The sequence below is a fragment of the Leucopleurus acutus genome (genome assembly GCF_964270905.1).
Source record: "Leucopleurus acutus genome assembly, chromosome: 4".
Taxonomy (NCBI): domain Eukaryota; kingdom Metazoa; phylum Chordata; class Mammalia; order Artiodactyla; family Delphinidae; genus Leucopleurus; species Leucopleurus acutus.
This window is the reverse complement of record NC_139146.1, coordinates 102,920,260-102,992,348: the sequence shown is the minus strand read 5'-3', so window position 1 is coordinate 102,992,348 and position 72,089 is coordinate 102,920,260.

Below are 72,089 nucleotides of genomic sequence, written 5' to 3'. Positions count from 1 at the left end.
AAAATATATTGAAGGAAGGCTGCCAAGAGGACTTGAAAGCGGGTCAGAATTGCAGGAAACCGATTTCATGAGGTAGACTGGAATTGCATGTAAAGCATAGGAAAAGAGGCAGAACGTCCACAATGATGCACTTGGCCAAAAAGGTCGTATGCGTTTTTTCCGGAATATATTCAGGAAAAAACGCATACGCCCTTTTTGGCCAACCAAGCAAGCTTGCAAAGGAAATCTGCACTACAATGAAGTCTCACTGCCCCCTGGTCAAAAGGGCTATCTGAAAAAAGTGTAAAATCCAGAAAGGCAGGACAGGCCATGGAGAACTGGGAGCCTTGTTATGCTGATGGGCGGGATGTAAATTGCCAACACCCACTCTGAAGAAGTGTATGTTGTTTCCTGAAACATCCAAAAAACAAAGCAACAGAGCCTAGGGCACTTCCACTTATGGTCCTATAGCTTAGGGAAATTAAAATCAAAAAGACACAGCCACCCCAAAGTTTGGGCCGGCTCTGTTTACAAGAACCTCGTTTACGGTACAAGTTGAATATCACAGAAAGCGAAAAATGGATAAAGAAGTTGTGGTACTTACGTACAATGCAATATCACTCAGCAATGAAATCTATGTCATCAGGCCCGTAGCAGCATAATGAGTGGATTCAGGTACGATGATTCTAAGTGAAAGAAGTCACACAGAAAAAGAAACATCATAAGATATCACTACTACACGGAATGTAAACTTGGCTACACAAGAACTGAATTACAAAACAGAACAGGGTGTCAAATGTAGAAAACCAACTTATGCTTGCTTAAGGGGAAAGGTGAGTTGGGATGCTGCATAAAACCAGAGATTGAAATTAGCACAGATACCGTTCCATAAGCCAAATATGTAATAGACAAGAGCTACTCCTTGCTCAACGAAGTGGACTCAACACCCCATATTAAACCCCTAAGAATATACCTGACTAGTAAAAATCTACCTGACTAGTAAGAATCTTAAAACCTATGGATTTATATGTCTCCGAAAGACAATCAAGCGTGTGTACAGCGGCATAAACGCAGCAGTGATAGGACTGGTGAGGTTCGGTGAGCAAATGCAGACCCTTTGAAGTCATTTTCAATGGTACCCATTCCATGGGTCTCAACTCTCCATGTTTAAGGGATTCTTCCTTCAGCTAAAACATGCATGTGGAACCCAGAGTATGATCCACCATGTGATCGGGAAACGTGTTCAAATGTGTCTCAGTTTTCGTCCCCTGGTACTCGGGTGCAACATTCCAGACGCTTTACTAACACTCTCCCCACTTGGAGAGTCAGTGCCTTTAACCTCCTGTTTGGCCCAGTTTGCAATTTCTGTGGAAAATGAACAGGAATAGGGAGAACCAATGACAGACTAGGTGGAGGTGTCCGGACGGGCAAATTTAACTCTCATTTCCCACCAGGAAGAGGAATTAACCAAAGGCTCAGCGTGCCATGCCTGAACCACACTAGGGCCAGAAAGAATCCTGCGGTGTTGCGGCAGCTCATAAGAAAGCGAGTTGAAGAAAGGAGCTCAGGGGCACTGTAATTCACAAACCTGCAGAGTTATAAATGACAGCTATCTTCCAAAAATATATTGAAGTAAGGCTGCCAAGAGGAGTTGAAAGCGGGGCAGAATTGCAGGAAACCGATTTCAGGAGGTAGACTGGAATTGTATGTAAAGCATAGGAAAAGAGGCAGAACGTCCACAATGATGCACCTGGCCAAAAAGGGCGTATGCGTTTTTTCCTGAATATATTCAGGAAAAAACGCATACGCCCTTTTTGGCCAACCAAGGAAGCTTGCAAAGGAAATCTGCACTACAATGAAGTCTCACTGCCCCCCGGTCAAAAGGGCCATCCGAAAAAAGTGTAAAATCCAGAAAGGCAGGACAGGCCAAGGAGAACTAGGAGCCTTCTTATGCTGATGGACGGGATGTAAATTGCCAGCAGCCACTCTGGAGAAGTGTATGGTGTTTCCTGAAACATCCAAAAAATAAAGCAACAGAGTCTAGGGCACTTCCACTTATGGTCCTATAGCTTAGGGAAATTAAAATCAAAAAGACACAGCCACCCCAAAGTTTGGGACGGCTCTGTTTACAAGAACCTCGTTTACAGTACAAGTTCAATATCACAGAAAGCGAAAAATGGATAAAGAAGTTGTGGTACTTACGTACAATGCAATATCACTCAGCAATGAAATCTATGTCATCAGGCCCGTAGCAGCATAATGAGTGGATTCAGGTACGATGATTCTAAGTGAAATAAGTCACACAGAAAAAGAAACATCATAAGATATCACTACTACACTGAATGTAAACTTGGCTACACAAGAACTGAATTACAAAACAGAAAAGGGTTTCAAATGTAGAAAACCAAGTTATGCTTGCTTAAGGGGAAAGGTGAGTTGGGGTGCTGCATAAAACCAGAGATTGAAAGTAGCACAGATACCGTTCCATAAGTCAAATATGTAATAGACAAGAGCTACTCCTTGCTCAACGAAGTGGACTCAACACCCCATATTAAACGCCTAAGAATATACCTGACTAGTAAGAATCTTAAAACCTATGGATTTATATGTCTCCGAAAGAGAATCAAGCGTGTGTACAGCGGCATAAATGCAGCAGTGATAGGATTGGTGAGGTTTGGTGAGCAAATGCAGACCCTTTGAAATCATACTGCATGGTACCCATTCCATGGGTCTCAACTCTCCATGTTTAAGGGATTCTTCCTTCAGCTAAAACATGCATGTGGAACCCAGAGTATGATCCACCGTGTGATCGGAAAACGTGTTCAAATGTGTCTCAGTTTTCGTCCCCTGGTACTCGGGAGCAACATTCCAGACGCTTTACTAACACTCTCCCCACTTGGAGAGTCAGTGCCTTTAACCTCCTGTTTGGCCCAGTTTGCAATTTCTGTGGAAAATGAACAGGAATAGGGAGAACCAATGAGAGACTAGGTGGAGGTGTCTGGACGGGCAAATTTAACTCTCATTTCTCACCAGGAAGAGGAATTAACCAAAGGCTCAGCATGCCGTGCTGGAAACAAACTAGGGCCTGAAGCAATCCTGCGGTGTTGCGGCCAGCTCACAAGAAAGCGAGTTGAAGAAAGGAGCTCAGGGGCACTGTAATTCACAAACCTGCAGAGTTATAAATGACAGCTATCTTCCAAAAATATATTGAAGTAAGGCAGCCAAGAGGAGTTGAAAAGGGGGCAGAATTGCAGGAAACCGATTTCAGGAAGTAGACTGGAATTGCATGTAAAGCATAGGAAAAGAGGCAGAATGTCCACAATGATGCACTTGGCCAAAAAGGGCGTATGCGTTTTTTCCTGAATATATTCAGGAAAAAACGCATACGCCCTTTTTGGACAACCAAGCAAGCTTGCAAAGGAAATCTGCACTACAATGAAGTCTCACTGCCCCCTGGTCAAAAGGGCCATCTGAAAAAAGTGTAAAATCCAGAAAGGCAGGACAGGCCATGGAGAACTGGGAGCCTTGTTATGCTGATTGGCGGGATGTAAATTGCCAGCAGCCACTCTGGAGAAGTGTATGGTGTTTCCTGAAACATCGAAAAAACAAAGCAACAGAGCCTAGGGCACTTCCACTTATGGTCCTATAGATTAGGGAAATTAAAATCAAAAGACACAGCCACCCCAAAGTTTGGGACGGCTCTGTTTACAAGAACCTCGTTTACGGTACAAGTTCAATATCACAGAAAGCGAAAAATGGATAAAGAAATTGTGGTACTTACGTACAATGCAATATCACTCAGCAATGAAATCTATGTCATCAGGCCCGTAGCAGCATAATGAGTGGATTCAGGTACGATGATTCTAAGTGAAATAAGTCACACAGAAAAAGAAACATCATAAGATATCACTAATACACGGAATGTAAACTTGGCTACACAGGAACTGAATTACAAAACAGAACAGGGTGTCAAATGTAGAAAACCAACTTATGCTTGCTTAAGGGGAAAGGTGAGTTGGGGTGCTGCATAAAACCAGAGATTGAAATTAGCACAGATACCGTTCCATAAGCCAAATATGTAATAGACAAGAGCTACTCCTTGCTCAACGAAGTGGACTCAACACCCCATATTAAACGCCTAAGAATATACCTGACTAGTAAGAATCTTAAAACCTATGGATTTATATGTCTCCGAAAGAGAATCAAGCGTGTGTACAGCGGCATAAACGCAGCAGTGATAGGACTGGTGAGGTTCGGTGAGCAAATGCAGACCCTTTGAAGTCATATTGCATGGTACCCATTCCATGGGTCTCAACTCTCCATGTTTAAGGGATTCTTCCTTCAGCTAAAACATGCATGTGGAACCCAGAGTATGATCCACCGTGTGATCGGAAAACGTGTTCAAATGTGTCTCAGTTTTCGTCCCCTGGTACTCGGGTGCAACATTTCAGACGCTTTACTAACACTCTCCCCACTTGGAGAGTCAGTGCCTTTAACCTCCTGTTTGGCCCAGTTTGCAATTTCTGTGGAAAATGAACAGGAATAGGGAGAACCAATGAGAGACTAGGTGGAGGTGTCTGGACGGGCAAATTTAACTCTCATTTCTCACCAGGAAGAGGAATTAACCAAAGGCTCAGCATGCCGTGCTGGAAACAAACTAGGGCCTGAAGCAATCCTGCGGTGTTGCGGCCAGCTCACAAGAAAGCGAGTTGAAGAAAGGAGCTCAGGGGCACTGTAATTCACAAACCTGCAGAGTTATAAATGACAGCTATCTTCCAAAAATATATTGAAGTAAGGCAGCCAAGAGGAGTTGAAAGCGGGGCAGAATTGCAGGAAACCGATTTCAGGAAGTAGACTGGAATTGCATGTAAAGCATAGGAAAAGAGGCAGAATGTCCACAATGATGCACTTGGCCAAAAAGGGCGTATGCGTTTTTTCCTGAATATATTCAGGAAAAAACGCATACGCCCTTTTTGGACAACCAAGCAAGCTTGCAAAGGAAATCTGCACTACAATGAAGTCTCACTGCCCCCTGGTCAAAAGGGCCATCTGAAAAAAGTGTAAAATCCAGAAAGGCAGGACAGGCCATGGAGAACTGGGAGCCTTGTTATGCTGATGGGCGGGATGTAAATTGCCAGCAGCCACTCTGGAGAAGTGTATGGTGTTTCCTGAAACATCGAAAAAACAAAGCAACAGAGCCTAGGGCACTTCCACTTATGGTCCTATAGATTAGGGAAATTAAAATCAAAAAGACACAGCCACCCCAAAGTTTGGGACGGCTCTGTTTACAAGAACCTCGTTTACGGTACAAGTTCAATATCACAGAAAGCGAAAAATGGATAAAGAAATTGTGGTACTTACGTACAATGCAATATCACTCAGCAATGAAATCTATGTCATCAGGCCCGTAGCAGCATAATGAGTGGATTCAGGTACGATGATTCTAAGTGAAATAAGTCACACAGAAAAAGAAACATCATAAGATATCACTAATACACGGAATGTAAACTTGGCTACACAGGAACTGAATTACAAAACAGAACAGGGTGTCAAATGTAGAAAACCAACTTATGCTTGCTTAAGGGGAAAGGTGAGTTGGGGTGCTGCATAAAACCAGAGATTGAAATTAGCACAGATACCGTTCCATAAGCCAAATATGTAATAGACAAGAGCTACTCCTTGCTCAACGAAGTGGACTCAACACCCCATATTAAACGCCTAAGAATATACCTGACTAGTAAGAATCTTAAAACCTATGGATTTATATGTCTCTGAAAGAGAATCAAGCGTGTGTACAGCGGCATAAACGCAGCAGTGATAGGACTGGTGAGGTTCGGTGAGCAAATGCAGACCCTTTGAAGTCATATTGCATGGTACCCATTCCATGGGTCTCAACTCTCCATGTTTAAGGGATTCTTCCTTCAGCTAAAACATGCATGTGGAACCCAGAGTATGATCCACCGTGTGATCGGGAAACGTGTTCAAATGTGTCTCAGTTTTCGTCCCCTGGTACTCGGGTGCAACATTCCAGAAACTTTACTAACACTCTCCCCACTTGGAGAGTCGGTGCCTTTAACCTCCTGTTTGGCCCAGTTTGCAATTTCTGTGGAAAATGAACAGGAATAGGGAGAACCAATGAGAGACTAGGTGGAGGTGTCTGGACGGGCAAATTTAACTCTCATTTCCCACCAGGAAGAGGAATTAACGAAAGGCTCAACATGCCATGCCGGAACCAAACTAGGGCCTGAAGCAATACTGTGGTGTTGCGGCCAGCTCACAAGAAAGCGAGTTGAAGAAAGGAGCTCAGGGTCACTGTAATTCACAAACCTGCAGAGTTATAAATGACAGTTATCTTCCAAAAATATATTGAAGTAAGGCTGCCAAGAGGAGTTGAACGTGGGGCAGAATTGCAGGAAACCGATTTCAGGAGGTAGACTGGAATTGCATGTAAAGCATAGGAAAAGAGGCAGAACGTTCACAATGATGCCCTTGGCCAAAAAGGGCATATGTGTTTTTTCCTGAATATATTCAGGAAAAAACGCATACGCCCTTTTTGGCCAACCAAGCAAGCTTGCAAAGGAAATCTGCACTACAATGAAGTCTCAGTGCCCCTTGGTCAAAAGGGTCATCTGAAAAAAGTGTAAAATCCAGAAAGGCAGGACAGGCCATGGAGAACTGGGAGCCTTGTTATGCTGATGGGCGGGATGCAAATTGCCAGCAGCCACTCTGGAGAAGTGTATGGTGTTTCCTGAAACATCCAAAAGACAAAGCAACAGAGCCTAGGGCACTTCCACTTATGGTCCTATAGCTTAGGGAAATTAAAATAAAAAAGACACAGCCACCCCAAAGTTTGGGACGGCTTTGTTTACAAGAACCTCGTTAACGGTACAAGTTCAATATCACAGAAAGCGAAAAATCGATAAAGAAGTTGTGGTACTTACGTACAATGCAATATCACTCAGCAATGAAATCTATGTCATCAGGCCCGTAGCAATATAATGAGTGGATTCAGGTACGATGATTCTAAGTGAAATATAAGTCACACAGAAAAAGAAACATCATAAGATATCACTACTACACGGAATGTAAACTTGGCTACACAAGAACTGAATTACAAAACAGAACAGGGTGTCAAATGTAGAAAACCAACTAATGCTTGCTTAAGGGAAGGGTGAGTTGGGGTGCTGCATAAAACCAGAGATTGAAATTAGCACAGATACCGTTCCATAAGCCAAATATGTAATAGACAAGAGCTACTCCTTGCTCAACGAAGTGGACTCAACACCCCATATTAAACCCCTAAGAATATACCTGACTAGTAAGAATCTACCTGACTAGTCAGAATCTTAAAACCTATGGATTTATATGTCTTCGAAAGAGAATCAAGTGTGTGTACAGTGGCATAAATGCAGCAGTGATAGGATTGGTGAGGTTCGGTGAGCAAATCCAGGCCCTTTGAAGTCATATTGCATGGTACCCATTCCATGGGTCTCAACTCTCCAGGTTTAAGGGATTCTTCCTTCAGCTAAAACATGCATGTGGAACCCAGAGTATGATCCACCGTGTGATCGGGAAACGTGTTCAAATGTGTCTCAGTTTTCGTCCCCTGGTACTCGGGTGCAACATTCCAGACGCTTTATTAACACTCTCCCCACTTGGAGAGTCAGTGCCTTTAACCTCCTGTTTGGCCCAGTTTGCAATTTCTGTGGAAAATGAACAGGAATAGGGAGAACCAATGAGAGACTAGGTGGAGGTGTCCGGACGGGGAAATTTAACTCTCATTTCCCACCAGGAAGAGGAAATAACCAAAGGCTCAGCGTGACATGCCAGAACCACACTAGGGCCTGAAGCAATCCTGCGGTGTTGCGGCCAGCTCACAAGAAAGCGAGTTGAAGAAAGGAGCTCAGGGGCACTGTAATTCACAAACCCGCAGAGTTATAAATGACAGCTATCTTCCAAAAATATATTGAAGTAAGGCAGCCAAGAGGAGTTGAAAGCCTGGCAGAATTACCGGAAACCGATTTCAGGAGGTAGACTGAAATTGCATGTAAAGCATAGGAAAAGAGGCAGAACGTCCACAATGATGCACTTGGCCAAAAAGGGCGTATGCGTTCTTTCCTGAATATATTCAGGAATATATTCAGGAAAAAACGCATACGCCCTTTTTAGCCAACCAAGGAAGCATGCAAAGGAAATCTGGACTACAATGAAGTCTCACTGCCCCCCGGTCAAAAGGGCCATCTGAAAAAAGTGTAAAATCCAGAAAGGCAGGACAGTCCATGGAGAACTGGGAGCCTTGTTATGCTGATGGGCGGGATGTAAATTGCCAGCAGCCACTCTGGAGAAGTGTATGGTGTTTCCTGAAACATCCAAAAAACAAAGCAACAGAGCCTAGGGCACTTCCACTTATGGTCCTATAGCTTAGGGAAATTAAAATCAAAAAGACACAGCCACCCCAAAGTTTGGGACGGCTCTGTTTACAATAACCTCGTTTACCGTACAAGTTCAATATCACAGAAAGCGAAAAATGGATAAAGAAGTTGTGGTACTTACGTACAATGCAATATCACTCAGCAATGAAATCTATGTCATCAGGCCCGTAGCAGCATAATGAGTGGATTCAGGTACGATGATTCTAAGTGAAATAAGTCACACAGAAAAAGAAACATCATAAGATATCACTACTACACGGAATGTAAACTTGGCTACACAAGAACTGAATTACAAAACAGAACAGGGTATCAAATGTAGAAAACCAACTTATGCTTGCTTAAGGGGAAAGGTGAGTTGGGGTGCTTCATAAAACCAGAGATTGAAATTAGCACAGATACCGTTCCATAAGCCAAATATGTAATAGACAAGAGCTACTCCTTGCTCAACGAAGTGGACTCAACACCCCATATTAAACGCCTAAGAATATACCTGACTAGTAAGAGTCTACCTGACTAGTAAGAATCTTAAAACCTATGGATTTATATGTCTCCGAAAGAGAATCAAGCATGTGTACAGCGGCATAAACGCAGCAGTGATAGGATTGGTGAGGTTCGGTGAGCAAATGCAGACCCTTTGAAGTCATACTGCATGGTACCCATTCCATGGGTCTCAACTCTCCAGGTTTAAGGGATTCTTCCTTCAGCTAAAACATGCATGTGGAACCCAGAGTATGATCCACCGTGTGATCGGGAAACGTGTTCAAATGTGTCTCAGTTTTCATCCCCTGGTACTCGGGTGCAACATTCCAGACGCTTTACTAACACTCTCCCCACTTGGAGAGTCAGTGCCTGTAACCTCCTGTTTGGCCCAGTTTGCAATTTCTGTGGAACATGAACAGGAATAGGGAGAACCAATGAGAGACTAGGTGGAGGTGTCTGGACGGGCAAATTTAACTCTCATTTCTCACCAGGAAGAGGAATTAACCAAAGGCTCAGCGTGCCATGCGGAACCACACTAGGGCCCGAAGCAATCATGCGGTGTTGCGGCCAGCTCACAAGAAAGCGAGTTGAAGAAAGGAGCTCAGCGGCACTGTAATTCAAAAACCTGCAGAGTTATAAATGACAGCTATCTTCCAAAAATATATTGAAGTAAGGCTGCCAAGAGGAGTTGAAAGCGGGTCAGAATTGCAGGAAACCGATTTCATGAGGTAGAGTGGAATTGCATGTAAAGCATAGGAAAAGAGGCAGAACGTCCACAATGATGCACTTGGCCAAAAAGGTCGTATGCGTTTTTTCCGGAATATATTCAGGAAAAAACGCATACGCCCTTTTTGGCCAACCAAGCAAGCTTGCAAAGGAAATCTGCACTACAATGAAGTCTCACTGCACCCTGGTCAAAAGGGCTATCTGAAAAAAGTGTAAAATCCAGAAAGGCAGGACAGGCCATGGAGAACTGGGAGCCTTGTTATGCTGATGGGCGGGATGTAAATTGCCAACACCCACTCTGAAGAAGTGTATGTTGTTTCCTGAAACATCCAAAAAACAAAGCAACAGAGCCTAGGGCACTTCCACTTATGGTCCTATAGCTTAGGGAAATTAAAATCAAAAAGACACAGCCACCCCAAAGTTTGGGACGGCTCTGTTTACAATAACCTCGTTTACCGTACAAGTTCAATATCACAGAAAGCGAAAAATGGATAAAGAAGTTGTGGTACTTACGTACAATGCAATATCACTCAGCAATGAAATCTATGTCATCAGGCCCGTAGCAGCATAAGGAGTGGATTCAGGTACGATGATTCTAAGTGAAATAAGTCACACAGAAAAAGAAACATCATAATATATCACTACTACACGGAATGTAAACTTGGCTACACAAGAACTGAATTACAAAACAGAACAGGGTATCAAATGTAGAAAACCAACTTATGCTTGCTTAAGGGGAAAGGTGAGTTGGGGTGCTTCATAAAACCAGAGATTGAAATTAGCACAGATACCGTTCCATAAGCCAAATATGTAATAGACAAGAGCTACTCCTTGCTCAACGAAGTGGACTCAACACCCCATATTAAACGCCTAAGAATATACCTGACTAGTAAGAATCTTAAAACCTATGGATTTATATGTCTCCGAAAGAGAATCAAGCGTGTGTACAGCGGCATAAACACAGCAGTGATAGGACGGGTGAGGTTCGGTGAGCAAATGCAGACCCTTTGAAGTCATATTGCATGGTACCCATTCTATGGGTCTCAACTCTCCAGGTTTAAGGGATTCTTCCTTCAGCTAAAACATGCATGTGGAACCCAGAGTATGATCCACCATGTGATCGGGAAACGTGTTCAAATGTGTCTCAGTTTTCATCCCCTGGTACTCGGGTGCAACATTCTAGACGCTTTACTAACACTCTCCCCACTTGAAGAGTCAGTGCCTTTAACCTCCTGTTTGGCCCAGTTTGCAATTTCTGTGGAAAATGAACAGGAATAGGGAGAACCAATGAGAGACTAGGTGGAGGTGTCCGGACGGGCAAATTTAACTATCATTTCCCACCAGGAAGAGGAATTAACCAAAGGCTCAGGGTGCCATGCCGGAACCACACTAGGGCCAGAAAGAATCCTGCAGTGTTGCGGCAGCTCATAAGAAAGCGAGTTGAAGAAAGGAGCTCAGGGGCACTGTAATTCACAAACCGGCAGAGTTATAAATGACAGCTATCTTCCAAAAATATATTGAAGTAAGGCTGCCAAGAGGAGTTGAAAGCGGGGCAGAATTGCAGGAAACCGATTTCAGGAGGTAGACTGGAATTGTATGTAAAGCATAGGAAAAGAGGCAGAATGTCCACAATAATGCACTTGGCCAAAAAGGGCGTATGCGTTTTTTCCTGAATATATTTGGGAAAAAACGCATACGCCCTTTTTGGCCAACCAAGCAAGCTTGCAAAGGAAATCTGCACTACAATGAAGTCTCACTGCCCCCTGGTCAAAAGGGCCATCCGAAAAAAGTGTAAAATCCAGAAAGGCAGGACAGGCCAAGGAGAACTAGGAGCCTTCTTATGCTGATGGACGGGATGTAAATTGCCAGCAGCCACTCTAGAGAAGTGTATGGTGTTTCCTGAAACATCCAAAAAATAAAGCAACAAAGTCTAGGGCACTTACACTTATGGTCCTATAGCATAGGGAAATTAAAATCTAAAAGACACAGCCACCCCAATGTTTGGGAAGGCTGTGTTTACAAGAACATCGTTTACAGTACAAGTTCAATATCACAGAAAGCGAAAAATGGATAAAGAAGTTGTGGTACTTACGTACAATGCAATATCACTCAGCAATGATATCTATGTCATCAGGCCCGTAGCAGCATAATGACTGGATTCAGGTACGATGATTCTAAGTGAAATAAGTCACACAGAAAAAGAAACATCATAAGATATCACTACTACACGGAATGTAAACTTGGCTACACAAGAACTGAATTACAAAACAGAACAGGGTGTCAAATGTAGAAAACCAACTTATGCTTGCTTAAGGGGAAAGGTGAGTTGGGGTGCTGCATAAAACCAGAGATTGAAAGTAGCACAGATACCGTTCCATAAGCCAAATATGTAATAGACAAGAGCTACTCCTTGCTCAACGAAGTGGACTCAACACCCCATATTAAACGCCTAAGAATATACCTGACTAGTAAGAGTCTACCTGACTAGTAAGAATCTTAAAACCTATGGATTTATATGTCTCCGAAAGACAATCAAGCATGTGTACAGCGGCATAAACGCAGCAGTGATAGGATTGGTGAGGTTCGGTGAGCAAATGCAGACCCTTTGAAGTCATACTGCATGGTACCCATTCCATGGGTCTCAACTCTCCAGGTTTAAGGGATTCTTCCTTCAGCTAAAACATGCATGTGGAACCCAGAGTATGATCCACCGTGTGATCGGGAAACGTGTTCAAATGTGTCTCAGTTTTCATCCCCTGGTACTCGGGTGCAACATTCCAGACGCTTTACTAACACTCTCCCCACTTGGAGAGTCAGTGCCTTTAACCTCCTGTTTGGCCCAGTTTCCAATTTCTGTGGAATATGAACAGGAATAGGGAGAACCAATGAGAGACTAGGTGGAGGTGTCTGGACGGGCAAATTTAACTCTCATTTCCCACCAGGAAGAGGAATTAACCAAAGGCTCAGCATGCCATGCGGAACCACACTAGGGCCCGAAGCAATCATGCGGTGTTGCGGCCAGCTCACAAGAAAGCGAGTTGAAGAAAGGAGCTCAGGGGCACTGTAATTCAAAAACCTGCAGAGTTATAAATGACAGCTATCTTCCAAAAATATATTGAAGTAAGGCTGCCAAGAGGAGTTGAAAGCGGGTCAGAATTGCAGGAAACCGATTTCATGAGGTAGAGTGGAATTGCATGTAAAGCATAGGAAAAGAGGCAGAACGTCCACAATGATGCACTTGGCCAAAAAGGTCGTATGCGTTTTTTCCGGAATATATTCAGGAAAAAACGCATACGCCCTTTTTGGCCAACCAAGCAAGCTTGCAAAGGAAATCTGCACTGCAATGAAGTCTCACTGCCCCCTGGTCAAAAGGGCTATCTGAAAAAAGTGTAAAATCCAGAAAGGCAGGACAGGCCATGGAGAACTGGGAGCCTTGTTATGCTGATGGGCGGGATGTAAATTGCCAACACCCACTCTGAAGAAGTGTATGTTGTTTCCTGAAACATCCAAAAAACAAAGCAACAGAGCCTAGGGCACTTCCACTTATGGTCCTATAGCTTAGGGAAATTAAAATCAAAAAGACACAGCCACCCCAAAGTTTGGGCCGGCTCTGTTTACAAGAACCTCGTTTACGGTACAAGTTGAATATCACAGAAAGCGAAAATGGATAAAGAAGTTGTGGTACTTACGTACAATGCAGTATCACACAGCAATGAAATCTATGTCATCAGGGCCGTAGCAGCAAAATGAGTGGATTCAGGTAAGATGATTCTAAGTGAAATAAGTCACACAGAAAAAGAAACATCATAAGGTATCACTAACACACGGAATGTAAACTTGGCTACACAGGAACTGAATTACAAAACAGAACAGGGTCTCAAATGTAGAAAACCAACTTATGCTTGCTTAAGGGGAATGGTGAGTTGGGGTGCTGCATGAAACCAGAGATTGAAATTGGCACAGATACCGTTCCATAAGCCAAATATGTAATAGACAAGAGCTACTCCTTGCTCAACGAAGAGGACACAACACCCAATATTAAACGCCTAAGAATATACCTGACTAGAAAGAATCTTAAAACCTATGGATTTATATGTCTCCGAAAGAGAATCAAGCGTGTGTACAGCGGCATAAACGCAGCAGTGATAGGATTGGTGAGGTTCGGTGAGCAAATGCAGACCCTTTGTAGTCATATTTCATGGTACCCATTCCATGGGTCTCAACTCTCCAGGTTTAAAGGATTCTTCCTTCAGCTAAAACATGCATGTGGAACCCAGAGTATGATCCACCGTGTGATCAGGAAACGTGTTCAAATGTGTCTCAGTTTTCGTCCCCTGGTACTCGGGTGCAACATTCCAGACGCTTTATTAACACTCTCCCCCCTTGGAGAGTGAGTGCCTTTAACCTCCTGTTTGGCCCAGTTTGCAATTTCTGTGGAAAATGAACAGTAATAGGGAGAACCAATGAGAGACTAGGTGGAGGTGTCTGGACGGGCAAATTTAACTCTCATTTCCCACCAGGAAGAGGAATTAACCAAAGGCTCAGCATGCCATGCCGGAACCAAACTAGGGTCTGAAGCAATCCTGCGGTGTTGCGGCCAGCTCACAAGAAAGCGAGTTGAAGAAAGGAGCTCAGGGGCACTGTAATTCACAAACCTGCAGAGTTATAAATGACAGCTATCTTCCAAAAATATATTGAAGGAAGGCTGCCAAGAGGAGTTGAAAGCGGGGCAGAATTGCAGGAAACGGATTTCAGGAGGTAGACTGGAATTGCATGTAAAGCATAGGAAAAGAGGCAGAACGTCCACAATGATGCACTTGGCCAAAAAGGGCGTATGCGTTTTTTCCGGAATATATTCAGGAAAAAACGCATACGCCCTTTTTGGCCAACCAAGCAAGCTTGCAATGGAAATCTGCACTACAATGAAGTCTCACTGCCCCTTGTTCAAAAGGGCTATCTGAAAAAAGTGTAAAATCCAGAAAGGCAGGACAGGCCATGGAGAACTGGGAGCCTTGTTATGCTGATGGGCGGCATGTAAATTGCCAGCAGCCACTCTGGAGTAGTGTATGGTGTTTCCAGAAACATCCAAAAAACAAAGCAACAGAGCCTAGGGCATTTCCACATATGGTCCTATAGCTTAGGGAAATTAAAACCAAAAAGACACAGCCACCCCAAAGTTTGGGCCGGCTCTGTTTACAAGAACCTCGTTTACGGTACAAGTTGAATATCACAGAAAGCGAAAAATGGATAAAGAAGTTGTGGTACTTACATACAATGCAGTATCACACAGCAATGAAATCTATGTCACCAGTGCCGTAGCAGCATAATGAGTGGATTCAGGTAAGATGATTCTAAGTCACACTGAAAAAGAAACATCATAAGGTATCACTAACACACGGAATGTAAACTTGGCTACACAGGAACTGAATTACAAAACAGAACAGGGTCTCAAATGTAGAAAACCAACTTATGCTTGCTTAAGGGGAATGGTGAGTTGGGGTGCTGCATGAAACCAGAGATTGAAATTGGCACAGATACCGTTCCATAAGCCAAATATGTAATAGACAAGAGCTACTCCTTGCTCAACGAAGTGGACTCAACACCCCATATTAAACGCCTAAGAATACACCTGACTAGTAAGAATCTTAAAACCTATGGATTTATATGTCTCTGAAAGATAATCAAGCGTGTGTACAGCGGCATAAGCGCAGCAGTGATAGGATTGGTGAAGTTCGATGAGCAAATGCAGACCCTTTGAAGTCATATTGCATGGTACCCATTCCATGGGTCTCAACTCTCCAGGTTTAAGGGATTCTTCCTTCAGCTAAACATGCATGTGGAACACAGAGTATGATCCACCGTGTGATCGGGAAACGTGTTCAAATGTGTCTCAGTTTTTGTCCCCTGGTACTCGGGTGCAACATTCCAGACGCTTTACTAACACTCTCCCCACTTGGAGAGTAAGTGCCTTTAACCTCCTGTTTGGCCCAGTTTGCAATTTCTGTGGAAAATGAACAGGAATAGGGAGAACCAATGAGAGACTAGGTGGAGGTGTCCGGACGGGCAAATTTAACTCTCATTTCTCACCAGGAAGAGGAATTAACCAAAGGCTCAGCGTGCCATGCCTGAACCACACTAGGGCCAGAAAGAATCCTGCGGTGTTGCGGCAGCTCATAAGAAAGCGAGTTGAAGAAAGGAGCTCAGGGGCACTGTAATTCACAAACCTGCAGAGTTATAAATGACAGCTATCTTCCAAAAATATATTGAAGTAAGGCTGCCAAGAGGAGTTGAAAGCGGGGCAGAATTGCAGGAAACCGATTTCAGGAGGTAGACTGGAATTGTATGTAAAGCATAGGAAAAGAGGCAGAACGTCCACAATGATGCACTTGGCCAAAAAGGGCGTATGCGTTTTTTCCTGAATATATTCAGGAAAAAACGCATACGCCCTTTTTGGCCAACCAAGCAAGCTTGCAAAGGAAATCTGCACTACAATGAAGTCTCACTGCCCCCCGGTCAAAAGGGCCATCCGAAAAAAGTGTAAAATCCAGAAAGGCAGGACAGGCCAAGGAGAACTAGGAGCCTTCTTATGCTGATGGACGGGATGTAAATTGCCAGCAGCCACTCTGGAGAAGTGTATGGTGTTTCCTGAAACATCCAAAAAATAAAGCAACAGAGTCTAGGGCACTTCCACTTATGGTCCTATAGCTTAGGGAAATTAAAATCAAAAAGACACAGCCACCCCAAAGTTTGGGACGGCTCTGTTTACAAGAACCTCGTTTACAGTACAAGTTCAATATCACAGAAAGCGAAAAATGGATAAAGAAGTTGTGGTACTTACGTACAATGCAATATCACTCAGCAATGAAATCTATGTCATCAGGCCCGTAGCAGCATAATGAGTGGATTCAGGTACGATGATTCTAGGTGAAATAAGTCACACAGAAAAAGAAACATCATAAGATATCACTACTACACGGAATGTAAACTTGGCTACACAAGAACTGAATTACAAAACAGAAAAGGGTTTCAAATGTAGAAAACCAACTTATGCTTGCTTAAGGGGAAAGGTGAGTTGGGGTGCTGCATAAAACCAGAGATTGAAAGTAGCACAGATACCGTTCCATAAGTCAAATATGTAATAGACAAGAGCTACTCCTTGCTCAACGAAGTGGACTCAACACCCCATATTAAACGCCTAAGAATATACCTGACTAGTAAGAGTCTACCTGACTAGTAAGAATCTTAAAACCTATGGATTTATATGTCTCCGAAAGAGAATCAAGCAGGTGTACAGCGGCATAAACGCAGCAGTGATAGGATTGGTGAGGTTCGGTGAGCAAATGCAGACCCTTTGAAGTCATATTGCATGGTACCCATTCCATGGGTCTCAACTCTCCATGTTTAAGGGATTCTTCCTTCAGCTAAAACATGCATGTGGAACCCAGAGTATGATCCACCGTGTGATCGGGAAACGTGTTCAAATGTGTCTCAGTTTCGTCCCCTGGTACTCGGGTGCAACATTCCAGACGCTTTACTAACACTCTCCCCACTTGGAGAGTCAGTGCCTTTAACCTCCTGTTTGGCCCAGTTTGCAATTTCTGTGGAAAATGAACAGGAATAGGGAGAACCAATGAGAGACTAGGTGGAGGTGTCTGAACGGGCAAATTTAACTCTCATTTCCCACCAGGAAGAGGAATTAACCAAAGGCTCAGCATGCGAAGCCGGAACCAAACTAGGGCCTGAAGCAATCCTGCGGTGTTGCGGCCAGCTCACAAGAAAGCGAGTTGAAGAAAGGAGCTCAGGGGCACTGTAATTCACAAACCTGCAGAGTTATAAATGACAGCTATCTTCCAAAAATATATTGAAGTAAGGCAGCCAAGAGGAGTTGAAAGCGGGGTAGAATTGCAGGAAACCGATTTCAGGAGGTAGACTGGAATTGCATGTAAAGCAAAGGAAAAGAGGCAGAACGTCCACAATGATGCACTTGGCCAAAAAGGGCGTATGCGTTTTTTCCTGAATATATTCAGGAAAAAACGCATACGCCCTTTTTGGCCAACCAAGCAAGATTGCAAAGGAAATCTGCACTACAATGAAGTCTCACTGCCCCCGAGGTCAAAAGGGCCATCTGAAAAAAGTGTAAAATCCAGAAAGCCAGGACAGGCCATGGAGAACTGGGAGCCTTGTTATGCTGATGGGCGGGATGTAAATTGCCAGCAGCCACTCTGGAGAAGTGTATGGTGTTTCCTGAAACATCCAAAAAACAAAGCAACAGAGCCTAGGGCACTTCTACTTTAGGTCCTATAGATTAGGGAAATTAAAATCAAAAAGACACAGCCACCCCAAAGTTTGGGACGGCTCTGTTTACAAGAACCTCGTTTACGGTACAAGTTCAATATCACAGAAAGCGAAAAATGGATAAAGAAGTTGTGGTACTTACGTACAATGCAATATCACTCAGCAATGAAATCTATGTCATCAGGCCCATAGCAGCATAATGAGTGGATTCAGGTACGATGATTCTAAGTGAAATAAGTCACACAGAAAAAGAAACATCATAAGATATCACTAATACACGGAATGTAAACTTGTCTACACAGGAACTGAATTACAAAACAGAACAGGGTGTCAAATGTAGAAAACCAACTTATGCTTGCTTAAGGGGAAAGGTGAGTTGGGGTGCTGCATAAAACCAGAGATTGAAATTAGCACAGATACCGTTCCATAAGCCAAATATGTAATAGACAAGAGCTACTCCTTGCTCAACGAAGTGGACTCAACACCCCATATTAAACGCCTAAGAATATACCTGACTAGTAAGAATCTTAAAACCTATGGATTTATATGTCTCCGAAAGAGAATCAAGCGTGTGTACAGCGGCATAAATGCAGCAGTGATAGGATTGGTGAGGTTTGGTGAGCAAATGCAGACCCTTTGAAGTCATACTGCATGGTACCCATTCCATGGGTCTCAACTCTCCATGTTTAAGGGATTCTTCCTTCAGCTAAAACATGCATGTGGAACCCAGAGTATGATCCACCGTGTGATCGGAAAACGTGTTCAAATGTGTCTCAGTTTTCGTCCCCTGGTACTCGGGTGCAACATTCCAGACGCTTTACTAACACTCTCCCCACTTGGATTGTCAGTGCCTTTAACCTCCTGTTTGGCCCAGTTTGCAATTTCTGTGGAAAATGAACAGGAATAGGGAGAACCAATGAGAGACTAGGTGGAGGTGTCTGGACGGGCAAATTTAACTCTCATTTCTCACCAGGAAGAGGAATTAACCAAAGGCTCAGCATGCCGTGCTGGAAACAAACTAGGGCCTGAAGCAATCCTGCGGTGTTGCGGCCAGCTCACAAGAAAGCGAGTTGAAGAAAGGAGCTCAGGGGCACTGTAATTCACAAACCTGCAGAGTTATAAATGACAGCTATCTTCCAAAAATATATTGAAGTAAGGCAGCCAAGAGGAGTTGAAAGCGGGGCAGAATTGCAGGAAACCGATTTCAGGAAGTAGACTGGAATTGCATGTAAAGCATAGGAAAAGAGGCAGAATGTCCACAATGATGCACTTGGCCAAAAAGGGCGTATGCGTTTTTTCCTGAATATATTCAGGATAAAACGCATACGCACTTTTTGGACAACCAAGCAAGCTTGCAAAGGAAATCTGCACTACAATGAAGTCTCACTGCCCCCTGGTCAAAAGGGCCATCTGAAAAAAGTGTAAAATCCAGAAAGGCAGGACAGGCCATGGAGAACTGGGAGCCTTGTTATGCTGATGGGCGGGATGTAAATTGCCAGCAGCCACTCTGGAGAAGTGTATGGTGTTTCCTGAAACATCGAAAAAACAAAGCAACAGAGCCTAGGGCACTTCCACTTATGGTCCTATAGATTAGGGAAATTAAAATCAAAAAGACACAGCCACCCCAAAGTTTGGGACGGCTCTGTTTACAAGAACCTCGTTTACGGTACAAGTTCAATATCACAGAAAGCGAAAAATGGATAAAGAAATTGTGGTACTTACGTACAATGCAATATCACTCAGCAATGAAATCTATGTCATCAGGCCCGTAGCAGCATAATGAGTGGATTCAGGTACGATGATTCTAAGTGAAATAAGTCACACAGAAAAAGAAACATCATAAGATATCACTAATACACGGAATGTAAACTTGGCTACACAGGAACTGAATTACAAAACAGAACAGGGTGTCAAATGTAGAAAACCAACTTATGCTTGCTTAAGGGGAAAGGTGAGTTGGGGTGCTGCATAAAACCAGAGATTGAAATTAGCACAGATACCGTTCCATAAGCCAAATATGTAATAGACAAGAGCTACTCCTTGCTCAACGAAGTGGACTCAACACCCCATATTAAACGCCTAAGAATATACCTGACTAGTAAGAATCTTAAAACCTATGGATTTATATGTCTCCGAAAGGGAATCAAGCGTGTGTACAGCGGCATAAACGCAGCAGTGATAGGACTGGTGAGGTTCGGTGAGCAAATGCAGACCCTTTGAAGTCATATTGCATGGTACCCATTCCATGGGTCTCAACTCTCCATGTTTAAGGGATTCTTCCTTCAGCTAAAACATGCATGTGGAACCCAGAGTATGATCCACCGTGTGATCGGGAAACGTGTTCAAATGTGTCTCAGTTTTCGTCCCCTGGTACTCGGGTGCAACATTCCAGACACTTTACTAACACTCTCCCCACTTGGAGAGTCGGTGCCTTTAACCTCCTGTTTGGCCCAGTTTGCAATTTCTGTGGAAAATGAACAGGAATAGGGAGAACCAATGAGAGACTAGGTGGAGGTGTCTGGACGGGCAAATTTAGCTCTCATTTCCCACCAGGAAGAGGAATTAACCAAAGGCTCAACATGCCATGCCGGAACCAAACTAGGGCCTGAAGCAATACTGTGGTGTTGCGGCCAGCTCACAAGAAAGCGAGTTGAAGAAAGGAGCTCAGGGGCACTGTAATTCACAAACCTGCAGAGTTATAAATGACAGTTATCTTCCAAAAATATATTGAAGTAAGGCTGCCAAGAGGAGTTGAACTTGGGGCAGAATTGCAGGAAACCGATTTCAGGAGGTAGACTGGAATTGCATGTAAAGCATAGGAAAAGAGGCAGAACGTTCACAATGATGCCCTTGGCCAAAAAGGGCATATGTGTTTTTTCCTGAATATATTCAGGAAAAAACGCATACGCCCTTTTTGGCCAACCAAGCAAGCTTGCAAAGGAAATCTGCACTACAATGAAGTCTCAGTGCCCCTTGGTCAAAAGGGTCATCTGAAAAAAGTGTAAAATCCAGAAAGGCAGGACAGGCCATGGAGAACTGGGAGCCTTGTTATGCTGATGGGTGGGATGTAAATTGCCAGCAGCCACTCTGGAGAAGTGTATGGTGTTTCCTGAAACATCCAAAAGACAAAGCAACAGAGCCTAGGGCACTTCCACTTATGGTCCTATAGCTTAGGGAAATTAAAATAAAAAAGACACAGCCACCCCAAAGTTTGGGACGGCTTTGTTTACAAGAACCTCGTTAACGGTACAAGTTCAATATCACAGAAAGCGAAAAATGGATAAAGAAGTTGTGGTACTTACGTACAATGCAATATCACTCAGCAATGAAATCTTTGTCATCAGGCCCGTAGCAATATAATGAGTGGATTCAGGTACGATGATTCTAAGTGAAATATAAGTCACACAGAAAAAGAAACATCATAAGATATCACTACTACACGGAATGTAAACTTGGCTACACAAGAACTGAATTACAAAACAGAACAGGGTGTCAAATGTAGAAAACCAACTAATGCTTGCTTAAGGGAAGGGTGAGTTGGGGTGCTGCATAAAACCAGAGATTGAAATTAGCACAGATACCGTTCCATAAGCCAAATATGTAATAGACAAGAGCTACTCCTTGCTCAACGAAGTGGACTCAACACCCCATATTAAACCCCTAAGAATATACCTGACTAGTAAGAATCTACCTGACTAGTCAGAATCTTAAAACCTATGGATTTATATGTCTCCGAAAGAGAATCAAGTGTGTGTACAGTGGCATAAATGCAGCAGTGATAGGATTGGTGAAGTTCGGTGAGCAAATCCAGGCCCTTTGAAGTCATATTGCATGGTACCCATTCCATGGGTCTCAACTCTCCAGGTTTAAGGGATTCTTCCTTCAGCTAAAACATGCATGTGGAACCCAGAGTATGATCCACCGTGTGATCGGGAAACGTGTTCAAATGTGTCTCAGTTTTCGTCCCCTGGTACTCGGGTGCAACATTCCAGACGCTTTATTAACACTCTCCCCACTTGGAGAGTCAGTGCCTTTAACCTCCTGTTTGGCCCAGTTTGCAATTTCTGTGGAAAATGAACAGGAATAGGGAGAACCAATGAGAGACTAGGTGGAGGTGTCCGGACGGGGAAATTTAACTCTCATTTCCCACCAGGAAGAGGAAATAACCAAAGGCTCAGCGTGCCATGCCAGAACCACACTAGGGCCAGAAGCAATCCTGCGGTGTTGCGGCCAGCTCACAAGAAAGCGAGTTAAAGAAAGGAGCTCAGGGGCACTGTAATTCACAAACCCGCAGAGTTATAAATGACAGCTATCTTCCAAAAATATATTGAAGTAAGGCAGCCAAGAGGAGTTGAAAGCCTGGCAGAATTACCGGAAACCGATTTCAGGAGGTAGACTGGAATTGCATGTAAAGCATAGGAAAAGAGGCAGAACGTCCACAATGATGCACTTGGCCAAAAAGGGCGTATGCGTTCTTTCCTGAATATATTCAGGAATATATTCAGGAAAAAACGCATACGCCCTTTTTGGCCAACCAAGGAAGCATGCAAAGGAAATCTGCACTACAATGAAGTCTCACTGCCCCCCGGTCAAAAGGGCCATCTGAAAAAAGTGTAAAATCCAGAAAGGCAGGACAGTCCATGGAGAACTGGGAGCCTTGTTATGCTGATGGGCGGGATGTAAATTGCCAGCAGCCACTCTGGAGAAGTGTATGGTGTTTCCTGAAACATCCAAAAAACAAAGCAACAGAGCCTAGGGCACTTCCACTTATGGTCCTATAGCTTAGGGAAATTAAAATCAAAAAGACACAGCCACCCCAAAGTTTGGGACGGCTCTGTTTACAATAACCTCGTTTACCGTACAAGTTCAATATCACAGAAAGCGAAAAATGGATAAAGAAGTTGTGGTACTTACGTACAATGCAATATCACTCAGCAATGAAATCTATGTCATCAGGCCCGTAGCAGCATAATGAGTGGATTCAGGTACGATGATTCTAAGTGAAATAAGTCACACAGAAAAAGAAACATCATAAGATATCACTACTACACGGAATGTAAACTTGGCTACACAAGAACTGAATTACAAAACAGAACAGGGTATCAAATGTAGAAAACCAACTTATGCTTGCTTAAGGGGAAAGGTGAGTTGGGGTGCTTCATAAAACCAGAGATTGAAATTAGCACAGATACCGTTCCATAAGCCAAATATGTAATAGACAAGAGCTACTCCTTGCTCAACGAAGTGGACTCAACACCCCATATTAAACGCCTAAGAATATACCTGACTAGTAAGAATCTTAAAACCTATGGATTTATATGTCTCCGAAAGAGAATCAAGCGTGTGTACAGCGGCATAAACACAGCAGTGATAGGACGGGTGAGGTTCGGTGAGCAAATGCAGACCCTTTGAAGTCATATTGCATGGTACCCATTCCATGGGTCTCAACTCTCCATGTTTAAGGGATTCTTCCTTCAGCTAAAACATGCATGTGGAACCCAGAGTATGATCCACCATGTGATCGGGAAACGTGTTCAAATGTCTCTCAGTTTTCATCCCCTGGTACTCGGGTGCAACATTCTAGACGCTTTACTAACACTCTCCCCACTTGGAGAGTCAGTGCCTTTAACCTCCTGTTTGGCCCAGTTTGCAATTTCTGTGGAAAATGAACAGGAATAGGGAGAACCAATGAGAGACTAGGTGGAGGTGTCCGGACGGGCAAATTTAACTCTCATTTCCCACCAGGAAGAGGAATTAACCAAAGGCTCAGCGTGCCATGCCTGAACCACACTAGGGCCAGAAAGAATCCTGCGGTGTTGCGGCAGCTCATAAGAAAGCGAGTTGAAGAAAGGAGCTCAGGGGCACTGTAATTCACAAACCTGCAGAGTTATAAATGACAGCTATCTTCCAAAAATATATTGAAGTAAGGCTGCCAAGAGGAGTTGAAAGCGGGGCAGAATTGCAGGAAACCGATTTCAGGAGGTAGACTGGAATTGTATGTAAAGCATAGGAAAAGAGGCAGAACGTCCACAATGATGCACTTGGCCAAAAAGGGCGTATGCGTTTTTTCCTGAATATATTCAGGAAAAAACGCATACGCCCTTTTTGGCCAACCAAGCAAGCTTGCAAAGGAAATCTGCACTACAATGAAGTCTCACTGCCCCCCGGTCAAAAGGGCCATCCGAAAAAAGTGTAAAATCCAGAAAGGCAGGACAGGCCAAGGAGAACTAGGAGCCTTCTTATGCTGATGGACGGGATGTAAATTGCCAGCAGCCACTCTGGAGAAGTGTATGGTGTTTCCTGAAACATCCAAAAAATAAAGCAACAGAGTCTAGGGCACTTCCACTTATGGTCCTATAGCTTAGGGAAATTAAAATCAAAAAGACACAGCCACCCCAAAGTTTGGGACGGCTCTGTTTACAAGAACCTCGTTTACAGTACAAGTTCAATATCACAGAAAGCGAAAAATGGATAAAGAAGTTGTGGTACTTACGTACAATGCAATATCACACAGCAATGAAATCTATGTCATCAGGCCCGTAGCAGCATAATGAGTGGATTCAGGTACGATGATTCTAGGTGAAATAAGTCACACAGAAAAAGAAACATCATAAGATATCACTACTACACGGAATGTAAACTTGGCTACACAAGAACTGAATTACAAAACAGAAAAGGGTTTCAAATGTAGAAAACCAACTTATGCTTGCTTAAGGGGAAAGGTGAGTTGGGGTGCTGCATAAAACCAGAGATTGAAAGTAGCACAGATACCGTTCCATAAGTCAAATATGTAATAGACAAGAGCTACTCCTTGCTCAACGAAGTGGACTCAACACCCCATATTAAACGCCTAAGAATATACCTGACTAGTAAGAGTCTACCTGACTAGTAAGAATCTTAAAACCTATGGATTTATATGTCTCCGAAAGAGAATCAAGCAGGTGTACAGCGGCATAAATGCAGCAGTGATAGGATTGCTGAGGTTCGGTGAGCAAATGCAGACCCTTTGAAGTCATATTGCATGGTACCCATTCCATGGGTCTCAACTCTCCATGTTTAAGGGATTCTTCCTTCAGCTAAAACATGCATGTGGAACCCAGAGTATGATCCACCGTGTGATCGGGAAACGTGTTCAAATGTGTCTCAGTTTCGTCCCCTGGTACTCGGGTGCAACATTCCAGACGCTTTACTAACACTCTCCCCACTTGGAGAGTCAGTGCCTTTAACCTCCTGTTTGGCCCAGTTTGCAATTTCTGTGGAACATGAACAGGAATAGGGAGAACCAATGAGAGACTAGGTGGAGGTGTCTGGACGGGCAAATTTAACTCTCATTTCCCACCAGGAAGAGGAATTAACCAAAGGCTCAGCGTGCCATGCGGAACCACACTAGGGCCCGAAGCAATCATGCGGTGTTGCGGCCAGCTCACAAGAAAGCGAGTTGAAGAAAGGAGCTCAGGGGCACTGTAATTCACAAACCTGCAGTTATAAATGACAGCTATCGTCCAAAATATATTGAAGGAAGGCTTCCAAGAGGACTTGAAAGCGGGGCAGAATTGCAGGAAACCGATTTCAGGAGGTAGACTGGAATTGCATGTAAAGCATAGGAAAAGGGGCAGAACGTCCACAATGATGCACTTGGCCAAAAAGGGCGTATGCGTTTTTTCCTGAATATATACAGGAAAAAACGCATACGCCCTTTTTGGCCAACCAAGCAAGCTTGCAAAGGAAATCTGCACTACAATGAAGGATCACTGCCCCCCGGTCAAAAGGGCTATCTGAAAAAAGTGTAAAATCCAGAAAGGCAGGACAGGCCATGGAGAACTGGGAGCCTTGTTATGCTGATGGGCGGCATGTAAATTGCCAGCAGCCACTCTGGAGTAGTGTATGGTGTTTCCAGAAACATCCAAAAAACAAAGCAACAGAGCCTAGGGCATTTCCACATATGGTCCTATAGCTTAGGGAAATTAAAACCAAAAAGACACAGCCACCCCAAAGTTTGGGCCGGCTCTGTTTACAAGAACCTCGTTTACGGTACAAGTTGAATATCACAGAAAACGAAAAATGGATAAAGAAGTTGTGGTACTTACATACAATGCAGTATCACACAGCAATGAAATCTATGTCACCAGGGCCGTAGCAGCATAATGAGTGGATTCAGGTAAGATGATTCTAAGTCACACTGATAAAGAAACATCATAAGGTATCACTAACACACGGAATGTAAACTTGGCTACACAGGAACTGAATTGCAAAACAGAACAGGGTCTCAAATGTAGAAAACCAACTTATGCTTGCTTAAGGGGAATGGTGAGTTGGGGTGCTGCATGAAACCAGAGATTGAAATTGGCACAAATACCGTTCCATAAGCCAAATATGTAATAGACAAGAGCTACTCCTTGCTCAACGAAGTGGACTCAACACCCCATATTAAACGCCTAAGAATACACCTGACTAGTAAGAATCTTAAAACCTATGGATTTATATGTCTCTGAAAGAGAATCAAGCGTGTGTACAGCGGCATAAGCGCAGCAGTGATAGGATTGGTGAGGTTCGATGAGCAAATGCAGACCCTTTGAAGTCATATTGCATGGTACCCATTCCATGGGTCTCAACTCTCCAGGTTTAAGGGATTCTTCCTTCAGCTAAACATGCATGTGGAACCCAGAGTATGATCCACCGTGTGATCGGGAAACGTGTTCAAATGTGTCTCAGTTTTCGTCCCCTGGTACTCGGGTGCAACATTCCAGACGCTTTACTAGCACTCTCCCCACTTGGAGAGTCGGTGCCTTTAACCTCCTGTTTGGCCCAGTTTGCAATTTCTGCGTAAGATGAACAGGAATAGGGAGAACCAATGAGAGACTAGGTGGAGGGGTCTGGACGGGCAAATTAAAATCTCATTTCCCACCAGGAAGAGGAATTAACCAAAGGCTCAGCGTGCCATGCCAGAAGCACACTAGGGCCTGAAGCAATCTTGCGGTGTTGCGGCCAGCTCACAAGAAAGCGAGTTGAAGAAAGGAACTCAGGGGCACTGTAATTCACAAACCTGCAGAGTTATAAATGACAGCTTTCGTCCAAAAATATATTGAAGGAAGGCTGCCAAGAGGACTTGAAAGCGGGGCAGAATTGCAGGAAACCGATTTCAGGAGGTAGACTGGAATTGCATGTAAAGCATAGGAAAAGAGGCAGAACGTCCACAATGATGCACTTGGCCAAAAAGGGCGTATGCGTTTTTTCCGGAATATATTCAGGAAAAAACGCATACGCCCTTTTTGGCCAACCAAGCAAGCTTGCAAAGGAAATCTGCACTACAATGAAGTCTCACTGCCCCCTGGTCAAAAGGGCCATCTGAAAAATGTGTAAAATCCAGAAAGGCAGGACAGGCCCTGGAGAACTGGAAGACTTGTTATGTTGATGGGCGGGATGTAAATTGCCAGAAGCCACTCTGGAGAAGTGTATGGTGTTTCCTGAAACATCCAAAAAACAAAGCAACAGAGCCTAGGGCATTTCCACTTATGGTCCTATAGCTTAGGGAAATTAAAATCAAAAAGACACAGCCACCCCAAAGTTTGGGCCGGCTCTGTTTACAAGAACCTCATTTACGGTACAATTTGAATATCACAGAAAGCGAAAAATGGATAAAGAAGTTGTGGTAATTACGTACAATGCAATATCACTCAGCAATGAAATCTATGTCATCAGGCCCGTAGCAGCATAATGAGTGGATTCAGGTACGATGATTCTAAGTGAAATAAATCACACAGAAAAAGAAACATCATAAGATATCACTACTACACGGAATGTAAACTTGGCTACACAAGAACTGAATTACAAAACAGAACAGGATGTCAAATGTAGAAAACCAACTTATGCTTGCTTAAGGGGAAAGGTGAGCTGGGGTGCTGCATAAAACCAGAGATTGAAATTAGCACAGATACCGTTCCGTAAGCCAAATTAGTAATAGACAAGAATTACTCCTTGCTCAACGAAGTGAACTCAACACCCCATAATAAACGCCTAAGAATATACCTGACTAGTAAGAATCTTAAAACCTATGGATTTATATGTCTCCAAAAGAGAATCAATCGTGTGTACAGCGGCATAAACGCAGCAGTGATAGGATTGGTGAGGTTCGGTGAGCAAATGCAGACCCTTTGAAGTCATATTGCATGGTACCCATTCCATTGGTCTCAACTCTCCAGGTTTAAGGGATTCTTCCTTCAGCTAAACATGCATGTGGAACACAGAGTATGATCCACCGTGTGATCGGGAAACGTGTTCAAATGTGTCTCAGTTTTCGTCCCCTGGTACTCGGGTGCAACATTCCATACACTTTACTAACACTCTCCCCACTTGGAGAGTCAGTGCCTTTAACCTCCTGTTTGGCCCAGTTTGCAATTTCTGCGTAAGATGAACAGGAATAGGGAGAACCAATGAGAGACTAGGTGGAGGTGTCTGGACGGGCAAATTTAACTCTCATTTCCCACCAGGAAGAGGAATTATCCAAAGGCTCAGCATGCCGTGCCGGAACCAAACTAGGGTCTGAAGAAATCCTGCGGTGTTGCGGGCAGCTCACAAGAATGTGAGTTGAAGAAAGGAGCTCAGGGGCACTGTCATTCACAAACCTGCAGAGTTATAAATGACAGCTATCTTCCAAAAATATATTGAAGTAAGGCTGCCAAGAGGAGTTGAAAGCGGGGCAGAATTGCAGGAAACCGATTTCAGGAGGTAGACTGGAATTGCATGTAAAGCATAGGAAAAGAGGCAGAACGTCCACAATGATGCACTTGGCCAAAAAGGGCGTATGCGTTTTTTCTGGAATATATTCAGGAAAAAACGCATACGCCCTTTTTGGCCAACCAAGCAAGCTTGCAAAGGAAATCTGCACTACAATGAAGTCTCACTGCCCCCAGGTCAAAAGGGCTATCTGAAAAAAGTGTAAAATCCAGAAAGGCAGGACAGGCCATGGAGAACTGGGAGCCTTGTTATGCTGATGGGCGGGATGTAAATTGCCAACAGCCACTCTGGAGAAGTGTATGGTGTTTCCTGAAACATCTAAAAAACAAAGCAACAGAGCCTAGGGCACTTCCACTTATGGTCCTATAGCTTAGGGAAATTAAAATCAAAAAGACACAGCCACCCCAAAGTTTGGGCCGGCTCTGTTTACAAGAACCTCGTTTACGGTACAAGTTTAATATCACAGAAAGCAAAAAATGGAAAAAGAAGTTGTGGGAATTACGTACAATGCAATATCATTCAGCAATGAAATCTATGTCATCAGGCCCGTAGCAGCATAATGAGTGGATTCAGGTACGATGATTCTAAGTGAAATAAGTCACACAGAAATAGAAATATCATAAGGTATCACTAATACACGGAATGTAAACTTGGCTACACAAGAACTGAATTACAAAACAGAACAGGGTCTCAAAAGTAGAAACCCGACTTATGCTTGCTTAAGTGGAAAGGTGAGTTGGGGTGGTGCATAAAACCAGAGATTGAAATTAGCACAGATACCGTTCCATAAGCCAAATATGTAATAGACAAGAGCTACTCCTTGCTCAACGAAGTCGAATCAACACCCCATATTAATCGCCTAAGAATATACCTGACTAGTACGAAACTTAAAACCTATGGATATATATGTCTCCGAAAGAGAATCAAGCGTGTGTACAGCGGCATAAGCGCAGCAGTGATAGGATTGGTGAGGTTCGATGAGCAAATGCAGACCCTTTGAAGTCATATTGCATGGTACCCATTCCATGGGTCTCAACTCTCCAGGTTTAAGGGATTCTTCCTTCAGCTAAAACGTGCATGTGGAACCCAGAGTATGATCCACCATGTGATCGGGAAACGTGTTCAAATGTGCCTCAGTTTTCGTTCCCTGGTACTCGGGTGCAACATTCCAGACGCTTTACCAACACTTTCCCCACTTGGAGAGTCAGTGCCTTTAACCTCCTGTTTGGCCCAGTTTGCAATTTCTGCGGAAGATGAACAGGAAGAGGGAGAACCAATGAGAGACTAGCTGGAGCTGTCAGGACGGGCAAATTTAACTCTCATTTCCCACCAGGAAGAGGAATTAACCAAAGGCTCAGCATGCGATGCCGGAACCAAACTAGGGCCTGAAGCAATCCTGCGGTGTTGCGGCCAGCTCACAAGAAAGGGAGTTGAAGAAAGGAGCTCAGGGTCACTGTCATTCACAATCCTGCAGAGTTATAAATGACAGCTTTCGTCCAAAAATATATTGAAGTAAGGCTGCCAAGAGGAGTTGAAAGCGGTGCAGAATTGCAGGAAACCGATTTCAGGAGGTAGACTGGAATTGTATGTAAAGCATAGGAAAAGAGGCAGAACGTCCACAATGATGCACTTGGCCAAAAAGGGCGTATGCGTTTTTTCCTGAATATATTTGGGAAAAAACGCATACGCCCTTTTTGGCCAACCAAGCAAGCTTGCAAAGGAAATCTGCACTACAATGAAGTCTCACTGCCCCCCGGTCAAAAGGGCCATCCGAAAAAAGTGTAAAATCCAGAAAGGCAGGACAGGCCAAGGAGAACTAGGAGCCTTCTTATGCTGATGGACGGGATGTAAATTGCCAGCAGCCACTCTGGAGAAGTGTATGGTGTTTCCTGAAACATCCAAAAAATAAAGCAACAGAGTCTAGGGCACTTCCACTTATGGTCCTATAGCTTAGGGAAATTAAAATCAAAAAGACACAGCCACCCCAATGTTTGGGACGGCTGTGTTTACAAGAACCTCGTTTACAGTACAAGTTCAATATCACAGAAAGCGAAAAATGGATAAAGAAGTTGTGGTACTTACGTACAATGCAATATCACTCAGCAATGAAATCTATGTCATCAGGCCCGTAGCAGCATAATGACTGGATTCAGGTACGATGATTCTAAGTGAAATAAGTCACACAGAAAAAGAAACATCATAAGATATCACTACTACACGGAATGTAAACTTGGCTACACAAGTACTGAATTACAAAACAGAACAGGGTGTCAAATGTAGAAAACCAACTTATGCTTGCTTAAGGGGAAAGGTGAGTTGGGGTGCTGCATAAAACCAGAGATTGAAAGTAGCACAGATACCGTTCCATAAGCCAAATATGTAATAGACAAGAGCTACTCCTTGCTCAACGAAGTGGACTCAACACCCCATATTAAACGCCTAAGAATATACCTGACTAGTAAGAGTCTACCTGACTAGTAAGAATCTTAAAACCTATGGATTTATATGTCTCCGAAAGAGAATCAAGCATGTGTACAGCGGCATAAACGCAGCAGTGATAGGATTGGTGAGGTTCGGTGAGCAAATGCAGACCCTTTGAAGTCATACTGCATGGTACCCATTCCATGGGTCTCAACTCTCCAGGTTTAAGGGATTCTTCCTTCAGCTAAAACATGCATGTGGAACCCAGAGTATGATCCACCGTGTGATCGGGAAACGTGTTCAAATGTGTCTCAGTTTTCATCCCCTGGTACTCGGGTGCAACATTCCAGACGCTTTACTAACACTCTCCCCACTTGGAGAGTCAGTGCCTTTAACCTCCTGTTTGGCCCAGTTTGCAATTTCTGTGGAACATGAACAGGAATAGGGAGAACCAATGAGAGACTAGGTGGAGGTGTCTGGACGGGCAAATTTAACTCTCATTTCCCACCAGGAAGAGGAATTAACCAAAGGCTCAGCGTGCCATGCGGAACCACACTAGGGCCCGAAGCAATCATGCGGTGTTGCGGCCAGCTCACAAGAAAGCGAGTTGAAGAAAGGAGCTCAGGGGCACTGTAATTCACAAACCTGCAGTTATAAATGACAGCTATCGTCCAAAATATATTGAAGGAAGGCTTCCAAGAGGACTTGAAAGCGGGGCAGAATTGCAGGAAACCGATTTCAGGAGGTAGACTGGAATTGCATGTAAAGCATAGGAAAAGGGGCAGAACGTCCACAATGATGCACTTGGCCAAAAAGGGCGTATGCGTTTTTTCCTGAATATATACAGGAAAAAACGCATACGCCCTTTTTGGCCAACCAAGCAAGCTTGCAAAGGAAATCTGCACTACAATGAAGGATCACTGCCCCCCGGTCAAAAGGGCTATCTGAAAAAAGTGTAAAATCCAGAAAGGCAGGACAGGCCATGGAGAACTGGGAGCCTTGTTATGCTGATGGGCGGCATGTAAATTGCCAGCAGCCACTCTGGAGTAGTGTATGGTGTTTCCAGAAACATCCAAAAAACAAAGCAACAGAGCCTAGGGCATTTCCACATATGGTCCTATAGCTTAGGGAAATTAAAACCAAAAAGACACAGCCACCCCAAAGTTTGGGCCGGCTCTGTTTACAAGAACCTCGTTTACGGTACAAGTTGAATATCACAGAAAGCGAAAAATGGATAAAGAAGTTGTGGTACTTACATACAATGCAGTATCACACAGCAATGAAATCTATGTCACCAGGGCCGTAGCAGCATAATGAGTGGATTCAGGTAAGATGATTCTAAGTCACACTGATAAAGAAACATCATAAGGTATCACTAACACACGGAATGTAAACTTGGCTACACAGGAACTGAATTACAAAACAGAACAGGGTCTCAAATGTAGAAAACCAACTTATGCTTGCTTAAGGGGAATGGTGAGTTGGGGTGCTGCATGAAACCAGAGATTGAAATTGGCACAAATACCGTTCCATAAGCCAAATATGTAATAGACAAGAGCTACTCCTTGCTCAACGAAGTGGACTCAACACCCCATATTAAACGCCTAAGAATACACCTGACTAGTAAGAATCTTAAAACCTATGGATTTATATGTCTCTGAAAGAGAATCAAGCGTGTGTACAGCGGCATAAGCGCAGCAGTGATAGGATTGGTGAGGTTCGATGAGCAAATGCAGACCCTTTGAAGTCATATTGCATGGTACCCATTCCATGGGTCTCAACTCTCCAGGTTTAAGGGATTCTTCCTTCAGCTAAACATGCATGTGGAACACAGAGTATGATCCACCGTGTGATCGGGAAACGTGTTCAAATGTGTCTCAGTTTTCGTCCCCTGGTACTCGGGTGCAACATTCCAGACGCTTTACTAGCACTCTCCCCACTTGGAGAGTCGGTGCCTTTAACCTCCTGTTTGGCCCAGTTTGCAATTTCTGCGTAAGATGAACAGGAATAGGGAGAACCAATGAGAGACTAGGTGGAGGGGTCTGGACGGGCAAATTAAAATCTCATTTCCCACCAGGAAGAGGAATTAACCAAAGGCTCAGCGTGCCATGCCAGAAGCACACTAGGGCCTGAAGCAATCTTGCGGTGTTGCGGCCAGCTCACAAGAAAGCGAGTTGAAGAAAGGAACTCAGGGGCACTGTAATTCACAAACCTGCAGAGTTATAAATGACAGCTTTCGTCCAAAAATATATTGAAGGAAGGCTGCCAAGAGGACTTGAAAGCGGGGCAGAATTGCAGGAAACCGATTTCAGGAGGTAGACTGGAATAGCATGTAAAGCATAGGAAAAGAGGCAGAACGTCCACAATGATGCACTTGGCCAAAAAGGGCGTATGCGTTTTTTCCGGAATATATTCAGGAAAAAACGCATACGCCCTTTTTGGCCAACCAAGCAAGCTTGCAAAGGAAATCTGCACTACAATGAAGTCTCACTGCCCCCTGGTCAAAAGGGCCATCTGAAAAAAGTGTAAAATCCAGAAAGGCAGGACAGGCCCTGGAGAACTGGAAGACTTGTTATGTTGATGGGCGGGATGTAAATTGCCAGAAGCCACTCTGGAGAAGTGTATGGTGTTTCCTGAAACATCCAAAAAACAAAGCAACAGAGCCTAGGGCATTTCCACTTATGGTCCTATAGCTTAGGGAAATTAAAATCAAAAAGACACAGCCACCCCAAAGTTTGGGCCGGCTCTGTTTACAAGAACCTCATTTACGGTACAATTTGAATATCACAGAAAGCAAAAAATGGATAAAGAAGTTGTGGTAATTACGTACAATGCAATATCACTCAGCAATGAAATCTATGTCATCAGGCCCGTAGCAGCATAATGAGTGGATTCAGGTACGATGATTCTAAGTGAAATAAATCACACAGAAAAAGAAACATCATAAGATATCACTACTACACGGAATGTAAACTTGGCTACACAAGAACTGAATTACAAAACAGAACAGGATGTCAAATGTAGAAAACCAACTTATGCTTGCTTAAGGGGAAAGGTGAGCTGGGGTGCTGCATAAAACCAGAGATTGAAATTAGCACAGATACCGTTCCGTAAGCCAAATTAGTAATAGACAAGAATTACTCCTTGCTCAACGAAGTGAACTCAACACCCCATAATAAACGCCTAAGAATATACCTGACTAGTAAGAATCTTAAAACCTATGGATTTATATGTCTCCAAAAGAGAATCAATCGTGTGTACAGCGGCATAAACGCAGCAGTGATAGGATTGGTGAGGTTCGGTGAGCAAATGCAGACCCTTTGAAGTCATATTGCATGGTACCCATTCCATGGGTCTCAACTCTCCAGGTTTAAGGGATTCTTCCTTCAGCTAAACATGCATGTGGAACACAGAGTATGATCCACCGTGTGATCGGGAAACGTGTTCAAATGTGTCTCAGTTTTCGTCCCCTGGTACTCGGGTGCAACATTCCATACACTTTACTAACACTCTCCCCACTTGGAGAGTCAGTGCCTTTAACCTCCTGTTTGGCCCAGTTTGCAATTTCTGCGTAAGATGAACAGGAATAGGGAGAACCAATGAGAGACTAGGTGGAGGTGTCTGGACGGGCAAATTTAACTCTCATTTCCCACCAGGAAGAGGAATTATCCAAAGGCTCAGCATGCCGTGCCGGAACCAAACTAGGGTCTGAAGAAATCCTGCGGTGTTGCGGGCAGCTCACAAGAATGTGAGTTGAAGAAAGGAGCTCAGGGGCACTGTCATTCACAAACCTGCAGAGTTATAAATGACAGCTATCTTCCAAAAATATATTGAAGTAAGGCTGCCAAGAGGAGTTGAAAGCGGGGCAGAATTGCACGAAACCGATTTCAGGAGGTAGACTGGAATTGCATGTAAAGCATAGGAAAAGAGGCAGAACGTCCACAATGATGCACTTGGCCAAAAAGGGCGTATGCGTTTTTTCTGGAATATATTCAGGAAAAAACGCATACGCCCTTTTTGGCCAACCAAGCAAGCTTGCAAAGGAAATCTGCACTACAATGAAGTCTCACTGCCCCCAGGTCAAAAGGGCTATCTGAAAAAAGTGTAAAATCCAGAAAGGCAGGACAGGCCATGGAGAACTGGGAGCCTTGTTATGCTGATGGGCGGGATGTAAATTGCCAACAGCCACTCTGGAGAAGTGTATGGTGTTTCCTGAAACATCTAAAAAACAAAGCAACAGAGCCTAGGGCACTTCCACTTATGGTCCTATAGCTTAGGGAAATTAAAATCAAAAAGACACAGCCACCCCAAAGTTTGGGCCGGCTCTGTTTACAAGAACCTCGTTTACGGTACAAGTTTAATATCACAGAAAGCAAAAAATGGAAAAAGAAGTTGTGGGAATTACGTACAATGCAATATCATTCAGCAATGAAATCTATGTCATCAGGCCCGTAGCAGCATAATGAGTGGATTCAGGTACGATGATTCTAAGTGAAATAAGTCACACAGAAATAGAAATATCATAAGGTATCACTAATACACGGAATGTAAACTTGGCTACACAAGAACTGAATTACAAAACAGAACAGGGTCTCAAAAGTAGAAACCCGACTTATGCTTGCTTAAGTGGAAAGGTGAGTTGGGGTGGTGCATAAAACCAGAGATTGAAATTAGCACAGATACCGTTCCATAAGCCAAATATGTAATAGACAAGAGCTACTCCTTGCTCAACGAAGTCGAATCAACACCCCATATTAATCGCCTAAGAATATACCTGACTAGTACGAAACTTAAAACCTATGGATATATATGTCTCCGAAAGAGAATCAAGCGTGTGTACAGCGGCATAAGCGCAGCAGTGATAGGATTGGTGAGGTTCGATGAGCAAATGCAGACCCTTTGAAGTCATATTGCATGGTACCCATTCCATGGGTCTCAACTCTCCAGGTTTAAGGGATTCTTCCTTCAGCTAAAACGTGCATGTGGAACCCAGAGTATGATCCACCATGTGATCGGGAAACGTGTTCAAATGTGCCTCAGTTTTCGTTCCCTGGTACTCGGGTGCAACATTCCAGACGCTTTACCAACACTTTCCCCACTTGGAGAGTCACTGCCTTTAACCTCCTGTTTGGCCCAGTTTGCAATTTCTGCGGAAGATGAACAGGAAGAGGGAGAACCAATGAGAGACTAGCTGGAGCTGTCAGGACGGGCAAATTTAACTCTCATTTCCCACCAGGAAGAGGAATTAACCAAAGGCTCAGCATGCGATGCCGGAACCAAACTAGGGCCTGAAGCAATCCTGCGGTGTTGCGGCCAGCTCACAAGAAAGGGAGTTGAAGAAAGGAGCTCAGGGTCACTGTCATTCACAATCCTGCAGAGTTATAAATGACAGCTTTCGTCCAAAAATATATTGAAGTAAGGCTGCCAAGAGGAGTTGAAAGCGGTGCAGAATTGCAGGAAACCGATTTCAGGAGGTAGACTGGAATTGTATGTAAAGCATAGGAAAAGAGGCAGAACGTCCACAATGATGCACTTGGCCAAAAAGGGCGTATGCGTTTTTTCCTGAATATATTTGGGAAAAAACGCATACGCCCTTTTTGGCCAACCAAGCAAGCTTGCAAAGGAAATCTGCACTACAATGAAGTCTCACTGCCCCCCGGTCAAAAGGGCCATCCGAAAAAAGTGTAAAATCCAGAAAGGCAGGACAGGCCAAGGAGAACTAGGAGCCTTCTTATGCTGATGGACGGGATGTAAATTGCCAGCAGCCACTCTGGAGAAGTGTATGGTGTTTCCTGAAACATCCAAAAAATAAAGCAACAGAGTCTAGGGCACTTACACTTATGGTCCTATAGCTTAGGGAAATTAAAATCAAAAAGACACAGCCACCCCAATGTTTGGGACGGCTGTGTTTACAAGAACCTCGTTTACAGTACAAGTTCAATATCACAGAAAGCGAAAAATGGATAAAGAAGTTGTGGTACTTACGTACAATGCAATATCACTCAGCAATGAAATCTATGTCATCAGGCCCGTAGCAGCATAATGACTGGATTCAGGTACGATGATTCTAAGTGAAATAAGTCACACAGAAAAAGAAACATCATAAGATATCACTACTACACGGAATGTAAACTTGGCTACACAAGTACTGAATTACAAAACAGAACAGGGTGTCAAATGTAGAAAACCAACTTATGCTTGCTTAAGGGGAAAGGTGAGTTGGGGTGCTGCATAAAACCAGAGATTGAAAGTAGCACAGATACCGTTCCATAAGCCAAATATGTAATAGACAAGAGCTACTCCTTGCTCAACGAAGTGGACTCAACACCCCATATTAAACGCCTAAGAATATACCTGACTAGTAAGAGTCTACCTGACTAGTAAGAATCTTAAAACCTATGGATTTATATGTCTCCGAAAGAGAATCAAGCATGTGTACAGCGGCATAAACGCAGCAGTGATAGGATTGGTGAGGTTCGGTGAGCAAATGCAGACCCTTTGAAGTCATACTGCATGGTACCCATTCCATGGGTCTCAACTCTCCAGGTTTAAGGGATTCTTCCTTCAGCTAAAACATGCATGTGGAACCCAGAGTATGATCCACCGTGTGATCGGGAAACGTGTTCAAATGTGTCTCAGTTTTCATCCCCTGGTACTCGGGTGCAACATTCCAGACGCTTTACTAACACTCTCCCCACTTGGAGAGTCAGTGCCTTTAACCTCCTGTTTGGCCCAGTTTGCAATTTCTGTGGAACATGAACAGGAATAGGGAGAACCAATGAGAGACTAGGTGGAGGTGTCTGGACGGGCAAATTTAACTCTCATTTCCCACCAGGAAGAGGAATTAACCAAAGGCTCAGCGTGCCATGCGGAACCACACTAGGGCCCGAAGCAATCATGCGGTGTTGCGGCCAGCTCACAAGAAAGCGAGTTGAAGAAAGGAGCTCAGGGGCACTGTAATTCACAAACCTGCAGTTATAAATGACAGCTATCGTCCAAAATATATTGAAGGAAGGCTTCCAAGAGGACTTGAAAGCGGGGCAGAATTGCAGGAAACCGATTTCAGGAGGTAGACTGGAATTGCATGTAAAGCATAGGAAAAGGGGCAGAACGTCCACAATGATGCACTTGGCCAAAAAGGGCGTATGCGTTTTTTCCTGAATATATACAGGAAAAAACGCATACGCCCTTTTTGGCCAACCAAGCAAGCTTGCAAAGGAAATCTGCACTACAATGAAGGATCACTGCCCCCCGGTCAAAAGGGCTATCTGAAAAAAGTGTAAAATCCAGAAAGGCAGGACAGGCCATGGAGAACTGGGAGCCTTGTTATGCTGATGGGCGGCATGTAAATTGCCAGCAGCCACTCTGGAGTAGTGTATGGTGTTTCCAGAAACATCCAAAAAACAAAGCAACAGAGCCTAGGGCATTTCCACATATGGTCCTATAGCTTAGGGAAATTAAAACCAAAAAGACACAGCCACCCCAAAGTTTGGGCCGGCTCTGTTTACAAGAACCTCGTTTACGGTACAAGTTGAATATCACAGAAAGCGAAAAATGGATAAAGAAGTTGTGGTACTTACATACAATGCAGTATCACACAGCAATGAAATCTATGTCACCAGGGCCGTAGCAGCATAATGAGTGGATTCAGGTAAGATGATTCTAAGTCACACTGATAAAGAAACATCATAAGGTATCACTAACACACGGAATGTAAACTTGGCTACACAGGAACTGAATTACAAAACAGAACAGGGTCTCAAATGTAGAAAACCAACTTATGCTTGCTTAAGGGGAATGGTGAGTTGGGGTGCTGCATGAAACCAGAGATTGAAATTGGCACAAATACCGTTCCATAAGCCAAATATGTAATAGACAAGAGCTACTCCTTGCTCAACGAAGTGGACTCAACACCCCATATTAAACGCCTAAGAATACACCTGACTAGTAAGAATCTTAAAACCTATGGATTTATATGTCTCTGAAAGAGAATCAAGCGTGTGTACAGCGGCATAAGCGCAGCAGTGATAGGATTGGTGAGGTTCGATGAGCAAATGCAGACCCTTTGAAGTCATATTGCATGGTACCCATTCCATGGGTCTCAACTCTCCAGGTTTAAGGGATTCTTCCTTCAGCTAAACATGCATGTGGAACACAGAGTATGATCCACCGTGTGATCGGGAAACGTGTTCAAATGTGTCTCAGTTTTCGTCCCCTGGTACTCGGGTGCAACATTCCAGACGCTTTACTAGCACTCTCCCCACTTGGAGAGTCGGTGCCTTTAACCTCCTGTTTGGCCCAGTTTGCAATTTCTGCGTAAGATGAACAGGAATAGGGAGAACCAATGAGAGACTAGGTGGAGGGGTCTGGACGGGCAAATTAAAATCTCATTTCCCACCAGGAAGAGGAATTAACCAAAGGCTCAGCGTGCCATGCCAGAAGCACACTAGGGCCTGAAGCAATCTTGCGGTGTTGCGGCCAGCTCACAAGAAAGCGAGTTGAAGAAAGGAACTCAGGGGCACTGTAATTCACAAACCTGCAGAGTTATAAATGACAGCTTTCGTCCAAAAATATATTGAAGGAAGGCTGCCAAGAGGACTTGAAAGCGGGGCAGAATTGCAGGAAACCGATTTCAGGAGGTAGACTGGAATAGCATGTAAAGCATAGGAAAAGAGGCAGAACGTCCACAATGATGCACTTGGCCAAAAAGGGCGTATGCGTTTTTTCCGGAATATATTCAGGAAAAAACGCATACGCCCTTTTTGGCCAACCAAGCAAGCTTGCAAAGGAAATCTGCACTACAATGAAGTCTCACTGCCCCCTGGTCAAAAGGGCCATCTGAAAAAAGTGTAAAATCCAGAAAGGCAGGACAGGCCCTGGAGAACTGGAAGACTTGTTATGTTGATGGGCGGGATGTAAATTGCCAGAAGCCACTCTGGAGAAGTGTATGGTGTTTCCTGAAACATCCAAAAAACAAAGCAACAGAGCCTAGGGCATTTCCACTTATGGTCCTATAGCTTAGGGAAATTAAAATCAAAAAGACACAGCCACCCCAAAGTTTGGGCCGGCTCTGTTTACAAGAACCTCATTTACGGTACAATTTGAATATCACAGAAAGCAAAAAATGGATAAAGAAGTTGTGGTAATTACGTACAATGCAATATCACTCAGCAATGAAATCTATGTCATCAGGCCCGTAGCAGCATAATGAGTGGATTCAGGTACGATGATTCTAAGTGAAATAAATCACACAGAAAAAGAAACATCATAAGATATCACTACTACACGGAATGTAAACTTGGCTACACAAGAACTGAATTACAAAACAGAACAGGATGTCAAATGTAGAAAACCAACTTATGCTTGCTTAAGGGGAAAGGTGAGCTGGGGTGCTGCATAAAACCAGAGATTGAAATTAGCACAGATACCGTTCCGTAAGCCAAATTAGTAATAGACAAGAATTACTCCTTGCTCAACGAAGTGAACTCAACACCCCATAATAAACGCCTAAGAATATACCTGACTAGTAAGAATCTTAAAACCTATGGATTTATATGTCTCCAAAAGAGAATCAATCGTGTGTACAGCGGAATAAACGCAGCAGTGATAGGATTGGTGAGGTTCGGTGAGCAAATGCAGACCCTTTGAAGTCATATTGCATGGTACCCATTCCATGGGTCTCAACTCTCCAGGTTTAAGGGATTCTTCCTTCAGCTAAACATGCATGTGGAACACAGAGTATGATCCACCGTGTGATCGGGAAACGTGTTCAAATGTGTCTCAGTTTTCGTCCCCTGGTACTCAGGTGCAACATTCCATACACTTTACTAACACTCTCCCCACTTGGAGAGTCAGTGCCTTTAACCTCCTGTTTGGCCCAGTTTGCAATTTCTGCGTAAGATGAACAGGAATAGGGAGAACCAATGAGAGACTAGGTGGAGGTGTCTGGACGGGCAAATTTAACTCTCATTTCCCACCAGGAAGAGGAATTATCCAAAGGCTCAGCATGCCGTGCCGGAACCAAACTAGGGTCTGAAGAAATCCTGCGGTGTTGCGGGCAGCTCACAAGAATGTGAGTTGAAGAAAGGAGCTCAGGGGCACTGTCATTCACAAACCTGCAGAGTTATAAATGACAGCTATCTTCCAAAAATATATTGAAGTAAGGCTGCCAAGAGGAGTTGAAAGCGGGGCAGAATTGCAGGAAACCGATTTCAGGAGGTAGACTGGAATTGCATGTAAAGCATAGGAAAAGAGGCAGAACGTCCACAATGATGCACTTGGCCAAAAAGGGCGTATGCGTTTTTTCTGGAATATATTCAGGAAAAAACGCATACGCCCTTTTTGGCCAACCAAGCAAGCTTGCAAAGGAAATCTGCACTACAATGAAGTCTCACTGCCCCCAGGTCAAAAGGGCTATCTGAAAAAAGTGTAAAATCCAGAAAGGCAGGACAGGCCATGGAGAACTGGGAGCCTTGTTATGCTGATGGGCAGGATGTAAATTGCCAACAGCCACTCTGGAGAAGTGTATGGTGTTTCCTGAAACATCTAAAAAACAAAGCAACAGAGCCTAGGGCACTTCCACTTATGGTCCTATAGCTTAGGGAAATTAAAATCAAAAAGACACAGCCACCCCAAAGTTTGGGCCGGCTCTGTTTACAAGAACCTCGTTTACGGTACAAGTTTAATATCACAGAAAGCAAAAAATGGAAAAAGAAGTTGTGGGAATTACGTACAATGCAATATCATTCAGCAATGAAATCTATGTCATCAGGCCCGTAGCAGCATAATGAGTGGATTCAGGTACGATGATTCTAAGTGAAATAAGTCACACAGAAATAGAAATATCATAAGGTATCACTAATACACGGAATGTAAACTTGGCTACACAAGAACTGAATTACAAAACAGAACAGGGTCTCAAAAGTAGAAACCCAACTTATGCTTGCTTAAGTGGAAAGGTGAGTTGGGGTGGTGCATAAAACCAGAGATTGAAATTAGCACAGATACCGTTCCATAAGCCAAATATGTAATAGACAAGAGCTACTCCTTGCTCAACGAAGTCGAATCAACACCCCATATTAATCGCCTAAGAATATACCTGACTAGTACGAAACTTAAAACCTATGGATATATATGTCTCCGAAAGAGAATCAAGCGTGTGTACAGCGGCATAAGCGCAGCAGTGATAGGATTGGTGAGGTTCGATGAGCAAATGCAGACCCTTTGAAGTCATATTGCATGGTACCCATTCCATGGGTCTCTACTCTCCAGGTTTAAGGGATTCTTCCTTCAGCTAAAACGTGCATGTGGAACCCAGAGTATGATCCACCATGTGATCGGGAAACGTGTTCAAATGTGCCTCAGTTTTCGTTCCCTGGTACTCGGGTGCAACATTCCAGACGCTTTACTAACACTTTCCCCACTTGGAGAGTCAGTGCCTTTAACCTCCTGTTTGGCCCAGTTTGCAATTTCTGCGGAAGATGAACAGGAAGAGGGAGAACCAATGAGAGACTAGCTGGAGCTGTCAGGACGGGCAAATTTAACTCTCATTTCCCACCAGGAAGAGGAATTAACCAAAGGCTCAGCATGCGATGCCGGAACCAAACTAGGGCCTGAAGCAATCCTGCGGTGTTGCGGCCAGCTCACAAGAAAGGGAGTTGAAGAAAGGAGCTCAGGGTCACTGTCATTCACAATCCTGCAGAGTTATAAATGACAGCTTTCGTCCAAAAATATATTGAAGTAAGGCTGCCAAGAGGAGTTGAAAGCGGTGCAGAATTGCAGGAAACCGATTTCAGGAGGTAGACTGGAATTGTATGTAAAGCATAGGAAAAGAGGCAGAACGTCCACAATGATGCACTTGGCCAAAAAGGGCGTATGCGTTTTTTCCTGAATATATTTGGGAAAAAACGCATACGCCCTTTTTGGCCAACCAAGCAAGCTTGCAAAGGAAATCTGCACTACAATGAAGTCTCACTGCCCCCCGGTCAAAAGGGCCATCCGAAAAAAGTGTAAAATCCAGAAAGGCAGGACAGGCCAAGGAGAACTAGGAGCCTTCTTATGCTGATGGACGGGATGTAAATTGCCAGCAGCCACTCTGGAGAAGTGTATGGTGTTTCCTGAAACATCCAAAAAATAAAGCAACAGAGTCTAGGGCACTTACACTTATGGTCCTATAGCTTAGGGAAATTAAAATCAAAAAGACACAGCCACCCCAATGTTTGGGACGGCTGTGTTTACAAGAACCTCGTTTACAGTACAAGTTCAATATCACAGAAAGCGAAAAATGGATAAAGAAGTTGTGGTACTTACGTACAATGCAATATCACTCAGCAATGAAATCTATGTCATCAGGCCCGTAGCAGCATAATGACTGGATTCAGGTACGATGATTCTAAGTGAAATAAGTCACACAGAAAAAGAAACATCATAAGATATCACTACTACACGGAATGTAAACTTGGCTACACAAGTACTGAATTACAAAACAGAACAGGGTGTCAAATGTAGAAAACCAACTTATGCTTGCTTAAGGGGAAAGGTGAGTTGGGGTGCTGCATAAAACCAGAGATTGAAAGTAGCACAGATACCGTTCCATAAGCCAAATATGTAATAGACAAGAGCTACTCCTTGCTCAACGAAGTGGACTCAACACCCCATATTAAACGCCTAAGAATATACCTGACTAGTAAGAGTCTACCTGACTAGTAAGAATCTTAAAACCTATGGATTTATATGTCTCCGAAAGAGAATCAAGCATGTGTACAGCGGCATAAACGCAGCAGTGATAGGATTGGTGAGGTTCGGTGAGCAAATGCAGACCCTTTGAAGTCATACTGCATGGTACCCATTCCATGGGTCTCAACTCTCCAGGTTTAAGGGATTCTTCCTTCAGCTAAAACATGCATGTGGAACCCAGAGTATGATCCACCGTGTGATCGGGAAACGTGTTCAAATGTGTCTCAGTTTTCATCCCCTGGTACTCGGGTGCAACATTCCAGACGCTTTACTAACACTCTCCCCACTTGGAGAGTCAGTGCCTTTAACCTCCTGTTTGGCCCAGTTTGCAATTTCTGTGGATCATGAACAGGAATAGGGAGAACCAATGAGAGACTAGGTGGAGGTGTCTGGACGGGCAAATTTAACTCTCATTTCCCACCAGGAAGAGGAATTAACCAAAGGCTCAGCGTGCCATGCGGAACCACACTAGGGCCCGAAGCAATCATGCGGTGTTGCGGCCAGCTCACAAGAAAGCGAGTTGAAGAAAGGAGCTCAGGGGCACTGTAATTCACAAACCTGCAGTTATAAATGACAGCTATCGTCCAAAATATATTGAAGGAAGGCTTCCAAGAGGACTTGAAAGCGGGGCAGAATTGCAGGAAACCGATTTCAGGAGGTAGACTGGAATTGCATGTAAAGCATAGGAAAAGGGGCAGAACGTCCACAATGATGCACTTGGCCAAAAAGGGCGTATGCGTTTTTTCCTGAATATATACAGGAAAAAACGCATACGCCCTTTTTGGCCAACCAAGCAAGCTTGCAAAGGAAATCTGCACTACAATGAAGGATCACTGCCCCCCGGTCAAAAGGGCTATCTGAAAAAAGTGTAAAATCCAGAAAGGCAGGACAGGCCATGGAGAACTGGGAGCCTTGTTATGCTGATGGGCGGCATGTAAATTGCCAGCAGCCACTCTGGAGTAGTGTATGGTGTTTCCAGAAACATCCAAAAAACAAAGCAACAGAGCCTAGGGCATTTCAACATATGGTCCTATAGCTTAGGGAAATTAAAACCAAAAAGACACAGCCACCCCAAAGTTTGGGCCGGCTCTGTTTACAAGAACCTCGTTTACGGTACAAGTTGAATATCACAGAAAGCGAAAAATGGATAAAGAAGTTGTGGTACTTACATACAATGCAGTATCACACAGCAATGAAATCTATGTCACCAGGGCCGTAGCAGCATAATGAGTGGATTCAGGTAAGATGATTCTAAGTCACACTGATAAAGAAACATCATAAGGTATCACTAACACACGGAATGTAAACTTGGCTACACAGGAACTGAATTACAAAACAGAACAGGGTCTCAAATGTAGAAAACCAACTTATGCTTGCTTAAGGGGAATGGTGAGTTGGGGTGCTGCATGAAACCAGAGATTGAAATTGGCACAAATACCGTTCCATAAGCCAAATATGTAATAGACAAGAGCTACTCCTTGCTCAACGAAGTGGACTCAACACCCCATATTAAACGCCTAAGAATACACCTGACTAGTAAGAATCTTAAAACCTATGGATTTATATGTCTCTGAAAGAGAATCAAGCGTGTGTACAGCGGCATAAGCGCAGCAGTGATAGGATTGGTGAGGTTCGATGAGCAAATGCAGACCCTTTGAAGTCATATTGCATGGTACCCATTCCATGGGTCTCAACTCTCCAGGTTTAAGGGATTCTTCCTTCAGCTAAACATGCATGTGGAACACAGAGTATGATCCACCGTGTGATCGGGAAACGTGTTCAAATGTGTCTCAGTTTTCGTCCCCTGGTACTCGGGTGCAACATTCCAGACGCTTTACTAGCACTCTCCCCACTTGGAGAGTCGGTGCCTTTAACCTCCTGTTTGGCCCAGTTTGCAATTTCTGCGTAAGATGAACAGGAATAGGGAGAACCAATGAGAGACTAGGTGGAGGGGTCTGGACGGGCAAATTAAAATCTCATTTCCCACCAGGAAGAGGAATTAACCAAAGGCTCAGCGTGCCATGCCAGAAGCACACTAGGGCCTGAAGCAATCTTGCGGTGTTGCGGCTAGCTCACAAGAAAGCGATTTGAAGAAAGGAACTCAGGGGCACTGTAATTCACAAACCTGCAGAGTTATAAATGACAGCTTTCGTCCAAAAATATATTGAAGGAAGGCTGCCAAGAGGACTTGAAAGCGGGGCAGAATTGCAGGAAACCGATTTCAGGAGGTAGACTGGAATAGCATGTAAAGCATAGGAAAAGAGGCAGAACGTCCACAATGATGCACTTGGCCAAAAAGGGCGTATGCGTTTTTTCCGGAATATATTCAGGAAAAAACGCATACGCCCTTTTTGGCCAACCAAGCAAGCTTGCAAAGGAAATCTGCACTACAATGAAGTCTCACTGCCCCCTGGTCAAAAGGGCCATCTGAAAAAAGTGTAAAATCCAGAAAGGCAGGACAGGCCCTGGAGAACTGGAAGACTTGTTATGTTGATGGGCGGGATGTAAATTGCCAGAAGCCACTCTGGAGAAGTGTATGGTGTTTCCTGAAACATCCAAAAAACAAAGCAACAGAGCCTAGGGCATTTCCACTTATGGTCCTATAGCTTAGGGAAATTAAAATCAAAAAGACACAGCCACCCCAAAGTTTGGGCCGGCTCTGTTTACAAGAACCTCATTTACGGTACAATTTGAATATCACAGAAAGCAAAAAATGGATAAAGAAGTTGTGGTAATTACGTACAATGCAATATCACTCAGCAATGAAATCTATGTCATCAGGCCCGTAGCAGCATAATGAGTGGATTCAGGTACGATGATTCTAAGTGAAATAAATCACACAGAAAAAGAAACATCATAAGATATCACTACTACACGGAATGTAAACTTGGCTACACAAGAACTGAATTACAAAACAGAACAGGATGTCAAATGTAGAAAACCAACTTATGCTTGCTTAAGGGGAAAGGTGAGCTGGGGTGCTGCATAAAACCAGAGATTGAAATTAGCACAGATACCGTTCCGTAAGCCAAATTAGTAATAGACAAGAATTACTCCTTGCTCAACGAAGTGAACTCAACACCCCATAATAAACGCCTAAGAATATACCTGACTAGTAAGAATCTTAAAACCTATGGATTTATATGTCTCCAAAAGAGAATCAATCGTGTGTACAGCGGCATAAACGCAGCAGTGATAGGATTGGTGAGGTTCAGTGAGCAAATGCAGACCCTTTGAAGTCATACTGCATGGTACCCATTCCATGGGTCTCAACTCTCCAGGTTTAAGGGATTCTTCCTTCAGCTAAACATGCATGTGGAACACAGAGTATGATCCACCGTGTGATCGGGAAACGTGTTCAAATGTGTCTCAGTTTTCGTCCCCTGGTACTCGGGTGCAACATTCCATACACTTTACTAACACTCTCCCCACTTGGAGAGTCAGTGCCTTTAACCTCCTGTTTGGCCCAGTTTGCAATTTCTGCGTAAGATGAACAGGAATAGGGAGAACCAATGAGAGACTAGGTGGAGGTGTCTGGACGGGCAAATTTAACTCTCATTTCCCACCAGGAAGAGGAATTATCCAAAGGCTCAGCATGCCGTGCCGGAACCAAACTAGGGTCTGAAGAAATCCTGCGGTGTTGCGGGCAGCTCACAAGAATGTGAGTTGAAGAAAGGAGCTCAGGGGCACTGTCATTCACAAACCTGCAGAGTTATAAATGACAGCTATCTTCCAAAAATATATTGAAGTAAGGCTGCCAAGAGGAGTTGAAAGCGGGGCAGAATTGCAGGAAACCGATTTCAGGAGGTAGACTGGAATTGCATGTAAAGCATAGGAAAAGAGGCAGAACGTCCACAATGATGCACTTGGCCAAAAAGGGCGTATGCGTTTTTTCTGGAATATATTCAGGAAAAAACGCATACGCCCTTTTTGGCCAACCAAGCAAGCTTGCAAAGGAAATCTGCACTACAATGAAGTCTCACTGCCCCCAGGTCAAAAGGGCTATCTGAAAAAAGTGTAAAATCCAGAAAGGCAGGACAGGCCATGGAGAACTGGGAGCCTTGTTATGCTGATGGGCGGGATGTAAATTGCCAACAGCCACTCTGGAGAAGTGTATGGTGTTTCCTGAAACATCTAAAAAACAAAGCAACAGAGCCTAGGGCACTTCCACTTATGGTCCTATAGCTTAGGGAAATTAAAATCAAAAAGACACAGCCACCCCAAAGTTTCGGCCGGCTCTGTTTACAAGAACCTCGTTTACGGTACAAGTTTAATATCACAGAAAGGAAAAAATGGAAAAAGAAGTTGTGGGAATTACGTACAATGCAATATCATTCAGCAATGAAATCTATGTCATCAGGCCCGTAGCAGCATAATGAGTGGATTCAGGTACGATGATTCTAAGTGAAATAAGTCACACAGAAATAGAAATATCATAAGGTATCACTAATACACGGAATGTAAACTTGGCTACACAAGAACTGAATTACAAAACAGAACAGGGTCTCAAAAGTAGAAACCCAACTTATGCTTGCTTAAGTGGAAAGGTGAGTTGGGGTGGTGCATAAAACCAGAGATTGAAATTAGCACAGATACCGTTCCATAAGCCAAATATGTAATAGACAAGAGCTACTCCTTGCTCAACGAAGTCGAATCAACACCCCATATTAATCGCCTAAGAATATACCTGACTAGTACGAAACTTAAAACCTATGGATATATATGTCTCCGAAAGAGAATCAAGCGTGTGTACAGCGGCATAAGCGCAGCAGTGATAGGATTGGTGAGGTTCGATGAGCAAATGCAGACCCTTTGAAGTCATATTGCATGGTACCCATTCCATGGGTCTCTACTCTCCAGGTTTAAGGGATTCTTCCTTCAGCTAAAACGTGCATGTGGAACCCAGAGTATGATCCACCATGTGATCGGGAAACGTGTTCAAATGTGCCTCAGTTTTCGTTCCCTGGTACTCGGGTGCAACATTCCAGACGCTTTACTAACACTTTCCCCACTTGGAGAGTCAGTGCCTTTAACCTCCTGTTTGGCCCAGTTTGCAATTTCTGCGGAAGATGAACAGGAAGAGGGAGAACCAATGAGAGACTAGCTGGAGCTGTCAGGACGGGCAAATTTAACTCTCATTTCCCACCAGGAAGAGGAATTAACCAAAGGCTCAGCATGCGATGCCGGAACCAAACTAGGGCCTGAAGCAATCCTGCGGTGTTGCGGCCAGCTCACAAGAAAGGGAGTTGAAGAAAGGAGCTCAGGGTCACTGTCATTCACAATCCTGCAGAGTTATAAATGACAGCTTTCGTCCAAAAATATATTGAAGTAAGGCTGCCAAGAGGAGTTGAAAGCGGTGCAGAATTGCAGGAAACCGATTTCAGGAGGTAGACTGGAATTGTATGTAAAGCATAGGAAAAGAGGCAGAACGTCCACAATGATGCACTTGGCCAAAAAGGGCGTATGCGTTTTTTCCTGAATATATTTGGGAAAAAACGCATACGCCCTTTTTGGCCAACCAAGCAAGATTGCAAAGGAAATCTGCACTACAATGAAGTCACACTGCCCCCCGGTCAAAAGGGCCATCCGAAAAAAGTGTAAAATCCAGAAAGGCAGGACAGGCCAAGGAGAACTAGAAGCCTTCTTATGCTGATGGACGGGATGTAAATTGCCAGCAGCCACTCTGGAGAAGTGTATGGTGTTTCCTGAAACATCCAAAAAATAAAGCAACAGAGTCTAGGGCACTTACACTTATGGTCCTATAGCTTAGGGAAATTAAAATCAAAAAGACACAGCCACCCCAATGTTTGGGACGGCTGTGTTTACAAGAACCTCGTTTACAGTACAAGTTCAATATCACAGAAAGCGAAAAATGGATAAAGAAGTTGTGGTACTTACGTACAATGCAATATCACTCAGCAATGAAATCTATGTCATCAGGCCCGTAGCAGCATAATGACTGGATTCAGGTACGATGATTCTAAGTGAAATAAGTCACACAGAAAAAGAAACATCATAAGATATCACTACTACACGGAATGTAAACTTGGCTACACAAGTACTGAATTACAAAACAGAACAGGGTGTCAAATGTAGAAAACCAACTTATGCTTGCTTAAGGGGAAAGGTGAGTTGGGGTGCTGCATAAAACCAGAGATTGAAAGTAGCACAGATACCGTTCCATAAGCCAAATATGTAATAGACAAGAGCTACTCCTTGCTCAACGAAGTGGACTCAACACCCCATATTAAACGCCTAAGAATATACCTGACTAGTAAGAGTCTACCTGACTAGTAAGAATCTTAAAACCTATGGATTTATATGTCTCCGAAAGAGAATCAAGCATGTGTACAGCGGCATAAACGCAGCAGTGATAGGATTGGTGAGGTTCGGTGAGCAAATGCAGACCCTTTGAAGTCATACTGCATGGTACCCATTCCATGGGTCTCAACTCTCCAGGTTTAAGGGATTCTTCCTTCAGCTAAAACATGCATGTGGAACCCAGAGTATGATCCACCGTGTGATCGGGAAACGTGTTCAAATGTGTCTCAGTTTTCATCCCCTGGTACTCGGGTGCAACATTCCAGACGCTTTACTAACACTCTCCCCACTTGGAGAGTCAGTGCCTTTAACCTCCTGTTTGGCCCAGTTTGCAATTTCTGTGGATCATGAACAGGAATAGGGAGAACCAATGAGAGACTAGGTGGAGGTGTCTGGACGGGCAAATTTAACTCTCATTTCCCACCAGGAAGAGGAATTAACCAAAGGCTCAGCGTGCCATGCGGAACCACACTAGGGCCCGAAGCAATCATGCGGTGTTGCGGCCAGCTCACAAGAAAGCGAGTTGAAGAAAGGAGCTCAGGGGCACTGTAATTCACAAACCTGCAGTTATAAATGACAGCTATCGTCCAAAATATATTGAAGGAAGGCTTCCAAGAGGACTTGAAAGCGGGGCAGAATTGCAGGAAACCGATTTCAGGAGGTAGACTGGAATTGCATGTAAAGCATAGGAAAAGGGGCAGAACGTCCACAATGATGCACTTGGCCAAAAAGGGCGTATGCGTTTTTTCCTGAATATATACAGGAAAAAACGCATACGCCCTTTTTGGCCAACCAAGCAAGCTTGCAAAGGAAATCTGCACTACAATGAAGGATCACTGCCCCCCGGTCAAAAGGGCTATCTGAAAAAAGTGTAAAATCCAGAAAGGCAGGACAGGCCATGGAGAACTGGGAGCCTTGTTATGCTGATGGGCGGCATGTAAATTGCCAGCAGCCACTCTGGAGTAGTGTATGGTGTTTCCAGAAACATCCAAAAAACAAAGCAACAGAGCCTAGGGCATTTCAACATATGGTCCTATAGCTTAGGGAAATTAAAACCAAAAAGACACAGCCACCCCAAAGTTTGGGCCGGCTCTGTTTACAAGAACCTCGTTTACGGTACAAGTTGAATATCACAGAAAGCGAAAAATGGATAAAGAAGTTGTGGTACTTACGTACAATGCAGTATCACACAGCAATGAAATCTATGTCACCAGGGCCGTAGCAGCATAATGAGTGGATTCAGGTAAGATGATTCTAAGTCACACTGATAAAGAAACATCATAAGGTATCACTAACACACGGAATGTAAACTTGGCTACACAGGAACTGAATTACAAAACAGAACAGGGTCTCAAATGTAGAAAACCAACTTATGCTTGCTTAAGGGGAATGGTGAGTTGGGGTGCTGCATGAAACCAGAGATTGAAATTGGCACAAATACCGTTCCATAAGCCAAATATGTAATAGACAAGAGCTACTCCTTGCTCAACGAAGTGGACTCAACACCCCATATTAAACGCCTAAGAATACACCTGACTAGTAAGAATCTTAAAACCTATGGATTTATATGTCTCTGAAAGAGAATCAAGCGTGTGTACAGCGGCATAAGCGCAGCAGTGATAGGATTGGTGAGGTTCGATGAGCAAATGCAGACCCTTTGAAGTCATATTGCATGGTACCCATTCCATGGGTCTCAACTCTCCAGGTTTAAGGGATTCTTCCTTCAGCTAAACATGCATGTGGAACACAGAGTATGATCCACCGTGTGATCGGGAAACGTGTTCAAATGTGTCTCAGTTTTCGTCCCCTGGTACTCGGGTGCAACATTCCAGACGCTTTACTAGCACTCTCCCCACTTGGAGAGTCGGTGCCTTTAACCTCCTGTTTGGCCCAGTTTGCAATTTCTGCGTAAGATGAACAGGAATAGGGAGAACCAATGAGAGACTAGGTGGAGGGGTCTGGACGGGCAAATTAAAATCTCATTTCCCACCAGGAAGAGGAATTAACCAAAGGCTCAGCGTGCCATGCCAGAAGCACACTAGGGCCTGAAGCAATCTTGCGGTGTTGCGGCCAGCTCACAAGAAAGCGATTTGAAGAAAGGAACTCAGGGGCACTGTAATTCACAAACCTGCAGAGTTATAAATGACAGCTTTCGTCCAAAAATATATTGAAGGAAGGCTGCCAAGAGGACTTGAAAGCGGGGCAGAATTGCAGGAAACCGATTTCAGGAGGTAGACTGGAATAGCATGTAAAGCATAGGAAAAGAGGCAGAACGTCCACAATGATGCACTTGGCCAAAAAGGGCGTATGCGTTTTTTCCGGAATATATTCAGGAAAAAACGCATACGCCCTTTTTGGCCAACCAAGCAAGCTTGCAAAGGAAATCTGCACTACAATGAAGTCTCACTGCCCCCTGGTCAAAAGGGCCATCTGAAAAAAGTGTAAAATCCAGAAAGGCAGGACAGGCCCTGGAGAACTGGAAGACTTGTTATGTTGATGGGCGGGATGTAAATTGCCAGAAGCCACTCTGGAGAAGTGTATGGTGTTTCCTGAAACATCCAAAAAACAAAGCAACAGAGCCTAGGGCATTTCCACTTATGGTCCTATAGCTTAGGGAAATTAAAATCAAAAAGACACAGCCACCCCAAAGTTTGGGCCGGCTCTGTTTACAAGAACCTCATTTACGGTACAATTTGAATATCACAGAAAGCGAAAAATGGATAAAGAAGTTGTGGTAATTACGTACAATGCAATATCACTCAGCAATGAAATCTATGTCATCAGGCCCGTAGCAGCATAATGAGTGGATTCAGGTACGATGATTCTAAGTGAAATAAATCACACAGAAAAAGAAACATCATAAGATATCACTACTACACGGAATGTAAACTTGGCTACACAAGAACTGAATTACAAAACAGAACAGGATGTCAAATGTAGAAAACCAACTTATGCTTGCTTAAGGGGAAAGGTGAGCTGGGGTGCTGCATAAAACCAGAGATTGAAATTAGCACAGATACCGTTCCGTAAGCCAAATTAGTAATAGACAAGAATTACTCCTTGCTCAACGAAGTGAACTCAACACCCCATAATAAACGCCTAAGAATATACCTGACTAGTAAGAATCTTAAAACCTATGGATTTATATGTCTCCAAAAGAGAATCAATCGTGTGTACAGCGGCATAAACGCAGCAGTGATAGGATTGGTGAGGTTCAGTGAGCAAATGCAGACCCTTTGAAGTCATATTGCATGGTACCCATTCCATGGGTCTCAACTCTCCAGGTTTAAGGGATTCTTCCTTCAGCTAAACATGCATGTGGAACACAGAGTATGATCCACCGTGTGATCGGGAAACGTGTTCAAATGTGTCTCAGTTTTCGTCCCCTGGTACTCGGGTGCAACATTCCATACACTTTACTAACACTCTCCCCACTTGGAGAGTCAGTGCCTTTAACCTCCTGTTTGGCCCAGTTTGCAATTTCTGCGTAAGATGAACAGGAATAGGGAGAACCAATGAGAGACTAGGTGGAGGTGTCTGGACGGGCAAATTTAACTCTCATTTCCCACCAGGAAGAGGAATTATCCAAAGGCTCAGCATGCCGTGCCGGAACCAAACTAGGGTCTGAAGAAATCCTGCGGTGTTGCGGGCAGCTCACAAGAATGTGAGTTGAAGAAAGGAGCTCAGGGGCACTGTCATTCACAAACCTGCAGAGTTATAAATGACAGCTATCTTCCAAAAATATATTGAAGTAAGGCTGCCAAGAGGAGTTGAAAGCGGGGCAGAATTGCAGGAAACCGATTTCAGGAGGTAGACTGGAATTGCATGTAAAGCATAGGAAAAGAGGCAGAACGTCCACAATGATGCACTTGGCCAAAAAGGGCGTATGCGTTTTTTCTGGAATATATTCAGGAAAAAACGCATACGCCCTTTTTGGCCAACCAAGCAAGCTTGCAAAGGAAATCTGCACTACAATGAAGTCTCACTGCCCCCAGGTCAAAAGGGCTATCTGAAAAAAGTGTAAAATCCAGAAAGGCAGGACAGGCCATGGAGAACTGGGAGCCTTGTTATGCTGATGGGCGGGATGTAAATTGCCAACAGCCACTCTGGAGAAGTGTATGGTGTTTCCTGAAACATCTAAAAAACAAAGCAACAGAGCCTAGGGCACTTCCACTTATGGTCCTATAGCTTAGGGAAATTAAAATCAAAAAGACACAGCCACCCCAAAGTTTGGGCCGGCTCTGTTTACAAGAACCTCGTTTACGGTACAAGTTTAATATCACAGAAAGCAAAAAATGGAAAAAGAAGTTGTGGGAATTACGTACAATGCAATATCATTCAGCAATGAAATCTATGTCATCAGGCCCGTAGCAGCATAATGAGTGGATTCAGGTACGATGATTCTAAGTGAAATAAGTCACACAGAAATAGAAATATCATAAGGTATCACTAATACACGGAATGTAAACTTGGCTACACAAGAACTGAATTACAAAACAGAACAGGGTCTCAAAAGTAGAAACCCAACTTATGCTTGCTTAAGTGGAAAGGTGAGTTGGGGTGGTGCATAAAACCAGAGATTGAAATTAGCACAGATACCGTTCCATAAGCCAAATATGTAATAGACAAGAGCTACTCCTTGCTCAACGAAGTCGAATCAACACCCCATATTAATCGCCTAAGAATATACCTGACTAGTACGAAACTTAAAACCTATGGATATATATGTCTCCGAAAGAGAATCAAGCGTGTGTACAGCGGCATAAGCGCAGCAGTGATAGGATTGGTGAGGTTCGATGAGCAAATGCAGACCCTTTGAAGTCATATTGCATGGTACCCATTCCATGGGTCTCAACTCTCCAGGTTTAAGGGATTCTTCCTTCAGCTAAAACGTGCATGTGGAACCCAGAGTATGATCCACCATGTGATCGGGAAACGTGTTCAAATGTGCCTCAGTTTTCGTTCCCTGGTACTCGGGTGCAACATTCCAGACGCTTTACTAACACTTTCCCCACTTGGAGAGTCAGTGCCTTTAACTTCCTGTTTGGCCCAGTTTGCAATTTCTGCGGAAGATGAACAGGAAGAGGGAGAACCAATGAGAGACTAGCTGGAGCTGTCAGGACGGGCAAATTTAACTCTCATTTCCCACCAGGAAGAGGAATTAACCAAAGGCTCAGCATGCGATGCCGGAACCAAACTAGGGCCTGAAGCAATCCTGCGGTGTTGCGGCCAGCTCACAAGAAAGGGAGTTGAAGAAAGGAGCTCAGGGTCACTGTCATTCACAATCCTGCAGAGTTATAAATGACAGCTATCGTCCGAAAATATATTGAAGGAAGGCTGCCAAGAGGAGTTGAAAGTGGGGCAGAATTGCAGGAAACCGATTTCAGGAGGTAGACTGGAATTGCATGTAAAGCATAGGAAAAGAGGCAGAACGTCCACAATGATGCACTTGGCCAAAAAGGGCATATGTGTTTTTTCCTGAATATATACAGGAAAAAATGCATACGCCCGTTTTGGCCAACCAAGCAAGCTTGCAAAGGAAATCTGCACTACAATGAAGTCTCACTGCCCCCCGGTCAAAAGGGCTATCTGAAAAAAGTGTAAAATCCAGAAAGGCAGGACAGGCCACAGAGAACTGGGAAACTTGTTATGCTGATGGGCGGGATGTAAATTGCCAGCAGCCACTCTGGAGAAGTGTATGGTGTTTCCTGAAACATCCAAAAAACAAAGCAACAGAGCCTAGGGCACTTCCACTTATGGTCCTATAGCTTAGGGAAATTAAAATAAAAAAGACACAGCCACCCCAAATTTTGGGCCGGCTCTGTTTACAACAACCTCGTTTACGGTACAAGTTCAATATCACAGAAAGCGAAAAATGGATAAAGAAGTTGTGGTACTTACGTACAATGCAATATCACTCAGCAATGAAATCTATGTCATCAGGCCGGTAGCAGCATAATGAGTGGATTCAGGTACGATGATTCTAAGTGAAATCAGTCACACAGAAAAAGAAACATCATAAGATATCACTACTACACGGAATGTAAACTTGGCTACACAGGAACTGAATTACAAAACAGAAAATGGTCTTAAATGTAGAAAACCAACTTATGCTTGCTTAAGGGGAAAGGTGAGTTGGGGTGCGGCATAAAACCAGAGATTGAAATTAGCACAGATACCGTTCCATAAGCCAAATATGTAATAGACAAGAGCTACTCCTTGCTCAACGAAGTGGACTCAACACCCCATATTAAACGCCTAAGAATATACCTGACTGGTAAGAATCTTAAAACCTATGGATTTATATGTCTCCGAAAGAGAATCAAGCATGTGTACAGTGGCATAAACGCAGCAGTGATAGGATTGGTGAGGTTCGGTGAGCAAATGCAGACTCTTTGAAGTCATATTGCATGGTACCCATTCCATGGGTCTCAACTCTCCAGGTTTAAGGGATTCTTCCTTCAGCTAAAACATGCATGTGGAACCCAGAGTATGATCCACCGTGTGATCGGGAAACGTGTTCAAATGTGTCTCAGATTTCGTCCCCTGGTACTCGGGTGCAACATTCCACACGCTTTACTAACACTCTCCCCACTTGGAGAGTCAGTGCCTTTAACCTCCTGTTTGGCCCAGTTTGCAATTTCTGTGGAAAATGAACAGGAATAGGGAGAACCAATGAGAGACTAGGTGGAGTTGTCTGAACGGGCAAATTTAACTCTCATTTCCCACCAGGAAGAGGAATTAACCAAAGGCTCAACATGCCATGCCGGAACCAAACTAGGGCCTGAAGCAATCCTGTGGTGTTGCGGCCAGCTCACAAGAAATCGAGTTGAAGAAAGGAGCTCAGGGGCACTGTAATTCACAAACCTGCAGAGTTATAAATGACAGTCATCGTCCAAAAATATATTGAAAGAAGGCTGCCAAGAGGAGTTGAAAGTGGGGCAGAATTGCAGGAAACCGATTTCAGGAGGTAGACTGGAATTGCATGTAAAGCATAGGAAAAGAGGCAGAACGTCCACAATGATGCACTTGGCCAAAAAGGGAGTATGCGTTTTTTCCTGAATATATTCAGGAAAAAACGCATACGCCCTTTTTGGCCAACCAAGCAAGCTTGCAAAGGAAATCTGCACTAAAATGAAGTCTCACTGCCCCCCTGTCAAAAGGGCCATCTGAAAAAAGTGTAAAATCCAGAAAGGCAGGACAGGGTATGGAGAACTGGGAGCCTTGTTATGCTGATGGGCGGGATGTAAATTGCCAACAGCCACTCTGGAGAAGTGTATGGTGTTTCCTGAAACATCCAAAAAACAAAGCAACAGAGCCTAGGGCACTTCCACTTATGGTCCTATAGCTTAGGGAAATTAAAATCAAAAAGACACAGCCACCCCAAAGTTTGGGACGTCTCTGTTTACAAGAACCTCGTTTACGGTACAAGTTCAATATCACAGAAAGCGAAAAATGGATAAAGAAGTTGTGGTACTTACGTACAATGCAATATCACTCAGTAATGAAATCTATGTCATCAGTCCAGTAGCAGCATAATGAGTGGATTCAGGTACGATGATTGTAAGTGAAATAAGTCACACAGAAAAAGAAACATCATAAGATATCACTAATACACGAAATGTAAACTTGGCTACACAAGAAATGAATTACAAACAGAACAGGGTCTCAAATGTAGAAAACCAACTTATGCTTGCTGAAGGGGAAAGGTGAGTTGGGGTGCTGCATAAAACCAGAGATTGAAATTAGCACAGATACTGTTCCATAAGCCAAATATGTAAGAGACAAGAGCTACTCCTTGCTCAATGCAGTGGACTCAACACCCCATATTAAACGCCTAAGAATATACCTGACTAGTAAGAATCTTAAAACCTATGGATTTATATGTCTCCGAAAGAGAATCAAACGTCTGTACAGCGGCATAAACGCAGCAGTGATAGGATTGGTGAGGTTCGGTGAGCAAATGCAGACCCTTTGAAGTCATATTGCATGGTACCCATTCCATGGGTCTCAACTCTCCAGGTTTAAGGGATTCTTCTTTCAGCTAAAATATGCATGGGGAACTTAGAGTATGATACACGGTGTGTTCGGGAAACCTGTTTAAATGTGTCTCAGTTTTCGTCCTGTGGTACTCGGGTGCAACATTCCAGACGCTTTACTAACACTCTCCCCACTTGGAGAGTCAGTGCCTTTAACCTCCTGTTTGGCCCAGTTTGCAATTTCTGTGTAAGATGAACAGGAATAGGGAGAACCAATGAGAGACTAGGTGGAGGTGTCTGGACTGGCAAATTTAACTCTCATTTCCCACCAGGAAGAGGAATTTACCAAAGGCTCAGCATGTCGTGCCGGAACCAAACAAGGGCCTGAAGCAATCCTGCGGTGTTGCGGCCAGCTCACAAGAAAGCGAGTTGAAGAAAGGGGCTCAGCGGCACTGTAATTCACAAACCTGCAGAGTTATAAATGACAGCTATCTTCCAAAAATATATTGAAGTAAGGCTGCCAAGAGGAGTTGAAAGCAGGGCAGAATTGCAGGAAACCGATTTCAGGAGGCAGACTGGAATTGCATGTAAAGCATAGGAAAAGAGGCAGAACGTCCACAATGATGCACTTGGCCAAAAAGGGCGTATGCGTTTTTTCCGGAATATATTCAGGAAAAAACGCATACGCCCTTTTTGGCCAACCAAGCAAGCTTGCAAAGGAAATCTGCACTAAAATGAAGTCTCACTGCCCCCCGGTCAAAAGGGCCATCTGAAAAAAGTGTAAAATCCAGAAAGGCAGGACAGGCGCTGGAGAACTGGAAGACTTGTTATGCTGATGGGCGGGATGTAAATTGCCAACAGCCACTCTGGAGAAGTGTATGGTGTTTCCTGAAACATCTAAAAAACAAAGCAACAGAGCCTAGGGCACTTCCACTTATGGTCCTATAGCTTAGGGAAATTAAAATCAAAAAGACACAGCCACCCCAAAGTTTGGGCCGGCTCTGTTTACAAGAACCTCGTTTACGGTACAAGTTTAATATCACAGAAAGCAAAAAATGGAAAAAGAAGTTGTGGGAATTACGTACAATGCAATATCATTCAGCAATGAAATCTATGTCATCAGGCCCGTAGCAGCATAATGAGTGGATTCAGGTACGATGATTCTAAGTGAAATAAGTCACACAGAAATAGAAATATCATAAGGTATCACTAATACACGGAATGTAAACTTGGCTACACAAGAACTGAATTACAAAACAGAACAGGGTCTCAAAAGTAGAAACCCAACGTATGCTTGCTTAAGTGGAAAGGTGAGTTGGGGTGGTGCATAAAACCAGAGATTGAAATTAGCACAGATACCGTTCCATAAGCCAAATATGTAATAGACAAGAGCTACTCCTTGCTCAACGAAGTCGAATCAACACCCCATATTAATCGCCTAAGAATATACCTGACTAGTACGAAACTTAAAACCTATGGATATATATGTCTCCGAAAGAGAATCAAGCGTGTGTACAGCGGCATAAGCGCAGCAGTGATAGGATTGGTGAGGTTCGATGAGCAAATGCAGACCCTTTGAAGTCATATTGCATGGTACCCATTCCATGGGTCTCAACTCTCCAGGTTTAAGGGATTCTTCCTTCAGCTAAAACGTGCATGTGGAACCCAGAGTATGATCCACCATGTGATCGGGAAACGTGTTCAAATGTGCCTCAGTTTTCGTTCCCTGGTACTCGGGTGCAACATTCCAGACGCTTTACTAACACTTTCCCCACTTGGAGAGTCAGTGCCTTTAACTTCCTGTTTGGCCCAGTTTGCAATTACTGCGGAAGATGAACAGGAAGAGGGAGAACCAATGAGAGACTAGCTGGAGCTGTCAGGACGGGCAAATTTAACTCTCATTTCCCACCAGGAAGAGGAATTAACCAAAGGCTCAGCATGCGATGCCGGAACCAAACTAGGGCCTGAAGCAATCCTGCGGTGTTGCGGCCAGCTCACAAGAAAGGGAGTTGAAGAAAGGAGCTCAGGGTCACTGTCATTCACAATCCTGCAGAGTTATAAATGACAGCTATCGTCCGAAAATATATTGAAGGAAGGCTGCCAAGAGGAGTTGAAAGTGGGGCAGAATTGCAGGAAACCGATTTCAGGAGGTAGACTGGAATTGCATGTAAAGCATAGGAAAAGAGGCAGAACGTCCACAATGATGCACTTGGCCAAAAAGGGCATATGTGTTTTTTCCTGAATATATACAGGAAAAAATGCATACGCCCGTTTTGGCCAACCAAGCAAGCTTGCAAAGGAAATCTGCACTACAATGAAGTCTCACTGCCCCCCGGTCAAAAGGGCTATCTGAAAAAAGTGTAAAATCCAGAAAGGCAGGACAGGCCACAGAGAACTGGGAAACTTGTTATGCTGATGGGCGGGATGTAAATTGCCAGCAGCCACTCTGGAGAAGTGTATGGTGTTTCCTGAAACATCCAAAAAACAAAGCAACAGAGCCTAGGGCACTTCCACTTATGGTCCTATAGCTTAGGGAAATTAAAATAAAAAAGACACAGCCACCCCAAATTTTGGGCCGGCTCTGTTTACAACAACCTCGTTTACGGTACAAGTTCAATATCACAGAAAGCGAAAAATGGATAAAGAAGTTGTGGTACTTACGTACAATGCAATATCACTCAGCAATGAAATCTATGTCATCAGGCCGGTAGCAGCATAATGAGTGGATTCAGGTACGATGATTCTAAGTGAAATCAGTCACACAGAAAAAGAAACATCATAAGATATCACTACTACACGGAATGTAAACTTGGCTACACAGGAACTGAATTACAAAACAGAAAATGGTCTTAAATGTAGAAAACCAACTTATGCTTGCTTAAGGGGAAAGGTGAGTTGGGGTGCGGCATAAAACCAGAGATTGAAATTAGCACAGATACCGTTCCATAAGCCAAATATGTAATAGACAAGAGCTACTCCTTGCTCAACGAAGTGGACTCAACACCCCTTATTAAACGCCTAAGAATATACCTGACTAGTAAGAATCTTAAAACCTATGGATTTATATGTCTCCGAAAGAGAATCAAGCATGTGTATAGTGGCATAAACGCAGCAGTGATAGGATTGGTGAGGTTCGGTGAGCAAATGCAGACTCTTTGAAGTCATATTGCATGGTACCCATTCCATGGGTCTCAACTCTCCAGGTTTAAGGGATTCTTCCTTCAGCTAAAACATGCATGTGGAACCCAGAGTATGATCCACCGTGTGATCGGGAAACGTGTTCAAATGTGTCTCAGATTTCGTCCCCTGGTACTCGGGTGCAACATTCCACACGCTTTACTAACACTCTCCCCACTTGGAGAGTCAGTGCCTTTAACCTCCTGTTTGGCCCAGTTTGCAATTTCTGTGGAAAATGAACAGGAATAGGGAGAACCAATGAGAGACTAGGTGGAGGTGTCTGAACGGGCAAATTTAACTCTCATTTCCCACCAGGAAGAGGAATTAACCAAAGGCTCAACATGCCATGCCGGAACCAAACTAGGGCCTGAAGCAATCCTGTGGTGTTGCGGCCAGCTCACAAGAAAGCGAGTTGAAGAAAGGAGCTAAGGGGCACTGTAATTCACAAACATGCAGAGTTATAAATGACAGCTATCGTCCAAAAATATATTGAAGGAAGGCTGCCAAGAGGAGTTGAAAGTGGGGCAGAATTGCAGGAAACCGATTTCAGGAGGTAGACTGGAATTGCATGTAAAGCATAGGAAAAGAGGCAGAACGTCCACAATGATGCACTTGGCCAAAAAGGGCGTATGCGTTTTTTCCGGAATATATTCAGGAAAAAACGCATACGCCCTTTTTGGCCAACCAAGCAAGCTTGCAAAGGAAATATGCACTACAATGAAGTCTCACTGCCCCCCTGTCAAAAAGGCCATCTGAAAAAAGTGTAAAATCCAGAAAGGCAGGACAGGGTATGGAGAACTGGGAGCCTAGTTATGCTGATGGGCGGGATGTAAGTTGCCAGCAGCCACTCTGGAGAAGTGTATGGTGTTTCCTGAAACATCCAAAAAACAAAGCAACAGAGCCTAGGGCACTTCCACTTATGGTCCTATAGCTTAGGGAAATTAAAATAAAAAAGACACAGCCACCCCAAATTTTGGGCCGGCTCTGTTTACAACAACCTCGTTTACGGTACAAGTTCAATATCACAGAAAGTGAAAAATGGATAAAGAAGTTGTGGTACTTACGTACAATGCAATATCACTCAGCAATGAAATCTATGTCATCAGGCCGGTAGCAGCATAATGAGTGGATTCAGGTACGATGATTCTAAGTGAAATAAGTCACACAGAAAAAGAAACATCATAAGATACCACTACTACACGGAATGTAAACTTGGCTACACAGGAATTAAATTACAAAACAGAAAATGGTCTCAAATGTAGAAAACCAACTTATGCTTGCTTAAGGGGAAAGGTGAGTTGGGGTGCGGCATAAAACCAGAGATTGAAATTAGCACAGATACCGTTCCATAAGCCAAATATGTAATAGACAAGAGCTACTCCTTGCTCAACGAAGTGGACTCAACACCCCATATTAAACGCCTAAGAATATACCTGACTGGTAAGAATCTTAAAACCTATGGATTTATATGTCTCCGAAAGAGAATCAAGCATGTGTACAGTGGCATAAACGCAGCAGTGATAGGATTGGTGAGGTTCGGTGAGCAAATGCAGACTCTTTGAAGTCATATTGCATGGTACCCATTCCATGGGTCTCAACTCTCCAGGTTTAAGGGATTCTTCCTTCAGCTAAAACATGCATGTGGAACCCAGAGTATGATCCACCGTGTGATCGGGAAACGTGTTCAAATGTGTCTCAGATTTCGTCCCCTGGTACTCGGGTGCAACATTCCACACGCTTTACTAACACTCTCCCCACTTGGAGAGTCAGTGCCTTTAACCTCCTGTTTGGCCCAGTTTGCAATTTCTGTGGAAAATGAACAGGAATAGGGAGAACCAATGAGAGACTAGGTGGAGTTGTCTGAACGGGCAAATTTAACTCTCATTTCCCACCAGGAAGAGGAATTAACCAAAGGCTCAACATGCCATGCCGGAACCAAACTAGGGCCTGAAGCAATCCTGTGGTGTTGCGGCCAGCTCACAAGAAATCGAGTTGAAGAAAGGAGCTCAGGGGCACTGTAATTCACAAACCTGCAGAGTTATAAATGACAGTCATCGTCCAAAAATATATTGAAAGAAGGCTGCCAAGAGGAGTTGAAAGTGGGGCAGAATTGCAGGAAACCGATTTCAGGAGGTAGACTGGAATTGCATGTAAAGCATAGGAAAAGAGGCAGAACGTCCACAATGATGCACTTGGCCAAAAAGGGCGTATGCGTTTTTTCCTGAATATATTCAGGAAAAAACGCATACGCCCTTTTTGGCCAACCAAGCAAGCTTGCAAAGGAAATCTGCACTAAAATGAAGTCTCACTGCCCCCCTGTCAAAAGGGCCATCTGAAAAAAGTGTAAAATCCAGAAAGGCAGGACAGGGTATGGAGAACTGGGAGCCTTGTTATGCTGATGGGCGGGATGTAAATTGCCAACAGCCACTCTGGAGAAGTGTATGGTGTTTCCTGAAACATCCAAAAAACAAAGCAACAGAGCCTAGGGCACTTCCACTTATGGTCCTATAGCTTAGGGAAATTAAAATCAAAAAGACACAGCCACCCCAAAGTTTGGGACGTCTCTGTTTACAAGAACCTCGTTTACGGTACAAGTTCAATATCACAGAAAGCGAAAAATGGATAAAGAAGTTGTGGTACTTACGTACAATGCAATATCACTCAGTAATGAAATCTATGTCATCAGTCCAGTAGCAGCATAATGAGTGGATTCAGGTACGATGATTGTAAGTGAAATAAGTCACACAGAAAAAGAAACATCATAAGATATCACTAATACACGAAATGTAAACTTGGCTACACAAGAACTGAATTACAAACAGAACAGGGTCTCAAATGTAGAAAACCAACTTATGCTTGCTGAAGGGGAAAGGTGAGTTGGGGTGCTGCATAAAACCAGAGATTGAAATTAGCACAGATACTGTTCCATAAGCCAAATATGTAAGAGACAAGAGCTACTCCTTGCTCAATGCAGTGGACTCAACACCCCATATTAAACGCCTAAGAATATACCTGACTAGTAAGAATCTTAAAACCTATGGATTTATATGTCTCCGAAAGAGAATCAAACGTCTGTACAGCGGCATAAACGCAGCAGTGATAGGATTGGTGAGGTTCGGTGAGCAAATGCAGACCCTTTGAAGTCATATTGCATGGTACCCATTCCATGGGTCTCAACTCTCCAGGTTTAAGGGATTCTTCTTTCAGCTAAAATATGCATGGGGAACTTAGAGTATGATACACGGTGTGATCGGGAAACCTGTTTAAATGTGTCTCAGTTTTCGTCCTGTGGTACTCGGGTGCAACATTCCAGACGCTTTACTAACACTCTCCCCACTTGGAGAGTCAGTGCCTTTAACCTCCTGTTTGGCCCAGTTTGCAATTTCTGTGTAAGATGAACAGGAATAGGGAGAACCAATGAGAGACTAGGTGGAGGTGTCTGGACTGGCAAATTTAACTCTCATTTCCCACCAGGAAGAGGAATTTACCAAAGGCTCAGCATGTCGTGCCGGAACCAAACAAGGGCCTGAAGCAATCCTGCGGTGTTGCGGCCAGCTCACAAGAAAGCGAGTTGAAGAAAGGGGCTCAGCGGCACTGTAATTCACAAACCTGCAGAGTTATAAATGACAGCTATCTTCCAAAAATATATTGAAGTAAGGCTGCCAAGAGGAGTTGAAAGCAGGGCAGAATTGCAGGAAACCGATTTCAGGAGGCAGACTGGAATTGCATGTAAAGCATAGGAAAAGAGGCAGAACGTCCACAATGATGCACTTGGCCAAAAAGGGCGTATGCGTTTTTTCCGGAATATATTCAGGAAAAAACGCATACGCCCTTTTTGGCCAACCAAGCAAGCTTGCAAAGGAAATCTGCACTAAAATGAAGTCTCACTGCCCCCCGGTCAAAAGGGCCATCTGAAAAAAGTGTAAAATCCAGAAAGGCAGGACAGGCGCTGGAGAACTGGAAGACTTGTTATGCTGATGGGCGGGATGTAAATTGCCAGAAGCCACTCTGGAGAAGTGTATGGTGTTTCCTGAAACATCCAAAAAACAAAGCAACAGAGCCTAGGGCATTTCCACTTATGGTCCTATAGTTTAGGGAAATTAAAATCAAAAAGACACAGCCACCCCAAAGTTTGGGCCGGCTCTGTTTACAAGAACCTCGTTTACGGTACAAGTTCAATATCACAGAAAGCAAAAAATGGATAAAGAAGTTGTGGTAATTACGTACAATGCAATATCACTTAGCAATGAAATCTATGTCATCAGGCCCGTAGCAGCATAATGAGTGGATTCAGGTACGATGATTCTATGTGAAATAATTCACACAGAAAAAGAAATATCATAAGGTATCACTAATACACGGAATGTAAACTTGGCTACACAAGAACTGAATTACAAAACAGAACAGGGTGTCAAAAGTAGAAACCCAACATATGCTTGCTTAAGTGGAAAGGTGAGTTGGGATGGTGCATAAAACCAGAGATTGAAATTAGCACAGATACCGTTCCATAAGCCAAATATGTAATAGACAAGAGCTACTCCTTGCTCAACGAAGTGGACTCAACACCCCATATTAATTGCCTAAGAATATACCTGACTAGTAAGAATCTTAAAACCTATGGATATATATGTCTCCGAATGAGAATCAAGCGTGTGTACAGCGGCATAAAAGCACCAGTGATAGGATTGTTGAGGTTCGGTGAGCAAATGGAGACCCTTTGAAGTCATATTGCATGGTACCCTTTCCATAGGTCTCAACTCTCCAGGTTTAAGGGATTCTTCCTTCAGCTAAAACATGCATGTGAAACCCAGAGTATGATCCACCGTGTGATCGGGAAACGTGTTCAAATGTGTCTCAGTTTTCGTCCCCTGTTACTCGGGTGCAACATTCCAGACGCTTTACTAACACTCTCCCCACTTGGAGAGTCAGTGCCTTTAACCTCCTGTTTGGCCCAGTTTGCAATTTCTGCGTAAGATGAACAGGAATAGGGAGAACCAATGAGAGACTAGGTGGAGGTATCTGGACGGGCAAATTTAACTCTCATTTCCCACCAGGAAGAGGAATTAACCAAAGGCTCAGCGTGGCATGCCAGAAGCACACTAGGGCCTGAAGCAATCCTGCGGTATTGCGGCCAGCTGACAAGAAAGCGAGTTGAAGGAAGGAACTCAAGGGCACTGTAATTCACAAACCTGCAGAGTTATAAATGACAGCTTTCGTCCAAAAATATATTGAAGGAAGGCTGCCAAGAGGAGTTGAAAGCGGGGCAGAATTGCAGGAAACCGATTTCAGGAGGTAGACTGGAATTGCATGTAAAGCATAGGAAAAGAGGCAGAACGTCCACAATGATGCACTTGGCCAAAAAGGTCGTATGCGTTTTTTCCGGAATATATTCAGGAAAAAACGCATACGCCCTTTTTGGCCATCCAAGCAAGCTTTCAAAGGAAATCTGCACTACAATGAAGTCTCACTGCCCCCTGGTCAAAAGGGCTATCTGAAAAAAGTGTAAAATCCAGAAAGGCAGGACAGGCCATGGAGAACTGGGAGCCTTGTTATGCTGATGGGCGGCATGTAAATTGCCAACACCCACTCTGGAGAAGTGTATGTTGTTTCCTGAAACATCCAGAAAACAAAGCAACAGAGCCTAGGGCACTTCTACTTATGGTCCTATAGCTTAGGGAAATTAAAATCAAAAAGACACAGCCACCCCAAAGTTTGGGCCGGCTCTGTTTACAAGAACCTCGTTTACGGTACAAGTTGAATATCACAGAAAGCGAAAAATGGATAAAGAAGTTGTGGTAATTACGTACAATGTAGTATCACACAGCAATGAAATCTATGTCATCAGTCCAGTAGCAGCATAATGAGTGGATTCAGGTACGATGATTGTAAGTGAAATAAGTCACACAGAAAAAGAAACATCATAAGATATCACTAATACACGAAATGTAAACTTGGCTACAAAGGAACTGAATTACAAAACAGAACAGGGTCTCAAATGTAGAAAACCAACTTATGCTTGCTTAAGGGGAAAGGTGAGTTGGGGTGCTGCATAAAACCAGAGATTGAAATTAGCACAGATACTGTTCCATAAGCCAAATATGTAATAGACAAGAGCTACTCCTTGCTCAACGAAGTGGACTCAACACCCCATATTAAACGCCTAAGAATATACTTGACTAGTAAGAATCTTAAAACCTATGGATTTATATGTCTCCGAAAGAGAATTAAGCGTGTGTACAGCGGCATAAGCGCAGAAGTGATACGACTGGTGAGGTTCGATGAGCAAACGCAGACCTTTTGAAGTCATATTGCATGGTACCCATTCCATGGGTCTCAACTCTCCAGGTTTAAGGGATTCTTCCTTCAGCTAAAACATTCATGTGGAACCCAGAGTATGATTCACGGTGTGATCGGGAAACATGTTCAAATGTGTCTCAGTTTTCGTCCCCTGGTACTCGGGTGCAACATTCCAGACGGTTTACTAACACTCTCCCCACTTGGAGAGTGAGTGCCTTTCACCTCCTGTTTGGCCCAGTTTGCAATTTCTGCGTAAGATGAACAGGAATAGGGAGAACCAATGAGAGACTAGGTGGAGGTGTCTGGACGGGCAAATTTAACTCTCATTTCCCACCAGGAAGAGGAATTAACCAAAGGCTCAGCATGTCGTGCCGGAACCAAACTAGGGCCTGAAGCAATCCTGCCGTGTTGCGGTCAGCTCACAAGAAAGCGAGTTGAAGAAAGGATCTCAGCGGCACTGTAATTAACAAACCTGCAGTGTTATAAATGATAGCTATCTTCCAAAAATATATTGAAGTAAGGCTGCCAAGAGGAGTTGAAAGCGGGGTAGAATTGCAGGAAACCGATTTCAGGAGGTAGACTGGAATTGCATGTAAAGCATAGGAAAAGAGGCAGAACGTCCACAATGATGCACTTGGCCAAAAAGGGCGTATGCGTTCTTTCCTGAATATATTCAGGAATATATTCAGGAAAAAACGCATACGCCCTTTTTGGCCAACCAAGCAAGCTTGCAAAGGAAATCTGCACGACAATGAAGTCTCACTGCCCCCCCTCAAAAGGGCCATCTGAAAAAAGTGTAAAATCCAGAAAGGCAGGACAGGCCCTGGAGAACTGGAAGACTTGTTATGCTGATGGGCGGGATGTAAATTGCCAGAAGCCACTCTGGAGAAGTGTATGGTGTTTCCTGAAACATCCAAAAAACAAAGCAACAGAGCCTAGGGCATTTCCACTTATGGTCCTATAGTTTAGGGAAATTAAAATCAAAAAGACACAGCCACCCCAAAGTTTGGGCCGGCTCTGTTTACAAGAACCTCGTTTACGGTACAAGTTCAATATCACAGAAAGCGAAAAATGGATAAAGAAGTTGTGGTAATTACGTACAATGCAATATCACTCAGCAATGAAATCTATGTCATCAGGCCCGTAGCAGCATAATGAGTGGATTCAGGTACGATGATTCTATGTGAAATAAGTCACACAGAAAAAGAAATATCATAAGGTATCACTAATACACGGAATGTAAACTTGGCTACACAAGAACTGAATTACAAAACAGAACAGGGTCTCAAAAGTAGAAACCCAACTTATGCTTGCTTAAGTGGAAAGGTGAGTTGGGGTGGTGCATAAAACCAGAGATTGAAATTAGCACAGATACTGTTCCATAAGCCAAATATGTAATAGACAAGACCTACTCCTTGCTCAACGAAGTGGACTCAACACCCCATATTAATCGCCTAAGAATATACCTGACTCGTAAGAATCTTAAAACCTATGGATATATATGTCTCCGAATGAGAATCAAGCGTGTGTACAGCGGCATAAACGCAGCAGTGATAGGATTGGTGAGGTTCGGTGAGCAAAAGGAGACCCTTTGAAGTCATATTGCATGGTACCCATTCCATGGGTCTCAACTCTCCAGGTTTAAGGGATTCTTCCTTCAGCTAAAACATGCATGTGGAACCCAGAGTATGATTCACGGTGTGATCGGGAAACGTGTTCAAATGTGTCTCAGTTTTCGTCCCCTGGTACTCGGGTGCAACATTCCAGACGCTTTACTAACACTCTCCCCACTTATAGAGTCAGTGCCTTTAACCTCCTGTTTGGCCCAGTTTGCAATTTCTGTGGAAGATGAACAGGAATAGGGAGAACCAATGAGAGACTAGGTGGACGTGTCTGGACGGGCAAACTTAACTCTCATTTCCCACCAGGAAGAGGAATTAACCAAAGGCTCAGCATGCCGTGCCGGAACCAAACTAGGGTCTGAAGCAATCCTGCGGTGTTGCGGTCAGCTCACAAGAAAGCGAGTTGAAGAAAGGATCTCAGCGGCACTGTAATTCACAAACCTGCAGTGTTATAAATGACAGCTATCTTCCAAAAATATATTGAAGTAAGGCTGCCAAGAGGAGTTGAAAGTGGGGCAGAATTGCAGGAAACCGATTTCAGGAGGTAGACTGGAATTGCATGTAAAGCATAGGAAAAGAGGCAGAACGTCCACAATGATGCACTTGGCCTAAAAGGGCGTATGCGTTTTTTCCTGAATATATTCAGGAAAAAACGCATACGCACTTTTTGGCCAACCAAGCAAGCTTGCAAAGGAAATGTGCACTACAATGAAGTCTCACTGCCCCCCGGTCAAAAGGGCCATCTGAAAAAAGTGTAAAATCCAGAAAGGCAGGACAGGCCATGGAGAACTGGGAGCCTTGTTATGCTGATGGGCGGGATATAAATTGCCAGCAGCCACTCTGGAGAAGTGTATGGTGTTTCCTGAAACATCCAAAAAACAAAACAACAGAGACTAGGGCAATTCCACTTATGGTCCTATAGCTTAGGGAAATTAAAATCAAAAAGACACAGCCACCCCAAAGTTTGGGATGGCTGTGTTTAGAAGAACCTCGTTTACCGTACAAGTTCAATATCACAGAAAGTGAAAAATGGATAAAGACGTTGTGGTACTTACGTACAATGCTATATCACTCAGCAATGAAATCTATGTCATCAGGCCCGTAGAAGCATAATGAGTGGATTCAGGTACGATGATTCTAAGTGAAATAAGTCACACAGAAAAAGAAACATCATAAGATATCAGTACTACACGGAATGTAAACTTGGCTACACAGGAACTGAATTACAAAACAGAACAGGGTGTCAAATGTAGAAAACCAACTTATGCTTTCTTAAGGGGAAAGGTGAGTTGGGGTGCGGCATAAAACCAGAGATTGAAATTAGCACAGATACCGTTCTGTAAGCCAAATATGTAATAGACAAGAGCTACTCCTTGCTCAACGAAGTGGACTCAACACACCATATTAAACGCCTAAGAATATACCTGACTAGTAAGAATCTTAAAACCTATGGATTTGTATGTCTCCGAAAGAGAATCAAGCGTGCGTACAGCGGCAAAAACGCAGCAGTGATAGGATTGGTGAGGTTCGGTGAGCAAATGCAGACCCTTTGAAGTCATATTGCATGATACCCATTCCATGGGTCTCAACTCTCCATGTGTAAGGGATTCTTCCTTCAGCTAAAACATGCATGTGGAACCCAGAGTACGATCCACCGTGTGATCAGAAAACGTGTTCAAATGTGTCTCAGTTTTCGTACACTGGTACTCGGGTGCAACATTCCAGACGCTTTACTAACACTCTCCCCACTTGGAGAGTCAGTGCCTTTAACCTCCTGTTTGGCCCAGTTTGCAATTTCTGTGGAAAATGAACAGGAATAGGGAGAACCAATGAGAGACTAGGTGGAGGTGTCTGGACGGGCAAATTTAACTCTCATTTCCCACCATGAAGAGGAATTAACCAAAGGCTTAGCATGCCGTGCCAGAACCAAACTAAGGCCTGAAGCAATCCTGCGGGGTTGCGGCCAGCTCACAAAAAAGCGAGTTGAAGAAAGGAGCTCAGGGGCACTCTAATTCACAACCCTGCAGAGTTATAAATGACAGCTATCTTCCAAAAATATGTTGAAGTAAGGCTGCCAAGCGGTGTTGAATGCAGGTCAGAATTGCAGGAAACCGATTTCAGGAGGTAAACTGGAATTGCATGTAAAGCATAGGAAAAGAGGCAGAACGTCCACAATGATGCACTTGGCCAAAAAGGGCGTATGCGTTTTTTCCTGAATATATTCAGGAAAAAACGCATACGCCCTTTTTGGCCAACCAAGCAAGCTTGCAAAGGAAATCTGCACTACAATGAAGTCTCACTGGCCCCCGGTCAAAAGGGCCATCTGAAAAAAGTGTAAAATCCAGAAAGGCAGGACAGGCCATGGAGAACTGGGAGCCTTGTTATGCTGATGGGCGGGATATAAATTGCCAGCAGCCACTCTGGAGAAGTGTATGGTGTTTCCTGAAACATCCAAAAAACAAAACAACAGAGACTAGGGCAATTCCACTTATGGTCCTATAGCTTAGGGAAATTAAAATCAAAAAGACACAGCCACCCCAAAGTTTGGGACGGCTGTGTTTACAAGAACCTCGTTTACCGTACAAGTTCAATATAACAGAAAGTGAAAAATGGATAAAGACGTTGTGGTACTTACGTACAATGCTATATCACTCAGCAATGAAATCTATGTCATCAGGCCCATAGCAGCATAATGAGTGGATTCAGGTACGATGATTCTAAGTGAAATAAGTCACACAGAAAAAGAAACATCATAAGATATCACTACTACACGGAATGTAAACTTGGCTACACAAGAACTGAATTACAAAACAGAACAGGGTGTCAAATGTAGAAAACCAACTTATGCTTGCTTAAGGGGAAAGGTGAGTTGGGGTGCTGCATAAAACCAG